General features: G+C 46.0%; 1 protein-coding gene across 1 annotated transcript; it reads right to left on the bottom strand.

Annotated features, from left to right (window-relative positions):
* Positions 1 to 27,743: 27,743 nt before the first annotated feature.
* On the bottom strand, positions 27,744 to 58,013 carry PGAM2 (phosphoglycerate mutase 2). The gene is made up of 3 exons (XM_088443203.1): positions 57,417 to 58,013; positions 50,054 to 50,234; positions 27,744 to 28,254 (listed from the first exon to the last, which is right to left on the bottom strand). Exons 1-3 carry the CDS (start codon positions 57,825 to 57,827, stop codon positions 28,085 to 28,087), a joined length of 762 nt encoding a protein of 253 aa, XP_088299329.1. The 5' UTR covers positions 57,828 to 58,013; the 3' UTR covers positions 27,744 to 28,084.
* Positions 58,014 to 72,089: the final 14,076 nt, after the last annotated feature.

The following is a 72,089-nucleotide window of genomic DNA, read 5'->3' on the forward strand; positions in this document are numbered from 1 at the left end:
ACCCAGATACCGGCATCAAAATAGAAACCTCCGTCAACAGCAAAGCAAGCAGACTGGCATCCAGGTTTAGAGAGCCCACATATATACTCTTACAGAGATAGGCAATACAATAGAACAGTTTGGCATGATTCCATTGGTTCTTCTGTTACAGTATAGTTCATAGGTTAATTCGAATGGACACAATCCAGCCTCCAACAGCTCTTTGTATCCTGTTTCCCGCTGCATAATAAATCTAAGCTGGCTACATTACAGAGTACATTTTAATGTTTAACTCTCTATAGTCCATAGTTTGCAGACACATGTTGCGATCTTCTCACCGATGATACCGGAAATCTGCAAAGACACAGTGGATCAGTACAACACCAAACACGGTCTGCTTACCATGTACTAAACCTTAGATATCAAATTACATTTATTTCACAACATTAATAATACTGAATAAACCTTGAATATTACACTTTAATGCTAGGGAACCTTTTATGTAAGTGTGCAGTGTGTAAGTATTGGGGTTTTGGAAAAAGACGCTAGTTAGCGTTGTGCGACTATGTGTTTGTGGAGTACACCATGGTATGTGTTTTGCAGGGTTAATCATTTTATATGTTTTAGTGACTGTCTGTATTTATATGGTGAGGACTTTTAACTTCTTTCTATTGCATGGGAATCGCATGACGCTAAATACTTATAATGGGAGAGATTCACTAAAATTGGCGATGGGCGGCCAGTCGCAAAATGGCGTCTCATTGCCATTCGCAAAATGGCGTCGTGCAGATTTAATTTTAAACCGATCCGGTCTCAGCCAATTATCCGGCTTCGACACATCATTACATGAGGAAGACCTTGCACATGCCCCCTAAGTTCCTTCATGCACTTCTGATCTCCCCTTCAGCCTTCCACGGCTGTTCCTACCCAAACCAACCTTCAGGCGTGACTAGGTTGGGAGAAGTAAAGGTGTCAGGCATTGACGTATTTGTGAAGTTATAGGATCAGTAAGAGACTAGGGGGTATACTTACTAAAGTGCAGGTATTTAGAAGTGGACATGTTGCCCATAGCAACCAATCAGATTCTACTTATCATTTATCTAGCACTTTCTAGAAGATAATAGCTAGAATCGGATTGGTTGCTATGGGCAACATCTCAACTTCTAAAAACCTGCACTTTAGTAAATATACCCCTAGTAGAGAATGAAGATAAGAAAAAAGTGGAATAAATAAAAGAAATGAGAGGGAGCAGGAAAGTAACTGAGGAATTTGTTGATTGAGTAGAGTACCATTTAATGTCGGATATTATCAATCTTATCCTTAGTTAGGAAGCAAGAGCTTGGGCACTGGTGGTTGTCTGTGAGTTGGGTGTGGCGTGTGGGAGGGATGAGAAAATATTTAAATGTATTAAAAAGGCTTTTGACATTATGCTGTAAGCCTGAGCAGAGATGTGATTGGAAGTATGTTTGGCAGTGTTCATAGTATTATGATAGTAGTGGTGGATAGTAGAATATACAGTATGTGGAGATTTCCGCCAATGACATTCTTCTTTTATTGGAGATGTCAAGTCTCTTTAGTGTGCAATGCCTTACGTCAAGGCTGATGTGGAGAATGAAGAGTAGCTGGGGCAGTTTAATGAAGGGCTGTTGCTGGGGATTGGCTAAGATGTGGTTCTGTCATAGTAGGAGAGGGCTTGGCTAAGACGAGGTTCTGCCATATTAGGAGAAGGCTTGGCTAAGATGTGGTTCTGTCATATTAGGAGAGGGCTTGGCTAAGATATGGTTCTGTCATATTAGGAGAGGGCTTGGCTAAGACGTGGTTCTGTCATATTAAGAGAGGGCTTGGCTAAGATGTGGTTCTGTCATATTAGGAGAGGGCTTGGCTAAGATGTGGTTCTGCTATATTAGGAGAGGACTTGGCTAAGACATGGTTCTGCCATATTAGAAGAGGGATTGGCTAAATGTGGTTCTGTCATATTAGGAGAGGGTTTGGCTAAATGTGGTTCTGCCATATTAGGAGAGGGCTTGGCTAAGACATGGTTCTGCCATATTAGGAGAGGGATTGGCTAAGTGTGGTTCCACCACATTAGGAGAGGGCTTGGCTAAGACGTGGTTCTGCCATATTAGGAGAGGGATTGGCTAAATGTGGTTCTGCCATATAAGGAGAGGGTTTGGCTAAGACATGGTTCTGTCATATTAGGAGAGGACTTGGCTAAGACGTGGTTCTGTCATATTAGGAGAGGACTTGGCTAAGACATGGTTCTGCCATATTAGGAGAGGGATTGGCTAAATGTGGTTCTGCCATATTAGGAGAGGGCTTGGCTAAGATGTGGTTCTGTCATATTAGAAGAGGGATTCACTAAATGTGGCTCTGCCATATTAGGAGAGGGCTTGGCTAGGTTCTGTCATATTAGGAGAGGACTTGGCTAAATGTGGTTCTGCCATATTAGGAGAGGGCTTGGCTAAGACGTGGTTCTGCCATATTAGAAGAGGGCTTGGCTAAGACGTGGTTCTGCCATATTAGGAGAGGGCTCGGCTAAGACGTAGTTCTGCTATATTAGGAGAGGGCTTGGCTAAGACATGATTCTGCCATATTGGCAGAGGGATTGGCTAAATTTGGTTCTGCCATATTAGGTGAGGGCTTGGCTAAGACATGGTTCTGCCATATTAGGAGAGGGCTTGGCTAAGACTTTTGCAGCTGCGATTTCATCCTCTGCTGTAACAGGCCCACTATACAGAAAATTGCTACATGTTGAGCACAAAAAACGGTAAAAAGCAGCCAGTAGAAATAATTATTTTGTACAACCATACATAATATATGAATATCAAAAGTAAAATAGCAGGACCACTTTGGTGCTAAGCAGAGGCATATCTATAATGGGTGCAGGGTGTGCGGTGCAGGGGGGCTCACACCACACACTCTGCACCCATATAGTTTTATACTTACTCGTCTGTAGTCACCAGAGTGCGGCAGTGCAGCACCGGGCCGGTGCTGCAGAGCAGCAAAAATCACTCGGAAAATGGCAGTGGCCACTTTTCCGGTGACTCTGCGCATGCACAGTACTGCTGTCCCTGTACTACAGGCACCATTTTGATGGAGACCCGCACATATGAAGTAGATTCTGGCACTAAGCCAGAATTTACTGCACCATGGGTGGCTCCACGCACCGCATGAGAGAGGAGGGAGCCCATACATGAGACATCGGTTTGAGTAACAATTGGCCTGATTTAGAGTTGTACGCAAAATCGATGGGGGCATATCATCCCCTTCTTGTAGGTGTGTGGAAGCCAGGGTCTGTGTCTTCCGTTACACAATTCCTGGCCTCGGCATAGAAGTTCCAGGTGTCATTCTGAGTAAGCTTAGGCATACCCAGATGGCCGATGGCAGCTCGATGGTAATCTGATGTTGCGTCTTCAGAAGCTGCACTCGGATCTGCATTGCCGGCAGTGGGCCTCCTGCGGCAACGATGCAAATAGAGTACAACTCTGAAGCAGGCCCAATGTACATTCAAAGTGCTACTAAGGTATCAGTCCACAGATTGTCAATGCCTTTGGCATATGAGAGGTTGATAGATGCAACTTCAATATAAAGTTGTACTTACGGGATGACTGCATAAAGGTGCTGTCAAATCTGATGATTCCAGTCAAGCCAATGTGACTATTTTGCTTTTGATGCAAGTCCCCAGTGGTCTCGTGTAGCATGTGGTAAAACATAGAATGCAACACATAGAATAATACCTCCTGAGGTATGAGGTAGGGGACTGAAGGGAGGTACAGACGATAGAGTCCCATGTTAATGAATTGTGAAAGCCACACTTATAGGAGTGGTGGTGCTTCCCGAGGTTTGTACTCAACCAAATCACCGCAATCAGAGGCTTTTATTAAATGGCTGAGCTCCTGTACTGATCCTGTTTCAAGTACAGCTCTCCAGGCTCTCAGCACCAACTTGATGATCTCTATAGCAGGACGAGTGGCTATTGTTGGTGAACTGACAAACCATTAATATCTGACTGATTGGCTGCCATTAACTGTATGTGTCTCTGTCTCTTACTATATTCTCTCATTAATTCTTATTCCCTTCACTCTTCATTAACTCATTTCTTATTCGTATATATATTTCCTATTAAGTACTGAAACCAAACGGCCTTCTCTCTCTGTCTCTCTCTCTCTCTCTCTCTCTCTCTCTCTTTCTCTCTCTCTCTCTGACAATTTTTAATTATATTGAAATTTTTTTACTATATTCTCTCGTTATACTCTGTTTATTTCCATTTTCATTAATTCCTCATGTCTTATTTATATTTTCTCTATTTGAGTCTTTTGCATCTCAGTGGTGTCACAGTGGACAGCTGTAGGATAAATGTGCCCTGACCGTATAGACATAGTTACAGCTATCCAGAGGTGAGCGTACACAGAAACCTGTCTGACTTTAAACAGATCTCTTTCACCAAGGATACAAGGCTACGGCTGGTGCAGATCAGAGCTGATAGTAATGATGACTACTTTCACAAGCAAATATATAGAGATGGTGAGACCAGGGCTGCCAAGAGAAATCCTGGGCCCTGGTACAGCCACTTCCTGGGCCCACCCTGGAGGGGGTGCGGCCACAGCATGTTAGGGGCTCTGGCTGCTATTTTTTAGTGGCTTTACTGTGAGCCGAGTCTCAGGCATACGAGGAAAATCCCAAACCCCACCCCACACTTGGCGAGGTACAATGAAAGACCAAACGAGTCTACACGAGAGCCAAGCCGACATCACTCGCAACATTGATGATAGCGAATCGCAACTCCAAAGTGGACCTCTGCCCCAAGTCATTGCCCCCTAAATGATTCACCAATATTTGTGGCACAACAATACGTCTTGCATACTCCAACAGCCTAGCACAATCCGCATAAACCTAGAAGCCCAGAAAATATATGAGTGGCCTATTACCCAAATGTTACGTACATCAAAGAGCAACCCTAAAAGTTGAGGAAAGGCAATAGAGAAAAAACATTAGTAAATGTAATGAGATTTGTAGTGAATTTACTATGAACTGTCATGGTAAATTAGTGAGGCAGTGGCGTATCTATAATGGGTGCAGTGTGTGCGGGGCACACGGGTCCCCGGGTCAAGGGGGGCCCCGCACACACTGCACCCATATCATTTTAGACTTACCTGTCCGAGGTCCCACGTCGGGTGTCTGCGCTGCTCAGAACATCGGAAAATGGCCACCGTGGCCATTTCTCCGGTTTTCTGCACATGCGCAGTAGACTCCAAGCACTAGAGTGTGCTCGGAGTCTACTGCGCATGCGGAGAATGCCAGAAAAATGGCCGCCGCGGCCACTTTCCGGCGTTCTGCGCATGCGCAGTAGACTCCGGGCACACTCTAGTGCCCGGAGTCTACTAAGGCTCCGGTGGCTGGCTAGCCGCGTCAGTCGGCTGCCGGCCACCAGGGAGAGAGAAGAGGGGGCCCCGCACGGGGAGTGCACACGGGCCCCCTCCTCTCTTAAGATGCCCCTGTAGTGAGGATCTGCCAAAAAGAAAAAATTGCACTATTAGGTCTCCCACTTTACTAATTAAAGTGGCTAAGACAAACAAAAAGACACGTAGAGAAAGAATGGGTGGGGGGGGGGAATTGGAAAAAAACAGGTGAACTCGGCAAGAGGTAAAATAAAACCTGCTAAGGGACAGACTAGAACCTAATTAATTAATTGAAAATAGCCGAATTAGTCCGTCAGTTCAGGCAAAAATGCTAAATTCCTCAAGACTCCCATGCCAGCAATGGCGAGTAGCTAATCCCCGAGTAGGATGGACAAGGGTAACAGACAAGACAAGACAAGACAGTAGACAAAATGTAACAGTGGACCATAAACATGACCAAAACATAACAATGCCATATTGATACATAACTTTAGTTTTTTTCTACAAAAGAAATACATGGGCAACGCTAACGTCCGGGCCTAATGTAACTTTTGTAGCTGGCCGATTTCCATCGTCCCAGGGCCTTAATTTCCGACACTGAGAAACCCGCTGCTACCGCTGAAGTAGCCGCGCCAATTCTAAAGGAGTGCGTTCCAAAATCCTGAGGTGAGAGGCCGATACTCGGCACACATTGCTTCAAAAACCAACCAAACTGGTACTTCATAAATGGAGTCCTGTCCATATGCATGAGCCATGAACCAGGAACATCCGGTCACAACAGCGCATATCGTGTAGCCAGAGCCACAGGACAGATCCGTTCATCCCTAGATGGACCCAACGAAATCCACCTACCCCTACCAGCTCGGTCGGTCTTGGACCGCCGTATTCTACAAAGGACCATCCTCTCACCCACAAGGACATCCAAGCGAGGCATGGTGGCATCAACCCATTTGGAAGATGCCACCAGCTCTGAAACCCGCAAAGCACCATGAAATGCCACTGAAAAAGCCACTTGAACCAGCACCGACTCGTACGAAGAAAACGTCACCTCGTGAACTGCCCCTAACACTGATGGAAGCAGATGCACGTCTACAGGTCTCCTGCGATCAGCTACCGGCTGGGACACCTGTGCCCAACCTTTTAAAGCTTTCACAATTAGAAAACTCTTAGTAAAGTCAGGTAGGTGCTTCAATTTACAATAAAAAGCAATACCCGCCAATGCGGGCATAACATAAGCCCTGGATCTGCCAGCTAAATGAAAACTCCAAATAAAAGAAAGATGCCGACTGTTAACCTGCCTGACTGCTGCTACGGGAATAATCTTCCCACTCATTCCATGCCTGACTATACGCTCGCAGCTTGGCGGGGGCTAGAGACTGCTCTGCTAAGCCCTCCATGCCACCTCGATCACCTGCCAAACATAAGAGGGGCAAAGCACAGCATCGACGTCAGCACCAGGAGAGCATCGACGTCGGCACCAGGAGCCAAAGATCGAAATCTATCCCACTGGAAACGTGACAATGCATCGGCTATCTCGTTCTCCACCCCCAGCACGTGCCTTGCTTTAAACATGATGTTACAGTGCAAATACATCAAAACCAGCTTCGCAAGCAAACGCAAAACTAGCGGTGAAGCAGCACATTGCGGATAGATTGCAAGCACTACCCCCAGGTTGTCACACCTGATCACAATGCTATGATTGCGCAACATGTCACCCAGATTTCCAAGGAAACCATGACGGGAAAGAGTTCGAGAAGGAGCAAATCCTTAGTCAAACCCTTCACCACCCATTCCTCCGGCCAACGCGCAACAGACCAAGCACCGTCGAGGTAGCAACCGAACCCCGTGGCACCTGCTGCTTCGACACACATTGCTTCAAAAACCAACCAAACTGGTACTTCGTAAATGGAGTCCTGTCCATATGCATGAGCCATGAACCAGGAACATCCGGTCGCAACAGCGCATATCATGTAGCCAGAGCCACAGGACAGATCCGTTCATCCCTAGACGGATCTAACAAAATCCACCTACCCCTACCAGCTTGGTTGGTCTTGGACCGCCGTATTCTACAAAGGACCGACCTCTCACCCACAAGGACATCCAAGGGAGGCATGGTGGCATCAACCCGTTTGGAAGATGCCAATTTTTGTAAGATTTGATGCTTCCAAACCCATACCCCCTTTTGCCCTACCCGTTTTCAAGGCCTTCTTCACTTTCTCTGTAAGAGCAAATATATCTACATAATCTCCCTTGTGTATCTTAGTGCGGCAAGTCACCCTATAAAACACCCCCCCGCACTGCTATAGGCTACCTAAACAGTGATATGCACACATGCCAGCCCCCATCCTAGAGGTTTAAACCACCTCTTTTCTTATGCTAATCATTCGGTTTCTCATATACAAATATACAATAATGGTGATGGATGCATATTTATAAAATATATATAATTTATAGATTTATTACAACTTTCAGCAACAGATATCATTTGCAGCACCGCACCACAGTGTCATAGACTCCAACTCACAGATTCACAGCAGTCAGTGGCGCGTTCGGCTCTTCCCTCACAGACTTCCAAATTCTCACCCTGCCTTATTCTGAGTCCGACTCACTCACTGTGGGCGGGATGCACTAACACTTACAGCCAGTCACCGCAATTGTACAGATCGCATATGCACTAACATATGCGATTTGTACAGCAAAGGACAGCTCTTCCGATAAGAGCTGTCCTTTGTGATCCCTGTCGCCTTGTGGAACTTCCGGGTTTATGACCCGGGAGTCCATCTGCGCATGCGCAGAGTGACGCGGCGGCCGCGAGGCATGCTGGGAGGGATCCCATCGGATCCCTCATAGCAATGCAATGCGGTAGAAGTCCATAGGCTTCTATAGGGTAACGCCAGCAAAAGTTACCCTCCGCTTCGGAGCCTGGCGGCCAGTAGATTGATGCATACGGAAAATGCGGTAAATAGGGGTTTTACCACATTTTCCGTTTAGTGCATCCCAGCCTGTGCGCCACACAAACAAGGAACCCAGACTGCCTCTCTGTAATCCCTCCCTCCAAGTCCCCGCTCGCCACCCGCTGCCCGGAAGTGGTGCCTGGTGTCTGCTGATAAGAGAGAGCCTCACAAGATGATGACGTCAGTGACACACACTGACACAGACCGATACCTCCCCCCCTCCGCAACTGCCGCATGCCGAGGTTTAGAGAAGATGAATAAAAAAAAAATGCTTTTGAAAAAAAAAAAAGCACATCGACGGTGTGCTGCGGCCGGCCGGCTCCGGTTACCCTGCCATGCACGGGCGTGGGTAATCTGTACCCGCTCTCCCTCCCCCCTCTTTCGGCTCCCCTGCCTTATGTACATGTTCAACTGTGGTTGACTTGCGTGTGACTCTGAATCAGAGCCTCTCTTCTGCCCTCAAACTTAGGACATAAAGGGCCTGATTCAGAGCCGCTCGCTATTTGCGGTCGTTCGTTCAAAAAAAAAGGGGTGGCTATTCAAATGATCCGTTCGTTCTTTGCGGTCTGTTCACGCCTATAAGTCTGAACGAGCGAGCAAAACTTGTGGTCGAAATTTTGCAAGATACGCCCCCTGGCCACTCGCATCATACGTCATCTCCGCTATTTATTAGATTAATCGAGTACATCGAACAGCGTATGAACTGCTTGCTATTCTTGTGGTTGGTTTTTCCTACCACTATATTGCGAGCAGTTCTGACTATAAAACAACCAAGTGACATGGTCAATGACGCTGCTGTTTTAATTATGCACACCCATAAAACGCCCGCTTTGACCTTTAAGCACGCCTGCGTTCTGATTTCCACTCCCCGCTTTCAAGCACCTTCCCCTGTTACCACCCACATACGCCTCCTACTGTCACTCAAAATAGCAGGCCTTCGCTATATAGCGAACAAACGATTTTCGGCCGCACTGACTGGTTCGCGCATGCGTACTAAACACTGTACGCATGCGCAGATGTGCAAACATCGCTCGGAACGAGCGTACTGCCGCTTATGAGCGGCTCAGAATCAGCCCCTTAATCTCTATTTTCATTTATTTTCTCCAAGCCGCTCAGGTCACAGCTATAGAGAGCAGATCTCTGTGACAGCATCATATGGCAGCCTCTTTCCCTGTCTCTCCCTTTCTCTCTCTCTCTCTGAAAATATTGACAGTTAATCAGCCTCTCTAGCCACGCCCCCACTTCTCACTGTCATGTCAGGAAACGCCTCCTAATTAGCCTGGCATTACACTGCTATAGCATGGGAAGCCAGAAATAATCAGATAACCGTAAAATTCAGTCATTTGGTGAAATAAAAATAATGTGCAAAGGAAGATGTAGGATGATGTGCGGAATACGTGTGTCTAGGATAATGAGATACTGTGTGATTAGCAGTATAATTCGTCACATGTGTAGCAGTCGTGTGGGTGGCGTGTGTCACATCTTGGTGGCTACCCTCACTGGTTGATGAAAAATCTGTCCGTAAATCTGATTTCTACTGAATTATCACTAATGGGCGGTGCAAAGCATCAATGTCACTGTGCTGCACTTACTAGCATTGGGCTTAGGCTGAAATAAAGAAATATGGTGAAATAATACATAGAGACATATGTAGCGATGGTTTCACAAATTCGAAATGATAGAATTCTTTAAGTGTTTCTTTCGGGTGCGTGGTCATTGCATTTATTTATATTATTAACATTTATATAGCACCAGCGTATTCCGTTGCACTTTGGGATCAAAACTCTAATAACAGACAGAGAGGTAAGAGGGCCCTGCTCACAAGCTCATTATAATCTATAGGGGAACAGAAATGTGATATATATGAGGATAAGTGCTATATATTGCATATTGGCCCTCATTCAGAGCCGTTCGCTATTTGCGGTCGTTCGTTTAAAAACAAGGGGTGGCTATTCAAATGATCCGTACGCACATTGCAGTCTGTTCACACCTCTGAGTCTGAACGAACGAGCAAAACATACGCTCGTTTATTTGTTAAAAACGCCCCCTGGCCGCTCGCACCATACGTCATGTCCGCTATTTATTAGATTAATCGAGTACATCGACCAGCGTATGAACTGCTCGCTATTCTTGTGGTTGGTGTTTGCTACCACAAATTTGCGAGCAGTTCTGGCTATAAAATAACCCAGTGACGTGGTCAATGACGCTGCTGTTTTAAATATACACACCCATAAAACGCCCGTTTTGACCTTTAAGCACGCCTGCGTTCGGATCTCCACTCCCCATTTTCAAGCACCTTCCCCTGTTACCACCCACATACGCCTCATTCTGTCACTCAAAATAGCAGGCACTCGCTATATAGCGTACAAACGATTTTCGGCCGCACTGACTGGTTCGCGCATGCGTACTAAAAACCGTACGCATGCGCAGATGTGCAAACATCGCTCGGAACGAGCGTACTGCCGCTAACGAGCGGCTCTGAATGAGGGCCTTTGGTCAGATTGCAAGTGCAAAAGGTTGCTGGTGAGTTATTTGATGTAGTCAGACAGCAATATTGGTCTGGGGCATACTTGCCGATATTCGGCTCCCTCCTTCCGGGAGATAGCTGAATGCCTGCATACAGCGGAGGGCGTGGCCGGGCAATGACTACATTTTGTGGGCAGGGCCAGGGTGTGACCGCAAGATCGCGTCATTGATTCACCTCTTTACAATGGTGAAATGAAAGGCATTGTGAAGCAGGGGGTGGGGCCACAATGACGCGATTCAGCGCTAATTGTGTCACCTCCCCACTGCGGGGGTTTCTATTAGTAGAGTGGGGGGGGCAGGCGGCAGCCGGAAGGCTTGTCTACCTTTCCGGGGGGTCAGGAGCGGCACCCGATATTCGGGAGGCTCCCGACCAAATCAGGAGGGTAGGCAAGCCTGTTCTGGGGTCAGTGGATTGAGAGAGCAGAAAGAGAATTTATGTAAGTTATTTGTGGACTGTGTGGAAGGTACCATTGGGTACAATAGCTTATGGGTGGTTCTGGGATATGATAGGCTGCATGAAGAGGTGACTTTTCAGAGCATGCTAAAAGTTTGGAGGCTAGAGGAAAGTTTTGCTGTGCGAGGAAAGGGCATTCCACAGAGGCAGATCTTGCACAGAGCAGAAGGGTCAGCTTGTGAGGTAAAGGGGTAGATGTACTAAGCCTTGGGGTGGGATGCATGATGCATCGAAACTTGCATGTGACGCATCCCGCCACCCGCCACTCATCGTATAGTGCCGGTGTTAATTACGCCAGTATGCATGAAGAACATCCTAAAGGACAGTTCTCCCAATAAGAGTTGTCCTTGGCGAGAGAGGGACTTCCGTGATTATGACCGCGCCAAGTGGAAAGCTGGGAGGGATCTGATTGATCCCTCCCAAAGAGGCGTCACGAATAGAATGGGCTTCTATTGGGTAACGCCATCTGACCGTGGCATTTCCCACCACATCCATTGTGCACATGAGAAATGCGGTTAAACCCCCTTAAAATAGCATTTTAGGGGTTTGTCCGCATTTCTGACATTGGTACATCCCACCCTGGGAGAGAGATAAAGTGGAGAGAGATAAAGTACCAACCAATCAGCTCCAAGCTATCACTTTACAGGTTGTGTTTGAAAAATGTCAGTTAGGAGCTGATTGGTTGGCACTTTTTCTCTCTCCACTTTATATCTCTCCAAGTCTTAGCACATAGGGCCTTATTCAGAGCCGCTCGCTCGCGCTGTGCATTCGCAAGCGGCCTGATGTTCTGCGTATGCGCATGCGCACGCTTGATTCTGAGCGTGCGCGAACTACACACTGCGATCGCAACCCTCTCACTCACCCAGCAAAGGCAACCCAGGGTAATGAGTGACAGGAGAGGCCGTTTGTGGGTGGTAACAGGGGGAGGACACTAATAACGGGGGCTTGGAGATGCGAACGCAGGCGTGCCAGAGTGTTTCAATGCCGTTTTAGAGGTGTGCATAATTAACAGGCAGCGTCATAGTACACAGTCACTTGCTTTTCTCTTACACTGATTTCCTCGCAATGCTTGTTGTAGGGTAAAGCAACTGCAAGCACTGCGTTAGCATCCGATGGTGCTCGATGTACCAATGTTTTAATACACTTCCTGGAGATGACGTGTGCTGGTGGGCGGCTCTGCCTGTGTGATTGGGCGTACACTCAGACAAAGTGGCCGCTCACTAAGACATGGTGGGCGTGCTTATGCCTTGGCGAGCGTTCGCTTCCCGTGACGTCACTTTGACAAATTTGCATACACAACCAGCGAGCGTACGCAGATAGCGAGCGGGTCTGAATCAGGCCCATAGACCCCATATTGAGACAAACACCTCTTAACATTGGCTGTATTAGGTAAAGCATGGACATTATGCAGCATTATATTATTTGTACACCAGGTGGTCACTCATTTTGGGCCATGATTCAGAGGCGGATGCAGAAGGGTGCAGCAGCGTCTATTGGTGGTCGCCCATCTACGCCTGTATGCAAATGCCGCAAAAACGCTTTCCCTTGTGCACATCAGTGCTTTCGAATGTGCAAGGACTGAGACCCCACTGTCAGTGTCCATAGACGCCAACATACCGCTTGAAGCGTCTTTGAACGTATCACTGAAACTTGCACCTGCTCTATGGCTTTTCTCTGCAGTTTCTCTGTCTGAGTACAGCCTCCTGTGTGAGCGGTCCGGCATCTCTGTATGTACCCGCACTCAGCGACATGCCCACGATACGCCTGCAATAGTCCCATAAGATGCTACGTGTCTGTGCGTCTTTTTAGGCACCCTCCAGTTACCTCTCATTCACCGATTCTGCTATCGTGCGTCTAAATTTGATCTGTGACTCTGTACGTACAATATTGTGACGCATGTGCGGTGCGACTCAGATGCATGAGCATAAGTAAAACATCGCTCCATTCTGTCCAGCATCACCGCTGCATCCGACTCAGAATCAGGCCCTGCGACTTGTATCAAAACCACCAAAAGTATAACAAACATAAAAGCTCTTTTTTTGTATTCCTCTTTTCTTTATTTACTCTCTAGTTTTTTCTCTTATCATGTAATCACTGTGATTAATTATTGTATTTTTCTCCAGAATGTTGCTGGAAGCTGCTTCTTCCACCACTAACATCACTATGCATGCCCTTATCCTTTCACGCATTGATTATTGTTTTCTTCTATGTCACCACAACATGCCTAACGATGTATCCATGTAACCATTTTTTGTTCCATCGATGGTACACTCATGCGCATGTAATAATGGTCATACGCAAAGGAGCACTGCCGCCGACCCTGTAGTGTGCGCAGCAGGAATCAGTTCACGTCGGAACCAAGCAAGTGATGGTGGCAGCCATCGCCCTCATGGAATTGAATAGGGAAACTATCGCCATCGGGCTGAAGACATTGAAGACTACAAACCACCGGTAGTAGATGGCCATCCCTAATTTAGGTTAGTTCCCTTGCAATAAGTAGAGAAAGTAAATATTGCCACATATTAGACGATTTTTTGAGCGATTTGCCCGATTCCGACAGATCGGAACAACAAATGCTCAAAATCGTCTAGTGTGTACGCACTATGTTGTGTGGTGCGCACTCCCGTGGGGTCTTCAGCTGCATCGTCAGGTCGGCCCTACATGCAGGCCAACCTGATGATGCGGCTGATGGCCCCATGCAGTGGGATGCGGCAGGGGCCGACATAATAGGCGACTGGCACCGGATCGTCTAGTGCACAGGTTCTCAAACTCGGTCCTCAGGACCCCAAACAGTGCATGTTTTCCAGGTCTCCTCACCGAATCACAGGTGAAATAATGATTTAAAATGTGTCAGTGAGTAATGAATACACCTGTGCACCTGCTGGGTGACCTGCAAAATGTGACGTGTGAGGTCCTGAGGACTGAGGACCTCATTCAGAGCCGCTCGCTATTTGCGGTCGTTCGTTTAATAAAAAGGGGTGGCTATTCAAATGAACCGTTCGCTCTTTGCGGTCTGTTCACGCCTATAAGTCTGAACGAGCGAGCAAAACTTGCGGTCGAAATTTTGATAAAAACGCCCCCTGGCTGCTCGCATCATCGAGTACATCGAACAGCGTATGAACTGCTCGCTATTCTTGTGGCTGGTTTTTCCTACCACAGTTTTGCGAGCAGTTCTGACTATAAATCAACCAAGTGACGTGGTCAATGACGCTGCTGTTTCAATTATGCACACCCATAAAACGCCCGCTTTGACCTTTAAGCATGCCTGCGTTCTGATCTCCACTCCCCATTTTCAAGCACCTTCACTTGTTACCACCCACATACGCCTCATTCTGTCACTCAAATTTGCAGGCCCTCGCTATATAGCGAACAAACGATTTTCGGCCGCACTGACTGGTTCGCGTATGCGTACTAAAAACCGTACGCATGCGCAGATGTGCGAACATCGCTCGGAACGAGCATACTGCCGCTTACGAGCGGCTCTGAATCAGGCCCTGAGTTTGAGAACCACTGGTCTAGTGTGTACAGGCCGCCCGTTATGTCGTTCATTGGTAGGTGGGGCAGATGGTGGAATCGCTGGGTGCACACGTCGTTTACCCAGCTTAACTTGCATGACCAATTCCAAAAGACACACACAAGATGACCTTCACATTTGCAAGGTCATTGAATGTCTGTGTAACCTGGAAATGTCAGCACAGTGGGTCTGATTCAGAGCCGGACGCTATTTGCGCTCGCTCGTTCAGAAAAAGGGGGTGGCTATTCAAATTAACCATTCGCTCTTTGCGGTCTGTTGACGCCTCTATGTCTGAACGAGCGAACAAAACTTGCGGTCGTAATTTTGGAAAAAACTCGCATCATACGTCATGTCCGCTATTTATTAGATTGATCGAGTACATCGAACGGCGTCTGAACTGCTCGCTATTCTTGTGGTTGGTTTTTCCTACCGCAATCTTGCGAGCAGTTCTGACTATAAAATAAGTAACCAAGTGACGTGGTCGATGACGCTGCTTTAGTAATTATGCACACCCTTAAAATGCCCGTTTTGACCTTCAGGCACGCCTGCGTTCTGATCTCCACTCCCCGTTTTCAAGCACCTTCCCCTGTTACCACCCACATATGCCTCATTCTGTCACTCAAATTAGCAGGCATTCGCTATTTAGCGAGCACACGATTTTCGGCCGCACTGACTGGTTCGCGCATGCGTATTACGATCCGTACGCATGCGCAGATGTGCGAGCATCGCTCGGAACGAACGAACGAACGGCCGCTTACGAGCGGCTCTGAATGAAGCCCTGTGTCTGCAGTGGGTAGAGGAATGGCTATGATAGGGGAATGGTCTTAAAATCAACGTGTTTGTTTAAAGAGGACCTATCTCCAAAGAGCATACAGTTATTTTATGAGCTGAGACAACTTACTGGTCACCAGAAACATAACTTACCTTGTGACTAATACTCACTCGCGATTCACTGGTTCCCTGCACATACATAGGCTGCATTCATTTATATTGCTGTAGTCTGCAATGACTGCTTACAGCACGTGTTTAAGAATGTTTTTCTTTTGTCTCCATGGGCGGAATGCAGCGGTATGCAGTCAGGAAGCTGGCATACGGCATTAGTCCAAGATGTTTCTGCAGAACTATTGATGCTCTTTTTATTCATCAGACTGTCTCCTATGAAAGTTTTTCATGTGGTAAAGTGGCACCCCACCAACACCCTGTGTTCCTACCCACGCTGATGTGCCCCTATGAAAATGTTAAATATTAATGTGACTCCTGCCATTGTCTAATATAGGGCATGATCTAACTGGTTTCATAAAGGTTCAGGGACTATTTGCACTGCCCCCTCAGCGGTGGTGGACGTCAGGGGACCAGTGAGTACTGTAGCAGGCTCAAGGATTTGAACTAGAGAAAAACGGCAATTGGTGAGGTAGCTGGACAGGAGATGGGGCTGCGCTGCCTTGATGCTTACCTGAGGGCTGCGGCCGTACTCCGGGACAAGCAGCGGAGGTCTCTGAGGTGGGAAATATCCGGTGGGACCAAGCTGTGTCATCCGGGGAGGTTCCTGAGAACAATCAGCATAAGAGGGGTGTGTCGGACAACCCCTATGGGAGTGCCTCATGTGGAGCTGTGGAAATATAGAGAGACTGAGCTTGTAAAGGAGCCGGAGGTTTAGAGCTGATACTGGAGGGGTAAGAAGCTGCTGCAACCTCCCAAATAGACACTCAGTGACATTGGCGCTTATTAACTGGACGCCTACAGCTGTCCACCGTTACTTATGCACAGCAGTCCCTTCAGAGATCAGCGTGGGGTTTATAGACTGCATTCATAATAGTAAAATTAACCCCCTGATACTGCATATTGGAGGTTAGGTACAACAGTTACCAGCAGTGCTAGGGTGACACTTCGGTGCATACTTGCCTATATCCTAGCTGCTTCCTCCAGGAGGAAGCAGCCAGGTCGGTGTAGCAGGGGGGGGGGGGGCCTGTATAGAGGGGCGTGGCTGGACATGTTACCATCATTTGGGGGCGGGACTGGGGGCGGAGCCATGCTATCGCGTCGTTTAGGCTCCGTGCCCGCTACACAATGCCGATATTTCCGGCATTGCTATGTGGGGGCGGGGTTAGGATGACGCGATTCAGCGTGAATCGCGTCATCAGCCCCTCCGCAGCGGGGGATTAGCACTACATTGCAGAGGGGGGGACTGGAAAAGTCGGGAGGCCTGCCTACTTTTCCGGGGGGCCGGGAGTGGCACCCGATTTCGGGAGGCTCCCGGCCAAATCGGGAGAGTAGGCATGTATGCTTCAGTAAATATTACACTGGTGGAGTTGCGCTAATTGGACTTGTAATTACAAATAAATACTTAACGTGGCAGAAATTGATTCAAGACACCAAATAAATCTAACATATATTTAATAAACACACAATAAGCATGTCAATAGTGGTATACAAATGACATATAACAATCACCTTAATATTGTAAAAGTCTATACAGACTATCATGCATTACCATGGAACTTCTTAGCTCCTAATAAAAAACTGCATAACTGGCAAGTTTACTAAAGGAAGCAAAAAACATGAAAAATATATATAAAAAATTGTATATTTCATATGTAATGTGACCAATCTTAATCTGACAGTTCTCACCCGATCAAAGTCCACATGTGAGAGTCCTAATAAAAGGTTTAATTAATTTTTAACAATGGTTTATTTTTAGTATAGTATAAGACCTCTTGATATTATATTCTTTTATATATATTTATTCTTTTTTAATTGATATGTTGCTTCAATGATTTAAAGATATATTGTGATTATTTATTTATGTACATTTGAGTTTTCAAGACACCAAGTGAAGAGTTGATTTTATTTTTTGGTTTCAAAATGGTTTTACATGCGTGCTGCAGCCATGCCCCTAGATCAAACGACCCAAGTTCCCTGACATGGTGACACTCACCGCCTCCAAGCTGCTGCTGCTCTCTGTTTCCCGGTGGGTTGCCTGCCACTCCCCTGCGCACTCAGTGACATCGTCATGGCCGCCGGCCGCGCCTGGCATTCTGGGACTCCCAGAATGCCATGGGTGTGCTGCAGTGTGGAAGGGGAGGGAAGGGGACAGACTCTCACGTTGTTAGTTCTCGTTACTGCAAAATGCTGCAATTCGCAATGTGGGGAGGGTGTGGAGCTAAAATGACCCGATTTGTGTAATTTTAGCCACACTCCCTCCCTACAGGTCATCAATTCCAGGTAATATCTCTCCATCCTAACCACTTCACTAGGAAGTGAGCGGGATGCAGGAGAGCCGGCCAATCTTCTAGGAGTGTGGTGGACTACCCAAAAAATAGGGCGTCTCCTGCACCTTTTGGGAGAGTATGGTTTACCCTAGTGCGTCATCCATTCACTGCTGCTCTGCTATGCACACCAACGGTGACATAGTGCTCCCGAACTACCCCCTCTAACCACCCGTGGGACACTGAGGCACGCGGGTGGGACAGTACCTGCAACGCAGTTGGGAGGTACGCTGGAAGGATGGCTGGGGCCTGCAATTACAGGAGTGGCAGGCCCAGTCATCAGAGGCGGTAATTTGTTATACGTGGAGCCAGTGCCGGATTAACAACAGCATAGTCGGGGTAGTTGCAAGGGAGCCCCCACACACACGGTGGGGGAGGGGCTTCCACACATAGCTTCATCATTAATGTGGGAGGTACAGTGGTATAATGTGAGCTGTAAATTCCATTGGCATAATGTGAATGTGAACTTGGGGCACTACAGAGTATTTAACACATTTGTGGTGCTGGGAGCATTTACACATTATACTTTTAATAACATCGCCAGCATATCATATAGACAATTTTATTGGTAAAGGCCCCACAAGTTATATTCCCTGGGGCCACAACAAAACCTGCCCTAAGTGCAGAGCCGAATTTAGACCTCATGGGGCCCTAGGCAAGATACCGGTTTCAGTGGCAAACACAGGATTTCTACAGGGGGGTTTCCAAATGCCTGATTTTAGAGTGAGTGTGGCCAGTCCATGAAGAGGGCATAATTACCACTTATCCAGCTTTAATATGTGTCAAACAAAGTGTATTGTGTCATAATTCCAGCATATACAGGACCAAAGATCACAGTAAGCCATTAAATGTGGCAGTAGGGCCATCCTGCCTGAGCTGAATGTTTTTATTTTAGATGTGGGCACCATTCCATAGCATGGGAGCAAGTCCGGGAGTCTGGGGGAGCAGCAGAAGAACCTAGCACTGTCCTAGACATTTATGTAAATATTGGGCTCTATATCAGTGCATCCCTAACGGTGCATGTTTTCCAAATCCCCTAATTGGTGCACAGGTGTATTTATTACTTGCTGATACATGTTAAAAGATCCACAGGTGGTGCTATTTATTTCATATATGATACTGAGTAGAACATGCAGCGCTAGTAAAATTCCATTATATTACTATTTCTATTGTGATCATGGTGTGGGCTGGGGAGGGGGGTTTCCAGGCAGATGGAACTCCCCCCCCCCTGCATTTGCCTATAGGTTTTGGGGCCCCCCTCCCTCAAACAATCCATAGCACTATACTTTCATTCCTAATTCATGCCGCTGTATATATATGCACATACACATGTACATCCAGGTGGCGTTATTATCACAGGGCTTCCCCCAGTATTTTTTCACAATTTATTTTTAGTAAATCTCAGGCAGATCACATTTCCCATTACAATTATGGGAAATGCGATCTGCTTACTAAAAATATGTGATTTATTAGGGGTTGGAGTAGAATTTTACAAATTCTACTCCAATTGCCCTTCAGTAAATTTAGGTGAAACTAAAATAATGTGAAAAGGGTGTGAAAACACCCTTTTTCACTTTATTTTAGTAAAAATAATGTTAATAAATAGAGCCCAGAGTGTGGTCACCAAAATTTTGTGATCGCTCCTTTAGGGTCAGTTGAATTAAGACAATTGTAGGATAGCATGTAATAATAAGGATGAAATAAAGATGATGTGTGTAATAATTGGGACATGGTAACTAAGAGAATATGATTTATTACAAAAGTCCACATTTCGTTCTTCATGTGTCTTTTCTTGGCTCTATTTCTTAGCCTTGCCCTGAGCTGCCACAGCTTCCATAGCCTTCCTCACAGTCTCCTCATCCCCCAGAAAGGTCATGGGATTCAGTGGCTTTAAATTGTCGTCCAGCTCGTACACAATAGGAATTCCAGTGGGGAGGTTTAGCTCCATAATGGCAGCATCGGACATTCCTGCAGAGGGCAGTAGAGAGAGGAGACGCAATATGTCATTATTCTGATATCAGGAGGACATAATAATATTGGCTGCAACATAAAAAACTTAAATTCTGCTCTTGAATGTACTGTATCCTGTCTGGGTTGGGTATAGGGAATAACAAAGCATACACTGGAGACCTGTATTAAAAATGCTCTTCTTGGACCTTGTAATAATGCCTCTATAGAGTCCTTACCCCTCAGGTGAGATTTGGTTATTGCTGGGCATAAACGTACCACGTTGCTCCTGTTTTTGCTCATCATTTCAAACTGACTTTGGAACCATCTGTCTAAATGCAAACTGTAACCTTTCATGCTGTGATAAGCTTACTTACTGTAATGACCTCCAGTAAGTTAACTTGGGGAAACAGACAGAGGGCCAAATGTAATAAGGTGAGAGTATAGAAAAAGAGAGAGTTTAGCAGTAATCTCTCACATTGGTCGAGTTTTATCTGCAAAATGGGAAAAAATCTGAATAAAATTTTAATCTGAGGGGCCTATTCATCAACACTAAAATATTGATGGAGGCAATTAGGGTTAGAGCTCGCATGGAGTTCTACCTAATTACCGGTGGTATTCATCATTCCTCCTCTCCATAACTATATATTCCGAAAAGCTGTAATTTTTGCGATGATAGCTTTTCAGAAAATAGATACTTTTCCCTGTCTGCTCTACCTTACCGCAGCTGTAATCAGTGCTGAGCATGAGCCATTATGTTCACAAAATCAGCGCATGCGCAGCCCTGATTACGACTGCGGTAACTCTGAGAGTGGCGTATAGTAACTCCATCAAATTCAGAAAATACATAATATTTGGAATTTGATGAATAGCCTAATTTCCATATCCCCATACTAATGTACGGGGAGTGTGGAAATTAACGCAGGGGGACTTAACCAGGAGATATCATTGATATCTCCTGTGTTAATGAATATGAAAAAAACGTTAATTAAGGAAAATGTCTTTTAAAACTACTATTTTAGTGTTGATAAATAGGCCCCTGAAAAACATGCGAGTTTCCTCTGTTGCTTTATTCTCGGACTCTATTACATTGGCCGAGTTTAAAAAGTGTGAGAAAACTCACTCTCATACTATCTAAACTCTCACCCTATTACATTTGGCCCAGAGACTTTAAGCAAGGAGACACGTTAGCATTTACTGTATATTTACACCTTGAATTGATCTATAAAATTTTGGTATTTCGGAGGTGATTTACTAGATCCAAGCTTTTCTCCATGTCCATAAAAAATGGCTGTATTTAACTCACTTTACTGGACAGTATAAACGTGGAATTAAACCTGCTAAGTCTGAGAAAAGGTAAATAAATATTTAGTAAATAGCTTTCTCTTCTATTCTGGGCTGGTTACCCTCTGTCACCAGAAACATAACCTACTGGTCACCAGAAACATAACTTACCTTGCGACCAATACTCACTTGCAATTCACTGTTTCCCTGCAAATACATAGGCTGCATTCATTCATATCGAAGTAGTCTGCAATGACTGCTTACACCATGTGTTTAAAAATGTTTTTCTTTTTATCTCCATGTGCGGGATGCAGCAATGCTAATTTTGCAGTCAAACCACCAAAAATTACTTTTTCGGAGGTTTGCCCACTCACCGCATATGCACAAATCACCAGAATGCAATTCATTCCAGAGCTTGGATGCGGTGGCATTACCCAATAGGAGCCTATGGGCTTCTATTCACATTACCCCGAGAGGGATCCAATTCGATCCCTCCCGTGCGCAGAAGGACTCCCGGGTCCTAAACCTGGATATCCTTCTATCGCAAAGGACAGCTCTTACCGGGAGAATTTTTCTTCAAGCATACGGCATTAGTCCAAGATGTTTCTTATACAGAACTATTGATGCTCTTTTTCATTCATCAGACTGTCTCCTAACTATGAAAGTTTTATGTGGTAATACTTTATAGCTGTGATTTGTAACTGTCTGGTGACTCCATTCTGCTCTCCTGAGCATGTGACAACTTACAATTTACACACTCTCTGCCCCAACTAATCACGCCCGTGTGACTTTTGTAGCTTTTCCCTTGTGTTCTTTCCAAATGGAAGCATATTGGCCTTGCTTTGTGTAGTCTGTATGTTTGATTTTCTATAATTGCGACATGACCTCTGTCCTGTATCTCTGGAGATCTTGATCAGAAAAATTTCCAGAGGATTGTTTCATAAAACTACTCCCCATTCTACTCAACAGAGGATAGGAAAATTCAGCTGGGTTCAAATGAGACCTCCGTATCCATGGCGCTGTAGGGTTATGTAACCCTGCCTACACATTGTGTTCCAGCCTTTTTGGACTAATGAGTGATCACACAATGCAGCAAGCAGAGGGCCTGATTTTGATCCGCTCGCGAGCGGTGTACGCTCGCAAACGGGCCGATGGTGCCGAAGTGCGCATTACAGAGGGAGCTCCGTCGTGCGCATGCGCGAGACCCGGCGAGCGACGGGGAATCCGTTGCTCGGGGTCTCGCACCAAAGGGGGCGTGCTGTCGATGGTGAGTGACAGCACGCCCCCTTTGGTGGGCGTGCCGGGGGCGTGGCTGCCAGATGGAGGCGTTCCCATGGGAACGCCTACCGTCTGAGTCCGGCCCCACTGACATCAGTAGTGATGTCAGTGGGAGTGATTTTGGCTCTGATAGAGCCAAAATCACTCCAGGGCTTGCTGCAGCGAGACCCTACCGCAGGGTCTCGTCGCAAGCCCGATGGTCGCGATGGTCTTGACCATCGCGACCATCATCATGGACGCTCGCTATAGCTGTGGGTGGTCATATGAGGCCGCTCCAAGTTGAGGTAGGAGGGCCCTGATTCAGAGCGAGCGCTCTGGTCAGAGCGTTCGGCTCTGAATCAGGCCCAGAGTCCATAGTCCTGTCCTTTGACTTACTCATATGATGACTGGTACTGGATCATTGCAGATCCTTTTCCTCTGGCTTCAGTGTTATCATTTATATGAAAGTAACCAAGAAGATGAAACTCAGTCACATGAAGAGAAGTTCATAGTAGTTTTATGTAGAGATGCGCAGGTCCGGACCCACCCGAACTTCCAGATCCGAGGCGAGAACCGAGTCTGGCTCGGGTTTTCCTACCTGACTCGGATCTCAAAACGAGGCAAAACATCATACTTCCGCTGTCAGATTCTCGCGGGTTTTGGATTATATAAAGGTCCCTGTGTTCGGCGCCATTTTCACTCCGGCTGTAGAGAGAAAAGCTAGCAGACATAGTCAGTCACTATCAGTCACTCAGTATGTGTGTCCAGGCAGGGTCTTGGCCTGAAGGCTGCTGCTGTGTTATCCATAAAGTAGCTTAGGCTGCAGTATATAAAGGGGGGGCTTCCTTCAGTGGGTGCTGCAGCTGCTGTGTCACTTGTCCTGTCCAACAGGCTAGGGCTGCAGTCCATAAAGGGGTGCTGTGTTGTCCAGGGGGGTGCTCTGTCAATTTGGGGTGCTCTTCCCAAGTAAAAAATAAATAAAAGTGCTTTTTGTGTGTGTGTGTGTGTGTGTGTGTGTGTATGTTAGCAACTTAGCTGCGCTATTATTGTATGGTAACACTGACGCAGTTTATCGTCCATGTATTTGTGACTCTGCAGGTAGTCTGTCCGCACTCGGCAGGGATGCTTTGTTGTCCATAAAAAAGGCCTAATGTCTGTGTTGTTCTTCAATGGGCTGCTGCCTCATTCAGGGGTGCTCTTCCCCAGTGTAAAAAAAATAAAAGTGAAATTAAATTAATAATATCAATATCAATCCACAAAAAAAAATAATATACAGGTATACATTTTTTGTGTGTGTGTGTGTGTGCGGTAGCAATTTAGCTGCGCTATTATTGTTTGGTGACACTGCCGGCCAGAATGCAGTTTATTGTCCACGTATTGTGACACTATAAGTCGTAGCACAGTGTTTTATTCTTATTCATAAATAATTAATCTTGTGACACTGTAAGTGGTAGCGAAGTCTAATATTCAATTTTTCACTTCTTTCCTCAATTGTGAATAAATGATTACTCTACACCTCGACTACAATACCACAACAAAGTGCTAATTAATATGTGTTATATATAAATCATAATGACATCACTGTAGGTGGTAGCGCAATATTATTCTTATTCATAAATAATTAATTTTGTGACACTAAGGCTCTATTTACTACAATCCGCATATTTAATGCGGATTGTAGTGTGATATTACCGAGTGAATTCGCATTGCGAATTCAGGCAATATCACAGGGATTTACTATAAATCCCTTGCAGGGACAGAGCTTGCGATAAAGCTCTGTCCCTGCGGATCCCATCCGCACTCTAGTCGCGGCATTTTCGGAAAAAATACCGCGACTAAGAGCCCGCACATGCGCCGACCGACCACCGCTACTACCCCCCCACCGACGCTAAGCCCCGCCCGTGGTACTAAGCCCCGCCCCCCGCGATCGCGGACCCCCGCGACCCCCCTCCCCCCCCCCCCCCCTCCCTTCATTACACTTACCTGCATCCTCCTGGCCTCCGGTGATCTTCTCCGGGCTTCCCGATCAGGTGATCTCCCATACTGCACTGGGACCCGATCACCTGATGACCGGGCCCTAGTGCACTGTGGGAGACCAGCTGACCGGAGAGGAGCCATCACCGGAGGCCTGATCACCGGTCCCTTGATTCAGGTAAGGAAAAAAAAAATGTTTAATTTTTTTTTCTTTTTTTTACAGTAATCAGCTTGCGGTCTACTTAGACCACATAGCTGATTACTGGTACCGGCTCCCGCCTCTGCTCTCTCCGTTAGAGCAGAGTGGGAGCCCGGTAACCGGGGGAGACCCTGGATAACGCCACCTCCAGGTGGCGTTATTATCACAGGGCTTCCCCCGGTATTTTTTTACAATTTATTTTTAGTAACTTGCACACAGATCACATTTCCCATTACAATTATGGGAAATGCGATCTGCTTTACTAAAAATAAGTGATACTGGGGGTTGGAGTAGAATTTTACTAATTCTACTCCAATTGCCCTGTAATAACTACAGGTGAAACTAAAATAATGTGAAAAGGGTGTGAAAACACCCTTTTTCACTTTATTTTAGTAAAAATAATGTTAATAAATAGAGCCCTAAGTGGTAGCGCAATGTGTTATTCTTATTCATAAATAATTAATTTTGTGACAGTAAGTGGTAGCGCAGTGTGTTATTTTTATTCATAAATAATTAATCTTGTGACACTAAGTGGTAGCGCAGTGTGTTATTCTTATTCATAAATAATTAATCTTGTGACACTGTAAGTGGTAGCGAAGTCTAATATTCAATTTTTCACTTCTTTCCTCAATTGTGAATAAATGATTACTCTACACCTCGACTACAATACCACAACAAAGTGCTAATTAATATGCGTTATATATAAATCATAATGACATCACTGTAGGTGGTAGCGCAATGTTATTCTTATTCATAAATAATTAATTTTGTGACACTAAGTGGTAGCGCAATGTGTTATTCTTATTCATAAATAATTAATTTTGTGACAGTAAAGCTCAGTGTGTTATTTTTATTCATAAATAATTCATCTTGTGACACTAAGTGGTAGCGCAGTGTGTTATTCTTGTTCATAATTCATCTTGTGACACTTAAGTGGTAGCGCAGTGTGTTATTCTTGTTCATAAATAATCTTGTGACACTGTAGTTCATTGATACCGCAGTGTAATATTCAAAATTGGTACAAATTGACTTGTGTGCTGTACCCCACTTCATTTGTATTTGTTGATATGGAGAAGATCAGTTGAGACTTGAGAGGGGAGCAGGAACCACATACTAATGCTGGAGCTGCTACATGTGCCACCAGTCATGACAATACTAGTCCATCTACATCATCAACTAAAGCCGATGCCCAAGGGCATACAGGGCTTAAGTCATGGCATCTAAAATCAAGAATCAATCTTTTACAGTGGTGAAGAAGAAATCATCAAATGGAAAGTTAGCTGCAGAAAGACATAAAATTGGCAATATGCCAGTTTCACCACATGAAGTGGCAAGGAAAGGCTTGGCCTTTATTTATGACTGGTGGTTCTGCCCCATATGATGATGTAAGTACAAGTGAACATGCTGACATAGAAGTCGAGGATGCTTCTGTGGAAGTGCACCAGGATGAGCAGGATATTTGTGTAGCTGACGCTAATAAGGATATTGATGATGAGGATGTTGTTGACGAGGATGTGTTTTTTGTGTAAATTAGGCACCAGTGGATGAAACAGTTGTTGCCTATTATAAGGAAAAGCCCATTGTCATGCCTAGGCACAAGACAAAAAAACTTGGTTGTTTTGACTCATCTGCATCACTAGTGGGTTTTTTGGGGAAAGTTTAGTTTTTTCTCGGCAGATGCACTTGCTGGAGAAACTAAAGGAGAAGCAACTGCTGCATCACATGCCATTTGAGCTGACAATTTGCTTACCAACAGCTCTTTGCATCTCTTCAGATCTATGTCCATTGGGAAGAAAGACACAACGTCTTCATCCCTTCTGGGATGAAAATCCACTCCCAGCAGCAGCAGGCATAGCGCTCAAGGATTCTCGAGAAAGACACCACGTAAGACTTAAACCTTAGATCTTAAATCTTGCACTTTGTTTGGCTAGTCCACATAGAGAAGCCTGGAGATTATATACAGCTGACAGATTCAGTGCAGGGGAAAGCTGTGTCAGTAGGCCCCACCTCAGCTGCCACTGTTCGCATGTCCACAAAGAGAGAGTGGGGCTAAATAATGCGATTCGCATAAATGTAGCCCAACGCTACTTACGAACCTGCAAATTCTCCACATAATCTCTCCATCCTGCTCACCTCACTAGGAAGAGGGTAGGATACGGGACAACTGCCTACTCTTCTGGGGCTGCGAGGGACAACTGCCTACTCTTCTACGGGACAACTGCCTACTCTTCTGGGGCTTCTGGTGGCTAACTAAAAAATCAGGAACCTCATGTTATTAAGTCCTGTTACTGCAAAATGTTGCGAATTGCAGGTCTGTGGGGAGGGGGTGGAGATAAAATGACCCGATGTGCCTCATTTTAGCCACACCCCCTCCATACAGGTTATTGATTCCCAGTACTGTGTCTCCATCTTGCCCACTTCACTAGAAAGTCAGCGGGATGCGGGAGATCTGGCCAATCTTCATGGAATGTGGGGGATTACCCAAAAAATCGGGAGAGTATGGTTGATTGATGATGCCAAGGTTGAGGAGGCACCTAAAACACTGAATGAGTGCACATGTGTGCGTCATCCATTCACTGCTGTTCTGCTATGCAGAGCAACGTTGTCATAGTGCTTCCGGACTTCTCTCTCTCACTTCCCGCAGGATACTGTGGCCCGTGGGTGAGACAGTGGGACAGTAGCTGAAAACCAGTTGGGAGGTACGCTGGGAGGATGGCTGGGCCTGCGATTACAGGAGTGTCAGACCCAATCTTTAGAGGCTGTAATTTGTTATACGTGGAGCCAGTGCTGTATTAACAACAGGACAGTCTAGGCAGATGCTTGGGGGCCCCACACATAGTTACATCATTAGCGTGGGAGGTACTGTGGTATAATGTGAACTGGAATTTCTGTGTGGCATAATGTGAACTTGGGGCACTACAGAGTATTTAATGCATTTGTGGTGCTGGGAGCATTTACACATTATACTTTTTAATAACATCGCCAGCATATCATATAGACAGTTTTATTGGTAGAAGCCCCACAAGTTATTTGCCCTGGGGCCACAAAAAAACCTTATTCCGGCCCTAAGTGGATAACTTCATTTGGTTTAGGCTGGGGTAGTTATTTTACAGATGACGTACAGATAATGTTGATGATTAAGACAGTGTGTGGTCACCAAAATTTTGTGATCGCTCCATTAGGGTCAGTTGAATTAAGACAATTGTAGGATAGCATGTAATAATAAGGATGAAATAAAGATGACGTGTGTGATGATTGGGACATGGTAACTAAGAGAATATGATTTATTACAAAAGTCCACATTTCGTTCTTCATGTGTCTTTTCTTGGCTCTATTTCTTAGCCTTGCCCTGAGCTGCCACAGCTTCCATAGCCTTCCTCACAGTCTCCTCATCCCCCAGAAAGGTCATGGGCTTCAGTGGCTTTAAATTGTCGTCCAGCTCGTACACAATAGGGATTCCAGTGGGGAGGTTTAGCTCCATAATGGCAGCATCGGACATTCCTGCAGAGGGCAGTAGAGAGAGGAGATGCAATATGTCATTATTTTGATATCAGGAGGACATAATAATATTGGCTGCAACATAAAAAAATTCAATCAACTATAAATTCTGCTCTTGAATGTGCTGTCTCCTGTCTGGGTTGGGTGTAGGGAATAATAAAGCATACACTGGAGACCTGTAATAAAAATGCTCTTCTTGGACCTTGTAATAATGCCTCTATAGTCCTGCCCCCTCAGGTGAGATTCGGTTGTTGCTGGGCATAAACGTACCACGTTGCTCCTGTTTTTGCTCATAATTTATCAAATCAGTGCCCTTTGCTTTCAAACTGACTTTGGAACCATCTGTCTAAATGCAAACTGTAACCTTTCATGCCGTGATAAGCTTACTTACTGTAATGACCTACAGTAAGTTAACTTGGGGAAGCAGACAGAGACTTTAAGCACTAAGGAGTTCATTCAGAGTCGGTCGTGAGCGCTGAGCGCTCACGACCGACTCGATGTTGCCCAACAGCGCATGCGCACGACGGAGCCGGCTCCGTCGTGCACATGCGCGAGACCCGGCTAACGACGGGTGATCCGTCGTTAGGGGTCTCGTAGCAGACGGGGCGAGCTGTCGATGTTGAGTGAGTTCCAGTAGGAACGCTTGCCGTTTGGGGGCAGCCCCACTGACATCATCAGTGATGTCAGTGGGGAGCTTCCTGCTCAATCAGAGCAGGAAGCTCCCTGGGGCTTAAGGTTGACGAGACCCTACCTTAGGGTCTCGTCGTAAGCCCCGATGGTCGCGATGGTTTGGCCATCGCGACCATCACCCTTGTCGGTCGTTAGAGCTGTGGGTGTTAACCCACAGCCTAACGGCCGACATGGAGGCGGCCGTTCAGGATGCAAGTGGCCGCCCTGTTTCAGAACGACCGCTTGCATCCTACGACCGCCTCTGAATGAGGCCCTAAGTGCAAGGAGACACGTTAGCAGTTACAGTATATTTACACCTTGAATTGATCTATAAAATCTAGGTATTTCGGAGGTGATTTACTAGATCCAAGTTTTTCTCTACCATGTCCATAAAAAATAGCTGTATTTAACTCTAACTTTACTGGACAGTATAAACGTGTAATTAAACCTGCTAAGTCTGAGAAAAGGTAAATAAATATTTAGGAAATAACTTTCTCTTCTATTTTGGGCTGGTTACCCTCTGGCATTGTGTTAAGCACTATGGTGTTTAAAATCAGTGTTAATGGGTGCAAAGGATGGCAAAATGGCGCCAGTAAGGGGGAGGTGCGTGAGCTGGCTTGTAGGGCAGCTCGGACGCATTGAGAGGAAAGGTTGCAAGTAGGCAGACATAAAGAGCAGCAGGAAGGAAGGGACTATCCATTGCAATGGATATATTGGGGTCTATTTATTATGTTAATTATTGGGGTCCGGGCGGACCCCGATAATTAACATTCCTACCTGCGGCGAGCACCGATCCAATTCATCATTACTCTGGCGCAGAGACAGTTGATCTGAAAATCAGCTGTCTCCCTGAACTAGGGGTGAGCGGGTTCAGATTCTGAAATCCGAAGCCCCCCGAGCCCTCCCGATCCGAAGCCGATCCGAGTCAGGCTCGACTTTTCCCGCCTGACTCGGATCTGAAATCGAGGCAAAACGTCATCATCCTGCCTTCCGGGTCTCGCGGGTTTTGGATTTTATATAAGGTACCCGCGTCGGCGCCATTTTCTCACTCGGCTGTGGACAGTGAAGAGGGAGGGTGGGAGTTAGGGCTGGCTGGGCTGTGTAGTGTGGTGTAGTGTAGTGCAGTGTAGTGTTGTGCTGTGCTGTGCTGCACTGTGCTGTGCTGCTGTTGTCCATAAGGGCTGTGTCTACTCCTCCAAAGTCCATAGGGGCTGGCTGTGTTGTGCTGTGCTGCTGTTGTCCATAGGGGCTGTGTCCTCTCCTCCAAAGTCCATAGGGGCTGGCTGTGTTGTGCTGTGCTGCTGTTATCCATAGGGGCTGTGTCCACTCCTCCAAAGTCCATAGGGGCTGGCTGTGTTGTGCTGTGCTGCTGTTGTCCATAGGGGCTGTGTCCACTCCTCCAAAGTCCATAGGGGCTGGCTGGACTGTGTTGTGCAGTCAGTTGTCCATAGGGGCTGTGTCCACTCCAAAGTCCTGTGCAGTGTCCCAGTCCTAAAGGGGTGCTGTAGTGTTGTCCAGGGGGTGCTCCCCCCAAGTGCAAAAATATATATTTTTTTTCTATGTTTGTGAATTGTGTGCGCAGTAGCTGCACGTGCATCAACAAAGTAGCGCCAAGCGTGCGCCTGTGTCATAAGTAAAGGGCCAGCTGGCTCGACCGTTAAAGGGTGCTGTAACCCCAAAGTGCACTCCAAACAAAATCAAAAATTATTTTCTGTGTTTGTGAATTGTGTGCACTGTGGCCGCACGGTTATCAACAAAGTAGCGCCAAGCGTTCGCCTGTGTCATACGTAAAGGGCCAGCTGGCTTGACCGTTAAAGGGTGCTGTAACCCCCAAAGTATACTCCAAACAAAATAAATAATTTTCTGTGTTTGTGAATTGTGTGCACTGTGGCTGCACGTGCATCAACAAAGGAGCAGCGCCAAGCATGCGCCTGTGTCCCATAAGTAAAGGGCCGGCTGGCTCATCTCTTAGCCCCCAAAGTGCACTCCAACAAAAAAAACATTTTCTTCTGTGTTTGTAAATTGTGTGCACTGTACATGCATCCTCAAAGCAGCAGCGCCAAGTGTGCGTCTGTCTGTTAAAGGGTGGTGTAACCCCCAAAGTGCGCTCCAACAAAAATAAAATAATCTTTTTTTCTGTGTTTGTGTGTGAAATGTATATGCAGTAGCCGCACCTGCATCCTCAAAGCAGCAGCGACAAGGGTGCCTCTGTCTGCTAAAGGGTGGTGTAACCCCCAAAGTGCGCTCCAACAAAAATAAAATAATCTTTTTTTCTGTTTGTGTGTGAAATGTATGTACAGTAGCCGCACCTGCATCCTCAAAGCAGCAGCGACAAGGGTGCCTCTGTCTGTTAAAGGATGGTGTAACCCCCAAAGTGTGCTCCACAAAATATAAAAAATTCTTTTTTTTTCTGTCTTTGTGAATTGTGTGGGATGTAGCCGCACCTGCATCCTCAAAGCAGCAGCGACAAGCATGCGTCTGTCTGTTAAAGGGTGGTGTAACCCCTAAAGTGCACTCCAACAAAAATAAAACATTTTCTTCTGTGTTTGTGAATTGTGTGCACTGTACGTGCATCAACAAAGGAGCAGCACCAAGCATGCGCCTGTGTCCCATAAGTCTGTTAAAGGGTGGTGTAACCCCCAAAGTGCACTCCACAAAAAATAAACAATTCTTTTTTTTCTGTGTTTGTGTGCGAAATGTATGCGCAGTAGCCGCACGTGCATCAACACAGCAGCAGCGCCAAGCGTGCACCTGTGTCATAAGTCATGGGCCGGTTTGGACATCTGGTCCGGACTGAAGGACGTGCCAACAATTTCTGACATGTCTACTGTCACTGCATATGATACTGTCACCACTGACAGAATGGTGGAGGATTACATTGGTGACAGCATCCAAGTAGGCATGTCAAACCGTCCTTACCTGTACTGGCAGGAAAAAGAGGCAATTTGGAGGCCCCTGTACAAACTGGCTCTATTTTACCTGAGTTGCCCCCCCTCCAGTGTGTACTCCGAAAGAGTGCTTAGTGCAGCCGGGAACCTTGTCAGCGAAAGGCGTAGGAGGTTGCTTCCACAAAATGTGGAGAAGATGATGTTCATAAAACTGAATTATCAACTCTTCCAGGGAGACCAGCCTCCAGAACGTACAGAGGGACCTGTGGTGGTGGATTCCAGTGGGGACGAATTAATACTCTGTGAAGATAAGAATGTACACAACACTGAAGAGGGTGAAGAATCGGTGGATGAGGAGGATGAGGATGACATCTTGCCTCCGTAGAGCCAATTTGTGCAGGGACAGATTAATTGCCAGTTTGTATTGTGGGGGCCCAAACGAACCAATAATTTCAGCCACAGTCGTGTGGCAGACCCTGGCGCTGAAATGATTGGTTTGTTAAAGTGTGCATGTCCTGTTTATACAACATAAGGGTGGGTGGGAAGGCCCAAGGACAATTCCATCTTGCACCTCTTTTTTTTCTTTGCATTATGTACAGTTTGGGGCCTAGTTTTTCAAACTGCCATCCTGTCTGCCACTGCAGTATCACGCCTAGATGGGTCACGTGTTTGTGCCGCCCACTCGTGTCGCTTAGCATAGTCATCCAGCTACCTCGGTGCAACCTTTTGGACATAAAAACACTATTGTGAGGTGTGAGGTGTTCAGAATAGACTGGGGCTGAAATGATTGGTTCGTTTGGGGCCCCACAAAACAAGCTGGCAATTAATCTGTCCCTGCACAAACTGGCTCTACGGAGGCAAGATGTCATCCTCATCCTCCTCATCCACCGATTCCTCACCCTCTTCAGTGTGTACATCCTCATCCTCACAGAGTATTAACTCGTCCCCACTGGAATCCACCACCACAGGTCCCTCTGTACGTTCTGGAGGCTGGTCTCCCTGGAAGAGCTGATAATTCAATTTGATGAACATCATCTTCTCCACATTCTGTGGAAGCAACCTCCTACGCCTTTCGCTGACAAGGTTCCCGGCTGCACTAAGCACTCTTTCGGAGTACACACTGGAGGGGGGGCAACTCAGGTAAAATAGAGCCAGTTTGTACAGGGGCCTCCAAATTGCCTCTTTTTCCTGCCAGTACAGGTATGGACTGTCTGACATGCCTACTTGGATGCTGTCACCGATGTAATCCTCCACCATTCTGTCAATGGTGACAGTATCATATGCAGTGACAGTAGACATGTCAGAAATTGTTGCCAGGTCCTTCAGTCCGGAAGAGATGTCCAAACTTGGTCCTGCCTGCCCTGCATCACCGCCAGCGGGTTGCTTAGGATAGCTAAGTTTTTTCCTGGCAGCCCCAGTTGCGGGAGAAAATGAAGGAGCTGTTGACGTGTCACGTTCCGCTTCAGCTGACAGTGTGTTCACCAGCAGGTCTTTGCACCTCTGCAGGCTTGTGTCGGCCGGAAAGAGAGACACCACATAGGCTTTAAACCTAAAATCGAGCACGGTGGCCAAAATGTAGTGGTCTGATTTCAACAGATTGACCACCCTGGAATCCTGGCAAAGCGAATGTAGGGCTTCATCCACAAGTCCCACATGCCGAGCGGAATCGCTCCGTCTTAGCTCCTCCTTCACTTTCTCCAGCTGCTTCTGCAAAAGCCTGATGAGGGGAATGACCTGACTCAAGCTGGCAGTGTCTGAACTGACTTCACGTGTGGCAAGTTCGAAGGGCTGGAGAACCTTGCACAACACGGAAATCATTCTCCACTGCGCTTGAGTCAGGTGCATACCCCCTCCTTTGCCTATGTCATAGGTGGATGTATAGGCTTGTATGGCCTTTTGCTGCTCCTCCATCCTCTGAAGCATATAGAGGGTTGAGTTCCACCGCGTCACAACCTCTTGCTTCAGGGGATGGCGGGGCAGGTTCAAGAGTGTTTGCTGGCGCTCCAGTCTTCGGCACGCAGTCGCTGAATGGCGAAAGAGGGCAGAAATTTTTCGGGCCACCCAAAGCGTCTCCTGCACGCCCCTGTCGCTTTTCCTAAAATTCTGCACCACCAAGTTTATTGTGTGAGCAAAACATGGGACGTGCTGGAATTTGCCCAGATGTAATGCCCGCACAATATTGGTGGCGTTGTCAGATATCACAAATCCCCAGGAGAGTCTAAGTGGGGTAAGCCACTGGGCGATGATTTCCCTCAGTTTCTCTAAGAGGTTGTCGGCGGTGTGCCTCTTACTGAAACCGGTGATACACAGCGTAGCCTGCCTTGGAACGAGCTGGCGTTTCTGAGATGCTGCTACTGGTGACACTGCTGCTGTTGCTGCGTAAGGTGATACATCTACCCAGTGGGCTGTCACAGTCATATAGTCCTTAGTCTGCCCTGTTCCACTTGTCCACATGTCCGTGGTTAAGTGGACATTGGGTACAACGGCATTTTTCAGGACACTGAGGACACTTTTTCTGACGTTTCTGTACAGTCTCGGTATCGCCTGCCTAGTGAAGTGGAATCTAGATGGGATTTGGAACTGGGGACACACTACCTCCATCAATTGTCTAAATCCCACTGCACTAATGGCGGATACCGGACGCACGTCTAACACCAACATAGCAGTCAAGGCCTCAGTTATACGTTTTGCTTCAGGATAACTGCTGTCGTACTTCATCCTCCTCGCTAAGGACTGTTGGAGGGTCAATTGTTTAGTGAAAGTAGTGGTGTTCCTACTTCCTCTCTGGGATGATGAACGACTCCCAGCAGCAGCAACAGCAGCAGCGGCAGCAGGAGGCGTAGCAATGCAGGATCCTCCGGAAGAATCCCGGATAGGAGAGTCAGTCATGCCAGTGACATGGCCTGCAGGACTACTTCCGATCCTGACTAAGGAGGAAATTGACGAGGAGGGAGTTGACGGTGTGGTTTGCAGGCGCTTGGATACAACAGGACAACGGGATTTAGGTGTCCCTGGACTGCTTACGGTCTTAGCCAAAGTTTCTGAACTTGACAGTAACTTATTATGAACACGCTGCAGGTACCGTATAAGGGAGGATGTTCCTAGGTGGTTAACGTCCCTACCCCTACTTATTCCACCTTTACATATGGTACATATGGCAAGACAGTTGTTGTCCGGATTTGGATAGAAATATTGCCAGACCAAAGAGGTGGAATGTTTGGTCTTCTGCCCAGGCATGACCGTGATGGGCTTTTTCATCCCACGGACAACAACTGTCTCCCCCGGAGCCTGATTTAAACAAACCACATCACCATCAGAATCCTCCTCGCCAACTTCCTCCTAAGCGCCAGCTACACCAGTATCCTCATCCTGTTGACATCTTCAATTTGCATATCAACAAGTGGACTGTGGGTGCTCCTTTCAGCACTTGCAGGGGGTGTGCAAATGGTGGAAAGAGCCACCACTTCCCGTCCAGTGCTGGGAAGGTCAGGCATCGCAACCACCACCACACTTGGACTCTCCTTGGGGATTTGTGATATCTTCTTAGAAAGCACAGTTCTTCGCTGTGCTTTTGCCAGCTTAACTCTTTTGATTTTTTTAGTGGGAGGAGGGCTTCCATCGTCATGTGAAGCTGAACCAATAGTCATGAACATACTAGGGATCGACCTTAGCCGTTCCTTGCCACTCCGTGTCGTAAATGGCATATTGGCAAGTTTACGTTTCTCTTCAGATGATTTAAATGTTTTTTTCAGGGTCATTTTCCTGAACTTTGTCATTTGGGATTGTATGTGCCCTCTACTATGACATTGGGCATCGGCCTTGGCAGACGACGTTGATGGCATGTTATCGTCTATGTCATGACTAGTGGCAGCAGCTTCAGCACTAGGTGGAAGTGGTTCTTGATCTTTCTCTATTTTATTTTTATCGGAGAAAGTTTGGTCCTCCATTTATGTTATATCGATTTGATATATACGTGCGGCTAAACACAGAAAATATTTTTTTATTTTTGCTGGATAGTAGTGCACTTTGTGGGTTACACCACCCTTTAAGAAATGAGCAATTCACAAACACAGAAAAAATATTTTGTTATTTGGTTTGGAGTGTACTTTGGGGGTTACAGCACCCTTTAATGGTCAAGCCAGCCGGCCCTTTACTTATGACACAGGCGCACGCTTGGCACTACTTTGTTGATGCACGTGCGGCTACTGCGCACACAATTCACAAACACAGAAAATATATATTTTTTTGGTTTGAACTGGAGTGTACTTTGGGGGTTACAGCACCCTTTAACGGTCAAGCCAGCTGGCCCTTTACTTATGACACAGGCGCACGCTTGGCACTACTTTGTTGATGCACGTGCGGCTACTGCGCACACAATTCACAAACACAGAAATAATATTTTGTTATTTGGTTTGGAGTGTACTTTGGGGGTTACAGCACCCTTTGACGGTCAAGCCAGCCGGCCCTTTACTTATGACACAGGCGCACGCTTGGCACTACTTTGTTGATGCACGTGCGGCTACTGCGCACACAATTCACAAACACAGAAAATATATATTTTTTTGGTTTGGACTGGAGTGTACTTTGGGGGTTACAGCACCCTTTAACGGTCAAGCCAGCCGGCCCTTTACTTATGACATAGACGCACGCTTGGCACTACTTTGTTGATGCACGTGCGGCTACTGCTCACACAATTCACAAACACAGAAAAAATATTATTTTTTTAGCACTTGGGGGGAGCACCCCTGATGGACAGAGCACCCCCTGGACAACACTACAGCACCCCTTTAGGACTGGGACACTGCACAGGACTTTTTAGTGGACACAGCCCCTATGGAGAACTGACTGCACAACACAGTCCAGCCAGCCCCTATGGACTTTGAAGTAGTGGACACAGCCCCTATTAACAACAGCAGCACAGCACAGCACAACACAGCCAGCCCCTATGGACTTTGAAGTAGTGGACAACAGCAGCACAGCGCAGCACAGCACAGCACAACACTACTCTGCACTACACTACACTACACTACACAGCCCAGCCAGCCCTAACTCCCACCCTCTCTCTTCACTGTCCACAGCCGAGTGAGAAAATGGCGCCGACGCGGGTACCTTATATAGGATCCAAAACCCGCGAGACCCGGAAGGCGGGATGATGACGTTTTGCCTCGATTTCAGATCCGAGTCAGGCGGGAAAAGTCGAGCCTGACTCGGATCTGACTCGGATCGGGGGGGCTCGGGGGGGTCGGATTTCAGAAATCCGAACCCGCTCACCCCTACTCGTATCGCTTAGCATAGTCATCCAGCTACCTCGGTTCAACCTTTTGGACATAAAAACAATATTGTGAGGTGTGAGGTGTTCAGAATAGACTGGAAATGAGTGGAAATTAATGTTATTGATGTTAATAATAGCATAGGAGCAGAAAAACCCACAAATTCTGTGATTTTAGCTGTTTTTATTCTTTTTTTCAAAAAAATCCAGATCCAAAACACAAAACCCAAAACCCAAAACACGGAAGGGTGGTTTTGGCAAAACCAATCCAGATCCAAAACACAAAGAAAGATCCAGATCCAAAACCAAAACACGAAAAGTGGCCGGTGCACACCCCTACCCTGAACATTTTCAATGCTCCTTTCAGAGAAATGAAACATAGCACTGCAAGTGCGCCTGCGTGACCTACAGTTCACACAGGCTCACAAAGCCCCGGAGTCCAGCAGAAAGAGTCCGACAGGGGCAGAGCTATCAGAAAGGATCCCACGTCGCAACCCGAGACTCCTTCCCATAGGGAGAAAACGCCAACTGAACATGGCAAATGCTCCCGCAGTCAAGCTAAGAAATATATTATATTTTCAGAGCTTGATGAATTTAGGTCCTGTGTATGGGGACAGCAGGTCACATCAGGAAGCAGGAGATATCTGATGAATGGCCCCAAAACTTAATTTCTACAAAAGCAGGTGAAAATGTTCATTTTTACCTTCTTTTGTAGAAATTAGGTGGTAATGAATATACCCCATTGTGAATAAACTGTATTAGGAGTAGACAGATTGTTGTTTTCTTTTGCCTTGTTTCTTAGGGAGTGTTACATTTTGGTGATGGTTATGTGTGCTTTCTTTAAAAAATAAATAAATAAAAATAAAATAAATTCTAAACAAAATAAAATAATGGTAATGTGGCCGTTTCAAGAATGTCACAGTCAGGGAGTGAGCGGCGGGGGAAAGTGGTAAGACATGGTATGGAATAGTAGGGGATTTCAGGATGTAGTGACTATGCCTACACGCGGGATGCCGACTCTCCAAATCCCGGTGCCAGAATCCCTACTGCCAGCCAGAAGATCGGCGCTAGAATCCCAACAGGAGTGGAAAATGCTGACACCGGAATCCTGACAGCCGGTATCCAGATCGTAAGTATAGCTGAGCTGGGTAGGTGTTAGCAACGGGGGAGGGGAGGGGAGGGTTATGTTTAGGCACCCCAGGGGGAGTAATGGTTAGGGTGCAGGGGGGGGGGGGGTAGGGTTAGGCTCCAGACAAGGGAGGTTAGAGTTAGGCACCACTGGGGGGAGGTTAGGGTTGGGGAGGGTTAGGCTTGGACACTTACCGGGAAGGTTAGGGTCCGGAGTAGGGTGCTGGAAAGAAGAGTTAGGGGGTAAATAGGGCAGGGCAACAGTACTTACCGTTCCCCTGTCAGGATTCTAGCCCTTGGGATGCTGCTATCAGTCTATTGACAGCCAGCATCCCGAGTATCGGGATATCATACCCAACCCATTTCAGAGGGCCAGGCATATTCAACAGGAAATAGGCCACGTGCTTGGCTCTAGCTTTTGACGGTTGGGCCATATGCATGCCAAGTGATGGTGTTATTGCTCATGGTAGCTGGTCCCCAGGTGGAGAAGGGGTGAAAGCCAGATGATGTGTGCCAACAAGGCTGGTCCGAACACGCCCCCACCCACACAGTATGAAGGGGGGGGTATCAGGGGCATTTCTAGAGAGGAGGGGGCCCGTGTGCAGTCTCCGACACGGGCCCCCATCCTCTCTGTCCGGAGGCCAGCAGTGCAGTAAGCTGTGCGCGGCCAGAACCGGAGTTATAGACTCTGGGCACTAGAGTGCGCCCAGAGTCTATAGAGGATGCGCTGGTCACCGGGAAAATGGCCGTGCCGGCCATTTTCCCTGTACTCCACAAACGACGGGAAAATGCAGCCATTTTCCAGATGTTTTTACAGCGCCAGACCCCCGCGCCGGTGTGGGACTCCAGAGAGGTAAGTAATTCTATGGGTGCAGGGTGTGCGGTGCGGGGCCCCCCTGGACCCAGGAGCCCATGTTCCCCGCACGCACTGCATCCATTATAGATATGTCCCTGGGGGGTATGCTGCATGCCTACAATGTTGGGCTGAGCACGCTCTCACCTACACGATATGAATGGTGGAGGGGGGGGCAGATGTTGTGTGCCTACAAGGTTGGTCGGAGCACGCCACCACCCACACAGTGTGAACATGGATAACAAAATGGCGTGAGAGCTTTGCCTACCAGTTCTTTACTTGCCTTTGCGATCTCTGGTGTGTTGTACTGGTGTTGTATGTAAATAAAGTTGTGATTTTGCCCAACACACATTTGGACTCAGTTATTGGGTAGCGCATGGTAAAAGGAGAATGCTGGATAGTCGGCCTCTCCCCCTTATGAGAGTGAAGGAAGCCGACTGCTATGTGTAGCATGTAGTTTCCAAAGATAGCTCCACAAAGCAAAGGCTCCTGATCATAAGCCCCAATGCTGACATGTATGGGGTTATTGTAGCCATTCCCATACCTGTTTACACACCTTTAATAAAAAATAGATAATGCCAGTGGGTAATGGCCCTAAACGAGAGATAAAGATAGTAACTAATTATTATGTTTTATTATATGGCACCACAAGAGTTCCGTATTGCAGTACATATAACGCTGTATATAGGGAGACAAGTATACTACAATATTATATAAATAGATTACATTGTTACAGACAAGTTACCAATCTATATATTAATATACTTACATAATTACAACCTGCAAATGACATAAGTGGAAGGCAATAGGTGAGAGAGAGCTTACACTCCAGAGGGGATATGGGTGGACGCAGAGAGGGAGAGGGAGCAGAGTTGTAGTTTGGGCTTTTAGCAATAGTTTACCAAATGCACTTTTTTGGGAATCGATTCCCGGCAGCGGCAGCCCGACACTAAGAAGGTGCATACCCCCTCCTTTGCCTATGTCATAGGTGGATGTATAGGCTTGTATGGCCTTTTGCTGCTCCTCCATCCTCTGAAGCATATAGAGGGTTGAGTTCCACCGCGTCACAACCTCTTGCTTCAGGGGATGGCGGGGCAGGTTCAAGAGTGTTTGCTGGCGCTCCAGTCTTCGGCACGCAGTCGCTGAATGGCGAAAGAGGGCAGAAATTTTTCGGGCCACCCAAAGCGTCTCCTGCACGCCCCTGTCGCTTTTCCTAAAATTCTGCACCACCAAGTTTATTGTGTGAGCAAAACATGGGACGTGCTGGAATTTGCCCAGATGTAATGCCCGCACAATATTGGTGGCGTTGTCAGATATCACAAATCCCCAGGAGAGTCTAAGTGGGGTAAGCCACTGGGCGATGATTTCCCTCAGTTTCTCTAAGAGGTTGTCGGCGGTGTGCCTCTTACTGAAACCGGTGATACACAGCGTAGCCTGCCTTGGAACGAGCTGGCGTTTCTGAGATGCTGCTACTGGTGACACTGCTGCTGTTGCTGCGTAAGGTGATACATCTACCCAGTGGGCTGTCACAGTCATATAGTCCTTAGTCTGCCCTGTTCCACTTGTCCACATGTCCGTGGTTAAGTGGACATTGGGTACAACGGCATTTTTCAGGACACTGAGGACACTTTTTCTGACGTTTCTGTACAGTCTCGGTATCGCCTGCCTAGTGAAGTGGAATCTAGATGGGATTTGGAACCGGGGACACACTACCTCCATCAATTGTCTAAATCCCACTGCACTAATGGCGGATACCGGACGCACGTCTAACACCAACATAGCAGTCAAGGCCTCAGTTATACGTTTTGCTTCAGGATAACTGCTGTCGTACTTCATCCTCCTCGCTAAGGACTGTTGGAGGGTCAATTGTTTAGTGAAAGTAGTGGTGTTCCTACTTCCTCTCTGGGATGATGAACGACTCCCAGCAGCAGCAACAGCAGCAGCGGCAGCAGGAGGCGTAGCAATGCAGGATCCTCCGGAAGAATCCCGGATAGGAGAGTCAGTCATGCCAGTGACATGGCCTGCAGGACTACTTCCGATCCTGACTAAGGAGGAAATTGACGAGGAGGGAGTTGACGGTGTGGTTTGCAGGCGCTTGGATACAACAGGACAACGGGATTTAGGTGTCCCTGGACTGCTTACGGTCTTAGCCAAAGTTTCTGAACTTGACAGTAACTTATTATGAACACGCTGCAGGTGCCGTATAAGGGAGGATGTTCCTAGGTGGTTAACGTCCCTACCCCTACTTATTCCACCTTTACATATGGTACATATGGCAAGACAGTTGTTGTCCGGATTTGGATAGAAATATTGCCAGACCAAAGAGGTGGAATGTTTGGTCTTCTGCCCAGGCATGACCGTGATGGGCTTTTTCATCCCACGGACAACAACTGTCTCCCCCGGAGCCTGATTTAAACAAACCACATCACCATCAGAATCCTCCTCGCCAACTTCCTCCTAAGCGCCAGCTACACCAGTATCCTCATCCTGTTGACATCTTCAATTTGCATATCAACAAGTGGACTGTGGGTGCTCCTTTCAGCACTTGCAGGGGGTGTGCAAATGGTGGAAAGAGCCACCACTTCCCGTCCAGTGCTGGGAAGGTCAGGCATCGCAACCACCACCACACTTGGACTCTCCTTGGGGATTTGTGATATCTTCTTAGAAAGCACAGTTCTTCGCTGTGCTTTTGCCAGCTTAACTCTTTTGATTTTTTTAGTGGGAGGAGGGCTTCCATCGTCATGTGAAGCTGAACCAATAGTCATGAACATACTAGGGATCGACCTTAGCCGTTCCTTGCCACTCCGTGTCGTAAATGGCATATTGGCAAGTTTACGTTTCTCTTCAGATGATTTAAATGTTTTTTTCAAGGTCATTTTCCTGAACTTTGTCATTTGGGATTGTATGTGCCCTCTACTATGACATTGGGCATCGGCCTTGGCAGACGACGTTGATGGCATGTTATCGTCTATGTCATGACTAGTGGCAGCAGCTTCAGCACTAGGTGGAAGTGGTTCTTGATCTTTCTCTATTTTATTTTTATCGGAGAAAGTTTGGTCCTCCATTTATGTTATATCGATTTGATATATACGTGCGGCTAAACACAGAAAATATTTTTTTATTTTTGCTGGATAGTAGTGCACTTTGTGGGTTACACCACCCTTTAAGAAATGAGCCAGCCGGCTCTTTACTTATGGGACACAGGCGCACGCTTGGCGCTGCTCCTTTGTTGATGCACGTGCGGCTACTGCGCACACAATTCACAAACACAGAAAAAATATTTTGTTATTTGGTTTGGAGTGTACTTTGGGGGTTACAGCACCCTTTAATGGTCAAGCCAGCCGGCCCTTTACTTATGACACAGACGCACGCTTGGCACTACTTTGTTGATGCACGTGCGGCTACTGCGCACACAATTCACAAACACAGAAAATATTATTTTTTTTGGTTTGGACTGGAGTGTACTTTGGGGGTTACAGCACCCTTTAACGGTCAAGCCAGCCGGCCCTTTACTTATGACACAGGCGCACGCTTGGCACTACTTTGTTGATGCACGTGCGGCTACTGCGCACACAATTCACAAACACAGAAAATATATTTTTTTTTGGTTTGAACTGGAGTGTACTTTGGGGGTTACAGCACCCTTTAACGGTCAAGCCAGCTGGCCCTTTACTTATGACACAGACGCACGCTTGGCACTACTTTGTTGATGCACGTGCGGCTACTGCGCACACAATTCACAAACACAGAAATAATATTTTGTTATTTGGTTTGGAGTGTACTTTGGGGGTTACAGCACCCTTTGACGGTCAAGCCAGCCGGCCCTTTACTTATGACACAGGCGCACGCTTGGCACTACTTTGTTGATGCACGTGCGGCTACTGCGCACACAATTCACAAACACAGAAAATATATATTTTTTTGGTTTGGACTGGAGTGTACTTTGGGGGTTACAGCACCCTTTAACGGTCAAGCCAGCCGGCCCTTTACTTATGACACAGACGCATGCTTGGCACTACTTTGTTGATGCACGTGCGGCTACTGCTCACACAATTCACAAACACAGAAAAAATATTATTTTTTTAGCACTTGGGGGGAGCACCCCTGATGGACAGAGCACCCCCTGGACAACACTACAGCACCCCTTTAGGACTGGGACACTGCACAGGACTTTGGAGTGGACACAGCCCCTATGGAGAACTGACTGCACAACACAGTCCAGCCAGCCCCTATGGACTTTGAAGTAGTGGACACAGCCCCTATTAACAACAGCAGCACAGCACAGCACAACACAGCCAGCCCCTATGGACTTTGAAGTAGTGGACAACAGCAGCACAGCGCAGCACAGCACAGCACAGCACAACACTACTCTGCACTACACTACACTACACTACACAGCCCAGCCAGCCCTAACTCCCACCCTCTCTCTTCACTGTCCACAGCCGAGTGAGAAAATGGTGCCGACGCGGGTACCTTATATAGGATCCAAAACCCGCGAGACCCGGAAGGCGGGATGATGACGTTTTGCCTCGATTTCAGATCCGAGTCAGGCGGGAAAAGTCGAGCCTGACTCGGATCTGACTCGGATCGGGGGGGCTCGGGGGGGTCGGATTTCAGAAATCCGAACCCGCTCACCTCTACTCGTATCGCTTAACATAGTCATCCAGCTACCTCGGTTCAACCTTTTGGACATAAAAACAATATTGTGAGGTGTGAGGTGTTCAGAATAGACTGGAAATGAGTGGAAATTAATGTTATTGATGTTAATAATAGCATAGGAGCAGAAAAACCCACAAATTCTGTGATTTTAGCTGTTTTTATTCTTTTTTTCAAAAAAATACAGATCCAAAACACAAAACCCAAAACCCAAAACACGGAAGGGTGGTTTTGGCAAAACCAATCCAGATCCAAAACACAAAGAAAGATCCAGATCCAAAACTAAAACACGAAAAGTGGCCGGTGCACACCCCTACCCTGAACATTTTCAATGCTCCTTTCAGAGAAATGAAACATAGCACTGCAAGTGCGCCTGCGTGACCTACAGTTCACACAGGCTCACAAAGCCCCGGAGTCCAGCAGAAAGAGTCCGACAGGGGCAGAGCTATCAGAAAGGATCCCACGTCGCAACCCGAGACTCCTTCCCATAGGGAGAAAACGCCAACTGAACATGGCAAATGCTCCCGCAGTCAAGCTAAGAAATATATTATATTTTCAGAGCTTGATGAATTTAGGTCCTGTGTATGGGGACAGCAGGTCACATCAGGAAGCAGGAGATATCTGATGAATGGCCCCAAAACTTAATTTCTACAAAAGCAGGTGAAAATGTTCATTTTTACCTTCTTTTGTAGAAATTAGGTGGTAATGAATATACCCCATTGTGAATAAACTGTATTAGGAGTAGACAGATTGTTGTTTTCTTTTGCCTTGTTTCTTAGGGAGTGTTACATTTTGGTGATGGTTATGTGTGCTTTCTTTAAAAAATAAATAAATAAAAATAAAATAAATTCTAAACAAAATAAAATAATGGTAATGTGGCCGTTTCAAGAATGTCACAGTCAGGGAGTGAGCGGCGGGGGAAAGTGGTAAGACATGGTATGGAATAGTAGGGGATTTCAGGATGTAGTGACTATGCCTACACGCGGGATGCCGACTCTCCAAATCCCGGTGCCAGAATCCCTACTGCCAGCCAGAAGATCGGCGCTAGAATCCCAACAGGAGTGGAAAATGCTGACACCGGAATCCTGACAGCCGGTATCCAGATCGTAAGTATAGCTGAGCTGGGTAGGTGTTAGCAACGGGGGAGGGGAGGGGAGGGTTATGTTTAGGCACCCCAGGGGGTGTAATGGTTAGGGTGCAGGGGGGGGGGTAGGGTTAGGCTCCAGACAAGGGAGGTTAGAGTCAGGCACCACTGGGGGGAGGTTAGGGTTGGGGAGGGTTAGGCTTGGACACTTACCGGGAAGGTTAGGGTCCGGAGTAGGGTGCTGGAAAGAAGAGTTAGGGGGTAAATAGGGCAGGGCAACAGTACTTACCGTTCCCCTGTCAGGATTCTAGCCCTTGGGATGCTGCTATCAGTCTATTGACAGCCAGCATCCCGAGTATCGGGATATCATACCCAACCCATTTCAGAGGGCCAGGCATATTCAAAAGGAAATAGGCCACGTGCTTGGCTCTAGCTTTTGACGGTTGGGCCATATGCATGCCAAGTGATGGTGTTATTGCTCATGGTAGCTGGTCCCCAGGTGGAGAAGGGGTGAAAGCCAGATGATGTGTGCCAACAAGGCTGGTCCGAACATGCCCCCACCCACACAGTATGAAGGGGGGGGTATCAGGGGCATTTCTAGAGAGGAGGGGGCCCGTGTGCAGTCTCCGACACGGGCCCCCATCCTCTCTGTCCGGAGGCCAGCAGTGCAGTAAGCTGTGCGCGGCCAGAACCGGAGTTATAGACTCTGGGCACTAGAGTGCGCCCAGAGTCTATAGAGGATGCGCTGGTCACCGGGAAAATGGCCGTGCCGGCCATTTTCCCTGTACTCCACAAACGACGGGAAAATGCAGCCATTTTCCAGATGTTTTTACAGCGCCAGACCCCCGCGCCGGTGTGGGACTCCAGAGAGGTAAGTAATTCTATGGGTGCAGGGTGTGCGGTGCGGGGCCCCCCTGGACCCAGGAGCCCATGTTCCCCGCACGCACTGCATCCATTATAGATATGTCCCTGGGGGGTATGCTGCATGCCTACAATGTTGGGCTGAGCACGCTCTCACCTACACGATATGAATGGTGGTGGGGGGGGGCAGATGTTGTGTGCCTACAAGGTTGGTCGGAGCACGCCACCACCCACACAGTGTGAACATGGATAACAGAATGGCGTGAGAGCTTTGCCTACCAGTTCTTTACTTGCCTTTGCGATCTCTGGTGTGTTGTACTGGTGTTGTATGTAAATAAAGTTGTGATTTTGCCCAACACACATTTGGACTCAGTTATTGGGTAGCGCATGGTAAAAGGAGAATGCTGGATAGTCGGCCTCTCCCCCTTATGAGAGTGAAGGAAGCCGACTGCTATGTGTAGCATGTAGTTTCCAAAGATAGCTCCACAAAGCAAAGGCTCCTGATCATAAGCCCCAATGCTGACATGTATGGGGTTATTGTAGCCATTCCCATACCTGTTTACACACCTTTAATAAAAAATAGATAATGCCAGTGGGTAATGGCCCTAAACGAGAGATAAAGATAGTAACTAATCATTATGTTTTATTATATGGCACCACAAGAGTTCCGTATTGCAGTACATATAACGCTGTATATAGGGAGACAAGTATACTACAATATTATATAAATAGATTACATTGTTACAGACAAGTTACCAATCTATATATTAATATACTTACATAATTACAACCTGCAAATGACATAAGTGGAAGGCAATAGGTGAGAGAGAGCTTACACTCCAGAGGGGATATGGGTGGACGCAGAGAGGGAGAGGGAGCAGAGTTGTAGTTTGGGCTTTTAGCAATAGTTTACCAAATGCACTTTTTTGGGAATCGATTCCCGGCAGCGGCAGCCCGACACTGGAACAGATCCCGGCAGCGTGAGCCCGACAGAGCTGGAAATCCTGATCGTTGTAAGGTAAGTATAGACTAACTTAACCCCCCTAACCCTAACCCTCCTTAGGGGTGCCTAACCCTAACCTCCCCCCAAGTGCCTAACCCTAATCCCCCCTGTAAATGCCTAACCCTAACCCCCCCTTCCCCGCTGCCTAAAACCTAAGTCCCCCAGGGGGGTGCCTAACCCTAAGTCCCCACCTGGGGTGCCTAACCCTAGCCCTCCCTCCCCCTAGCCTAACCCTCCCGTGGGGGGCCTAACCCTAAGTCCCCCCTGGGGGCACTAAACCTAACCCTCCCCCCCCCGCGGCTGTCCGCTCACGGCGCCTGGCATCCCTTCGATCGGGATGCCGGGCGCCGGTCTCCCGGCGTCGGTGAAATGAGCGGCGTCTACATCTAGACGCCGGGCATTTCACCCTCGCCGGGATATGACAGTCGGGAAGCTGGCTGTCGGTTTAATGTCAGCCGGCTTCCCGATTGCATCCCCTTTTTTGTGTATGATATATATTAAATTATGTGTTACACTGCTATGTGTTACACTGCTTCATTTAATATATTTAATAAATATAGTTTAAAACCCTCCTTTTGAGTAGAACTAACTGCCCATCGCTTTTACACTGCAAGTGTGATCTGCATTACCGCAGCAAACCACAGGGTGGCAGAATGAGAGAAGATAACGAGAAGAGGCAGCTGAGGATATTTATATAGGACTTCTAGAATTGGTGTGATTAAGAATAGTAACAGGACGACCTTCTTCTAACCAGTGTACAGGGGGAAGAGAAAGGGGTGTATGGAGGTGAGGCAAAAATACTAGAGGAAGAGGACTGAGGATGAGAAATAGTGTGACAGAAGAATGTAAGCTCTTACGAGCAGGGCCTCTACCCTCTTGTGCTTCTCCTTACTTTACTTTCACCTACTTCTTACCCCCCACCATGGCACCTATCACTTGGTTGCTTACGCTCTGTTGCATATCTATGTGTTATGGTCACTTATGTATCAATGTATATTATCCATGTCCTTGTCCTATTTTTTACTGTAAGTCCGTTGTCAAATTATTTGTTTATGTACTTTGTAAGGCGCTGCGGAGCACTTGTGGCGCCATATAAATAAACGATAATAATAATAATAATAATAATAAGTAATAGTAAGAATTGATTTACTATATGTGCTGTGGAGGCTAATACGGGTGAAGGTCAGACATACCTTCTTCTAACCCTTGTAATAAGGCCAGAGTATGATCATTTTGGGAAATGTCACTGTAAGTTCATTTGGAAAAGGTCAGAGTAACTGAACCAGCCAGCTGACAGGAGGGGTAGGTGCGAAGTCTAACCTACGACGACATCTAAAACTGGCATTTAGAAGGAGAAGTTGGAACCATCTCAATGATGTGCCCTGTTCATTTATGTCCCTCAACATGGAAGCAAAGTGTTGGCCTCTTTACTTAGATACACTGACATATATACAGTAGTAGAAAAATGCTAATTTAATTTTCAAATCTGAAATAGAAGAGGTGCAGTAATAACTTAAGTAATAATTGTTAGAAACATTGAGCCTGGTTCCGAGTCATACACATCTGTGGGAGCTTCTCAGTTCAGCAGCGGGAGCCAGCTTACTGCCTAACGCAAGTATCCGCCCGCCTGTGCCAAGGGATGGGTACGAGATGCCGGCACTCGGGATCCCGGCGGTCAGAATCTCAATGCCGGTATCCCAACAATAGGGTTAGAATACAGACACTTTTCGGTCAGTATTCTAAACATCCCTCTCTCCCTAACCCTAACTCCCTGGTACCTGACCCTAACCTCTCCCCTAGTGCCTAAACCTAACCTCCCACCCCCCCACCCTAAACCTAACCCTCCCCCCCTTGTACCTAACTCTCCCCCCAACCCCGCTACTTTCCATCGGGATTCTGGCGGTCAGAATGCCCGGAGCTGCAGGGTTTTATTTTATGTCTTCCCTCATCTTCCCATCTCTGGGCCTGATTCAGAGCCGGACGCTCTGACCAGAGCGCTCGCTCTGAATCAGGGCCCTCCTACCTAAAAATGGAGCGGCCTCTTGGACGCTCGCATAGCTGTGGGTTACCACCCACAGCTTATGCGAGCGTCCATGATGATGGTCGCGATGGTCAAGAACATCGCGACCATCGGGCTTGCGACGAGACCCTGTGGTAGGGTTTCGCTGCCGCAAGCCCAGGAGTGCTTTTGGCTCTATCAGAGCCAAAATCACTCCCACTGACATCACTAGTGATGTCAGTGGGGCCGGACCCAGATGGTAGGCGTTCCCATGGGAACGTCTCCGTCTGGGCAGCAACGCCCCCGGCACGCTCACCAAAGGGGGCGTGCTGTCAATCACCATCGACAGCACGCCCCCTTTGGTGCGAGACCCATAGCGACAGCTTGGCTGTCGCTATGTGGGTCTCGCGCATGCGCACGACGGAGCTCCCTCCGTCATGCGCATTAGGGCACCATCGACCCGCTTGCGAGCGAATTAGGCCCTCTGTTCCTTCCCTAGTCTGTTACTCTCCTTTCCTCCTCCCCCTCTCTATCCCCTTCTGACCGTCTGTCTTTCCTCATCTTCCCATCTCTGTCCCTTCCTCCCTGGAATGTCTCTCTCATCTGTATCACTCCTTTCCCACTCCCTGCAGCATTCCGATGTTTGCCGCCATCAAATAGCAATGATTCGATGGTATTGTGATGTTTTGGTTTTTTTTAATGCTGAGAGCTGCACTGTCCCTTCCTGCAGCTCTCAGCATCTGGCATCTTGCCCCGCCCCCGATGTTTTGTACAGGATGCTTATGATTATAGGTTGATTCATAGAATATTTTATGTCTATTTTTTAATAAATAAAGTATTTACTTATATGTATATGTGATTAATTTACACCACTATAGCACTGCTTATATTTTCCTCTGCCCCCGATCCCAACCCCAGTGATGACCCCCCTCCCAGCCCTAAAATAGGGCTATTGCGTATGTGCAAGAAGGATCGTTTGCGGAAGCGAATATCAATTGATTAGTTTTTTTAATCGAATACTTTGGATGCGATGGTTACCTACCATTGCATTGAAAGTTTTGATGGTGGAAGCCCAGCCATCATTTGATTCGATGTCCATCCCTACTCTGCACTGAAAAGCTTTGAGCTGTATTAGAGGAAACTGAAAGAGAGGTGGAGTCCAAGAAGGGGGCGGGGCAACACAACACTGTACAGTCAGTGCCAGAGCAGCGTGTGTGAGAGGAGGGGAGGAGCTGCTACAGACAGTGTTAGAGGAGACTGAGGAGAGAAGAGAGGTGGAGTCAAAAAAACTATACGTCCTGCTCAGCCGACAAATAAAAGGTAAACAATAAGTGCAGTAGAAATGTAATGAAAGTAAAGGAATGCCATCATAGAATGGAATACACATCTCACCGTCAAGGTGTTTTACAATGCCCCTCAAGCTGTTCCCATGTGCGGCAATCAGGACTCGCTTGCCAGCAAGGATCTGTGGGGCGATCACTTCATTCCAGTAGGGGAGGGCGCGGGCGATGGTGTCCTTCAAACTCTCGCATGATGGTAGCTCAGATGAAGTGAGGGATGAATAGCGACGATCCTGATGGATGAAAAAGGTGATGTATGGAAAGAGATTGGCATGTAAACAACAATAAGTAATACATTCATTACATTCATTCTATACTAGCACAACTGAACAATGTCAAAAAATAATCCCAAATAAAAGTAAAACCCAGTCCCCAAAGGTCACTAACAGTGTATTGGGCAGCTGGGACCTTCACCTTCAGACCTGCAGAAGGTCAGTATCTGGCAGAAACATTGGCCAGTGCTGTCTAAATAAATAATAGGATGCCTGCTCACCAGCAAGTAGAGAGAGGTCAATTAATAATTTAGTGATTTATTTAATGACAGGCACAGTAGGTCTTCTTTGTCTTTCAATGGCAGGACTAAATATGGAGGCATCTATAATCTGCGGTACGAATATCTCCCTACAATCCGTTTTGTAGGTAAGAGTATGTAATCCCCTCCCCCTCCTGTAGGTAAGAATATGTAATCCATTCCCCCTCCTGTAGGTAAAAATATGTAATCCCCTTCCCCTCCTGTAGGTAAAAATATGTAATCCGCTCCCCCTCCTGTAGGTAAGAATATGTAATCCCTTCCCCCCTCCTGTAGGTGAGAATATGTAATCCCCGCCCCCTTCTGTAGGTAAGAATATGTAATCCCCTCCCCCTCCTGTAGGTAAGAATATGTTATCCCCTCTCCTTCCTGTAGGTAAAAATATGTAATCCCCTCCTCCTCCTGTAGGTAAGAATATGTAATCCCCTCCTCCTCCTGTAGGTAAGAATATGTAACCCCCTCCTGTAGGTAAGAATATGTAGTCCCCTCCCCCTCCTGTAGGTAAGAATATGTAATCCCCTCCCCCTCCTGTAGGTAAAAATATGTAATCCCCTCCCCCTCCTGTAGGTAAGAATATGTAACCCCCCCTCCTGTAGGTAAGAATATGTAATCTCCTCCCCCCTCCTGTAGGTAAGAATATGTAATCCCCTCCCCCTCCTGTAGGTAAGAATATGAAATCCCCTCCTCCTCCTATAGGTAAGAATATGTAATCCCCTCCTCCTCCTATAGGTAAGAATATGTAATCCCCTCCTGTAGGTAAGTATATGTAATCCCCTCCCCCTCCTGTAGGTAAGTATATGTAATCCCCTCCCCCTCATGTAGGTAAGAATATGTAATCCCCTCCCCCTCCTGTAGGTAAGAATATGTCATCCCCTCCCCCCTCCTGTAGGTAAGAATATGTAATCCCTCCTCCTCCTCCTGTAGGTAAGGATATGTAATGTCCTCACTCTCCTGTAGGTAAAAATATGTAATCCCGCCCCCCTCCTGTAGGTAAGAATATGTAATCCTCTCCCCCTCCTGTAGGTAAAAATATGTGATCCCCTCCCCCTCCTGTGGGTAAGAATATGTAATCCCCACCCCCTCCTGTATGTAAGAATATGTAATCCCCTCCTCCTCCTGTAGGTAAGAATATGTAATCCCCTCCTGTAGGTAAGTATATGTAATCCCCTCCCCCTCCTGTAGGTAAGTATATGTAATCCCCTCCCCCTCATGTAGGTAAGAATATGTAATCCCCTCCCCCTCCTGTAGGTAAGAATATGTCATCCCCTCCCCCCTCCTGTAGGTAAGAATATGTAATCCCTCCTCCTCCTCCTGTAGGTAAGGATATGTAACGTCCTCACTCTCCTGTAGGTAAGAATATGTAATCCCGCCCCCCTCCTGTAGGTAAGAATATGTAATCCTCACCCCCTCCTGTAGGTAAAAATATGTGATCCCCTCCCCCTCCTGTGGGTAAGAATATGTAATCCCCACCCCCTCCTGTATGTAAGAATATGTAATCCCCTCCTCCTCCTGTAGGTAAGAATATGTAATCCCCTCCCTTTCCTGTAGGTAAGAATATGTAATCCCTTCCCCCTCCTGTAGGTGAGAATATGTAATCCCCGCCCCCTTCTGTAGGTAAGAATATGTAATCCCCTCCCCCTCCTGTAGGTAAGAATATGTTATCCCCTCTCCTTCCTGTAGGTAAAAATATGTAATCCCCTCCTCCTCCTGTAGGTAAGAATATGTAATCCCCTCCTCCTCCTGTAGGTAAGAATATGTAACCCCCCTCCTGTAGGTAAGAATATGTAGTCCCCTCCCCCTCCTGTAGGTAAGAATATGTAATCCCCTCCCCCTCCTGTAGGTAAAAATATGTAATCCCCTCCCCCTCCTGTAGGTAAGAATATGTAACCCCCCCTCCTGTAGGTAAGAATATGTAATCCCCTCCCCCCTCCTGTAGGTAAGAATATGTAATCCCCTCCCCCTCCTGTAGGTAAGAATATGAAATCCCCTCCTCCTCCTATAGGTAAGAATATGTAATCCCCTCCTCCTCCTATAGGTAAGAATATGTAATCCCCTCCTGTAGGTAAGTATATGTAATCCCCTCCCCCTCCTGTAGGTAAGTATATGTAATCCCCTCCCCCTCATGTAGGTAAGAATATGTAATCCCCTCCCCCTCCTGTAGGTAAGAATATGTCATCCCCTCCCCCCTCCTGTAGGTAAGAATATGTAATCCCTCCTCCTCCTCCTGTAGGTAAGGATATGTAATGTCCTCACTCTCCTGTAGGTAAAAATATGTAATCCCGCCCCCCTCCTGTAGGTAAGAATATGTAATCCTCTCCCCCTCCTGTAGGTAAAAATATGTGATCCCCTCCCCCTCCTGTGGGTAAGAATATGTAATCCCCACCCCCTCCTGTATGTAAGAATATGTAATCCCCTCCTCCTCCTGTAGGTAAGAATATGTAATCCCCTCCTGTAGGTAAGTATATGTAATCCCCTCCCCCTCCTGTAGGTAAGTATATGTAATCCCCTCCCCCTCATGTAGGTAAGAATATGTAATCCCCTCCCCCTCCTGTAGGTAAGAATATGTCATCCCCTCCCCCCTCCTGTAGGTAAGAATATGTAATCCCTCCTCCTCCTCCTGTAGGTAAGGATATGTAACGTCCTCACTCTCCTGTAGGTAAGAATATGTAATCCCGCCCCCCTCCTGTAGGTAAGAATATGTAATCCTCACCCCCTCCTGTAGGTAAAAATATGTGATCCCCTCCCCCTCCTGTGGGTAAGAATATGTAATCCCCACCCCCTCCTGTATGTAAGAATATGTAATCCCCTCCTCCTCCTGTAGGTAAGAATATGTAATCCCCTCCCTTTCCTGTAGGTAAGAATATGTAATCCCCTACCTCTCCTGTAGGTAAGAATATGTAATCCCCACCCCCTCCTGTAGGTAAAAATATGTAATCCCTCCCTCTTCTGTAGGTGAGAATATATAATCCCTCCTCCTCCTGTAGGTAAGAATATGTAATGTCCTCACTCTCCTGTAGGTAAGAATATGTAATTCCGCCCCCCTCCTGTAGGTAAGAATATGTAATCCTCTCCCTCTCCTGTAGGTAAAAATATGTGATCCCCCCCCCCCTCCTGTGGGTAAGAATATGTAATCCCCTCCCTCTCCTGTAGGTAAGAATATGTAATCCCCTCCCTCTCCTGTAGGTAAGAATATGTAATCCCCACCCCCTCCTGTAGGTAAGAATATGTAATCCCCTCCCTCTCCTGTAGGTAAGAATATGTAATCCCTTCCTCCTCCTGCAGGTAAGAATATGTAATCCCCTCCCCCTCCTGTAGGTAAAAATATGTAATCCCCTCCCCCTCCTGTAGGTAACAATATGTAATCCTCTCCCTCTCCTGTAGGTAACAATATGTAATCTCCTCCCCCTCCTGTAGGTAACAATATGTAATCTCCTCCCCCTCCTGTAAGTAAGAATATGTAATCCCCTCCCCCTCCTGTAGGTAACAATATGTAATCTCCTCCCCCTCCTGTAGGTAACAATATGTAATCTCCTCCCCCTCCTGTAAGTAAGAATATGTAATCCCCTCCCACTCCTGTAGGTGAGAATACCCGGGTCGATGCAACCTGGGACCCGTTCACAGCATAGAAAGAGCCGGCGCTTGGCACGTGATGGCGTTGACGTCATCGACCCGACAATAAGATGGGTCGGGCCGCCAGTCTGAAAGGGGTCTCAGCCGAGTCGCACCTGGGATTGACCTGTGTACAAAATCCTGGGTGCGACCTGGCATTGCAGTGTGAAAGGGGTATTAGTGGTATAGTGCTTTGAAAGATTCCTACTGCTCTCAGCCACCATTGTACTTCTACCTGGTATCATAATCATTACATAGATATTTGGACCAAAATGCTAGCACCTGCGGGGTTCAAAGGTCTGATGGGAGGAACTACCAAACAAATGTGACATGTAATGAGCACAGTCCTTATGCCCCCTCACTTTAATTACTAATTTAAGATAAAATAAACTTTTTTTTACATTGCCTCGGAATGTGCCTGGGGCTATGTATAGGTGTAGAAGAGTAAAGTACAAGACCTAAACGTCCCCAGTTCTGGGGTTGTGAAAGTCCTTTTGTGGAGTGAAAATGCAATGCGCCCCTCTACACAGTATGCACGCCCCTCTTTACCCCTATCCACACCTTCATCTTCTTTTTATTAATCATACTGTGGAAAACTGTACTTTGTAAGGAAATCCTCACATGAGGAATCTCTTCTTCTTGGCCTGTGCATATTATGCGTCTCTGCAAATGATGTCCCTGCTCTTTAGGTCCAAGCACTTTTCTAAAACTTCTAGGGCAATTGTGTAGATTAAGGAGCACTGTGGTAGCAAAGCTACAATAAGCTTGTACTGTGCAGTTGCAATTTTGCAATTTATTAAGTGCCTCAAGTGGAGTGCCATTTGGTATGCTGAGCTAATATGCAGCCTGCCAATTCACTAGGAAGTAGTCCCTCAGTGATGTCACTATTCCCTGGTGCCTTGATAGGCTAAATTCTCGGGAATATTGGTTCAGGTCACAAAATGGCTGCATACACTATGAGTAGATGACAAGTACACTTACTGAATGCTGTTGGTACAGTAATAGCGGACAATCATTATATTTTCATTACACACGAGGCTTGAGTCTGAGTTTCACCCAATGGCTATGTTAACGGAGTTGAGTGATTTTTTTGCTACTGTGCGTATGTGAAAATCCCTAAAAATTTGGACGGTGCAACCATCGATGTTTTCAATTCGACGGAAGCACTTCCATCAAATACCGGAAATTCGATCCTTGCCAACCATCGGATGCAGCTTTCCGATGCCCATCCGATGGCTGGCTGAGGAGGGGGAGCACACACCCCTGCTCTGCATAGCATGCGCAGAGCATCTATTCTCAGAGTAGGGAAAGCCTGGGGGCAGCCCAGCCTGGGCACGCCCCGACAGTGATGTGGGCGGGGTTGCTGTGAGACTCCACCTCCTTTCCCACAGCCCCCCCCTTTTCGGACGGCAGTATAACCACCGCGATGGTTATACTATCGAATTTTTGCAATGCAATGGCTAGTTGCATCGCATGATTTGATGTCACAAGCCCAGCAACCATTTGATGCCTGGCTTCCGATGTCCATCCGTAATTGGGCATTCCTGGGCAGTGACTGGGTGGTGCGTATTCAGAGGCATGCATTGCACCCTCTTATAGGCTAGTTATGGGAGTGTCGCAAGTGTGCTGATGAACTGGCTGCGAATTTAGATGCTTAATCAGTCACTGTGGAGTCCATACTCTGACGGAGATTCTCCACCTGGCATGGGGCTGCTGCAAGTTTCGGTGGTGCAACCGATAGTTGTGTCTAAAGACACTCAGAGCGGGCATCACAGTCCTTGCACAGTCACTCACACGCTTGTACACCGGGGGAAGTGCTGCTACTATCAGTAGTATAAAGTCGTAGACATGACTATGGCAAAAAATTCTAAAGAGGATGCAGCAGGGTGCAACTCAGAATCAGCCCAATAATTAGAATATAATATTTTTATATTTTATATGTTATATTGGACAGTTGGTCTGTTTTGAAACATAGGGACATTTCTAGGGACAGATCTTTAAAATATGAATATTAGGGACAGTTGGTAGCTATGCCAGTGGCTCGTAACTCTCCTAAAAGCTGAATGAGGGCACGTCTATAAAAAGTGGTCTATGAAAAATAGAGACTGATACACCCCAACCAGAAAACTATATACAATTGGTTTCTATATTGATACATATGGAAAAAAATAAATGACCCTGATTTGCTTTATCTCAGTCATATTACCTCATGTTAATCAGTTGGGTGATCTCTGCAAATAACATAATTTTAACGTTCATCCTTTATTCGTTGCTTAGTAGTGAGATTGCTGAGAGTACCACCATTCCCAGGAAAGGGCACAGCGCAGGATATACAACGATACAACTAGCCGTTTTCCTCAGCCCTTGTATTAATATGCCCAATAATTAGCATTCACAGGTAATATACATTACACGTCCCAGTATGCAAGAAATATACTATATGCAGCAGTATAAGCAAGAGATGCAATTAATGTGAGTGGTTTATAAGAATCCAGCAACTGGATAGTATTATGGACAGGGATTTGGTGACACGCAATCTGTTGTGTCTCATATTTATTAACCAGTATTTTGTGTTACTGAATAGTATAACTTGTGTCAGTGGCAAAAATAGGATTTCTAGAGGGGGGTTTTCAAATGCTTGATTTTAGAGCGAGTATGGCCAGTCCATGAAGAGGGCATAATTAGTACTTAACCAGCTGTAATATGCGTCATACAAAGTGTATTGTGTGTGATAATTCCAGAATATACAGGACCAGCAATCACAGTAAGCCATTAGATGCGGCAGTAGGGCCATCCTGCCTGAGCTGAATGTATTTATGTTAGATGTGGGCACCATTCCAGAGCATTGGAGCAAGTTCAGGAGCCATGAGGAGCAGCAGAAGGACCTAGCACTGCCCTGGACATATATGTACATATTGGGCTCTATAGCAGCACATCCCTAACAGTGCATGTTTTCCAGATCTCCTAGTTGGTGCACAGGTTATTTATCACTGGCTGATACATGCTAATTATTTCATTTGTGATACTGAGAATAAAATGCAGCACTAGTAACAATCTATTATATTACTATTTCTATTGTGATCATGGTGTGGGCTGGGGAGGGGGGTTTCCAGGCAGACGGAAACCCCCCCTGCATTTGCCTATGTGTGTACAGTTTATGCTGTTAGTAAACTTTACTGACGGTTAGCATCTCTGGAACTGATGCAGAAATGAGTGTAAGGAGTATAATCCAGTCATACGATGGGGTGAGACTAGTAACATCACAGCGATTCCTTACCTTGCTGATGAGTTTGTAATAAGGGTGATCTTCTCCCATTGGTGGTGGCGGGATGTCATAGGATCTCCTCCAGATCTTCACTTGTTCCTCTCCGTGCTTCTCGGCTGTTTCCGCCTTATTGAGTCCAGTCAGCCCCCCATAATGGCGCTCGTTCAGCCTCCAGGTCCTGTGCACTGGCAGCCACATCTGGTCTGTGCCTTCCGTTATGTACCACAGGGTGCGCACTGCCCGCTTCAGAACAGATGTGTAGCAGATGTCAAACTCCATCTTAGCCTCTTTAATAGCCTGTGCCCCTCTTCGGGCCTCTTCTATCCCCTTTTCACTGAGCTCAGCGTCGAACCAGCCACAAAACCGGTTCTCCTGGTTCCATGAGCTTTCCCCATGACGCACGATTACCAGACGGTGAGGCATAGTGGCTATCAAAGCTTCCCAGAGATTGCAGTAATCAGAGCTGTGTCTAATGTACCTCAAGCTGACTATAGCCCTGCCGCAATGGGTTAATGGCCAGCGAGAGTGAGCTGTGATATGCAAGTGGGGAAATAAACCGGTGGAGTGATCAGCTGAATGCCCTGGTCCCTGGAATGTCCCCCAGTCACTCTCAGGGTATCAGTCTCATATACCAGGGTTACTTCTCCTGGTATCCAATCAGAGGGCATTAGCAGGAGTCCAATGGAAAGGGAGAGAGAGAACCTAAAATAGCCTCACCCTTCCTTCCAGTGACAGCTGCATCTGACCTTTAACAGGGCAATGGCAGAGACACCAAGTAAAGGTCAAATATACCTTTACGCAGCAAGAATGTCTTACAGGAAATAAGTTATGTTCTGTATAGTAATACGCTCTGCTGCCCAGCCTTGTGATCACTTAATACAATTGCGCTGTGCATTTCATAGTCTACCTATGTAAAATGTATTATACAGGCTGTTATATTTCTGTGTATATACTGTATATCAGTGTGAGTACAGGTAAGTGAGAGAGCTTATGGTTCTGCTTATCTTCACTCACAGCACCGAGGCTATATATATATATATATATATAATATATATATATATATATATACACACACACATATATATATTTATATATATATACATATATATATATATATATATATATATACACCACAACAAGTAACAGCAATCTGAGGCTTATAGCTGCAAATAGTTGTATTCCCATATCAACATTTCGCGATATATACCCTGTTGTCAGGACCACAATACATGCTGTTTTGAAGGCAAAGGGTGATCACACCAAATATTGATTTGATTTAGATTTCTCTTCTGTTCATTCACTTTGTATTTTGTTAATTGATAAAAAAAAACTATTAACACTATTTTTTAAAGAATTCTTACTTTGCAAAATCTTTCCACACCTGCCAAAACCTTTGCACAGTACTAGTGCTGAATCGCGTCATTTTGGCCCCGCCCCCTGCTTCACAATGCCGGTAATCTCGGCATTGTGTAGCAGGGGTGGGGCAAAAATGACGCAATTGTGTGACCACGACCCGTTCCGTCCACAAACATGTCAGTTCACGCTCCATATTCCGGCCATGCCCCCTGCAATGCCGATCTGGCTACTCCCTCCCGGAAGAGGCAGCCAGAATATCACCAACCCTGCTCTATGCATTATCTGGCGATCTCTGTTACGTTCTATGTATTATCTGGCAGTCACTGTTAAGCTCTATACATTATCAGGAGGCCGCTGTTACACTCTATGCATTATCTGGCAGTCATTGTTACGCTCTATGCATTATCTGGTGGCCGCTGTTATGCTCTATGCATTATCTGGTAGTCACTGTTACGCTCTATGCATTATCTGGAGGCCGCTGTTACGCTCTATGCATTATCTGGCAGTCATTGTTACGCTTTATGCATTATCTGGCAGTCACTGTTACTTTCTATGCATTATCTGCCAGTCATTGTTACGCTCTATGCATTATCTGGAGGCCACTGTTACACTCTATGCATTATCTGGCAGTCATTGTTACGCTGTATGCATTATCTGGTGGCCGCTGTTACGCTCTATGCATTATCTGGCAGTCACTGTTACGCTCTATGCATTATCTGGCAGTCACTGTTACACTCTATGCATTATCTGGCGGTCACTGTTACGCTCTATGCATTATCTGGTGGTCACTGTTACGCTCTATGCATTATCTGGCAGTCATTGTTACGCTCTATGCATTATCTGGTGGCCGCTGTTACGCTCTATGCATTATCTGGTAGTCACTGTTATGCTCTATGCATTATCTGGAGGCCGCTGTTACGCTCTATGCATTATCTGGCAGTCATTGTTATGCTCTATGCATTATCTGGTGGCTGCTGTTATGCTCTATGCATTATCTGGTAGTCACTGTTACGCTCTATGCATTATCTGGAGGCCGCTGTTACGCTCTATGCATTATCTGGCAGTCATTGTTACGCTGTATGCATTATCTGGCAGTCACTGTTACGTTCTATGCATTATCTGCCAGTCATTGTTACGCTCTATGCATTATCTGGAGGCCACTGTTACACTCTATGCATTATCTGGCAGTCATTGTTACGCTCTATGCATTATCTGGTGGCCGCTGTTACGCTCTATGCATTATCTGGCAGTCACTGTTACGCTCTATGCATTATCTGGCAGTCACTGTTACGCTCTATGCATTATCTGGCGGTCACTGTTACGCTCTATGCATTATCTGGTGGTCACTGTTACGCTCTATGCATTATCTGGCAGTCATTGTTACGCTCTATGCATTATCTGGTGGCCGCTGTTATGCTCTATGCATTATCTGGTAGACACTGTTACGCTCTATGCATTATCTGGAGGCCGCTGTTACGCTCTATGCATTATCTGACGGTTACTGTTACGCTCTATGCATTATCTGGCAGTTACTGTTACGCTCTATGCATTATCTGGCGGTCACGGTTATGCTCTATGCATTATCTGGCAGTCATTGTTACGCTCTATGTATTATCTGGCAGTCACTGTTACGTTCTATGCATTATCTGGAGGCCACTGTTACACTCTATGCATTATCTGGCAGTCACTGTTACGTTCTATGCATTATCTGGAGGCCACTGTTACACTCTATGCATTATCTGGCGGTCGCTGTTACGCTCTATGCATTATCTGGTGGTCATTGTTCCGCTCTATCCATTATCTGGCGGTCATTGTTTCGCTCTATACATTATCTGGCGGTTACTGTTACGCTCTATGCATTATCTGGCGGTCACTGTTACGCTCTATGCATTATCTGGCAGTTACTGTTACGCTCTATGCATTATCTGGCGGTTACTGTTACGCTCTATGCATTATCTTGCAGTTACTGTTACGCTCTATGCACTATCTGGCGGTCACTGTTACGCTCTATGCATTATCTGGCTGGCACTGTTATGCTCTATGCATTATCTGACGGTCACTGTTGCACTCTATGCATTATCTGGCGGTCACTGATACGCTCTATGCATTATCTGGCGGTCACTGTTACACTCTATCCATTATCTGACGGTCGCTGTTGCACTCTATGCATTATCTGACGGTCATTGTTCTGCTCTATGCATTATCTGGCAGTTACTGTTACAATCTATGCATTATCTGCCGGTCATTGTTCCGCTCTATGCATTAACTTTCAGTCACTGCTACGCTCTATGCATTATCTGGCGGTCATTGTTCCGCTCTATGCATTAACTTTCAGTCACTGTTACGCTCTATGCATTATCTGGCGATCGCTGTTACGCTCTATGCATTATCTGGCTGTCGCTGTTCCACACTTTGCATTATCTGGCGGTCTCTGTTACGCTCAATGCATTATCTGGCGGTCACTGTTACGCTCTATGCATTATCTGGCGGTTGCTGTTACGCTCTATGCATTATCTGGCGGTCACTGTTACGCTCTATGCATTATCTGGCGGTCAGTGTTACGCTCTATGCATTATCTGGCAGTCGCTGTTACGCTCAAATGCATTATCTGGCAGTCACTGTTACGCTCTGTGCATTATCTGGCGGTCACTGTTACGTTCTGTGCATTATCTGGCGGTTTCCGTTACGCTCTATGCATTATCTGGCAGTCACTGTTATGCTCTATGCATTATCTGGTGGACTCCGTTACGTTCTATGCATTATCTGGCGGTCACTGTTATGCTCTATGCATTATCTGGCAGTTACTATTATGCTCTATGCACTATCTGGTGATCGCTGTTACGCTCTATGCATTATCTGGCTGTCGCTGTTCCGCACTTTGCATTATCTGTCGGTCTCTGTTACGCTCAATGCATTATCTGGCGGTCACTGTTACGCTCTTTGCATTATCTGGCGGTCGCTGTTACGCTCTATGCATTATCTGGCGGTCACTGTTACGCTCTATGCATTATCTGGCGGTTACTGTTACGCTCTATGCATTATCTGGCAGTCAGTGTTACGCTCTATGCATTATCTGGCAGTCGCTGTTATGCTCAAATGCATTATCTGGCAGTCACTGTTACGCTCTGTGCATTATCTGGCGGTCACTGTTACGTTCTGTGCATTATCTGGCGGTTTCCGTTACGCTCTATGCATTATCTGGCAGTCGCTGTTATGCTCTATGCATTATGTGGCGGTCGCTGTTACGCTCTGTGCATTATCTGGCTGTCGCTGTTCCGCTCTTTGCATTATCTGGCGGATGCTGTTACACTCTATGCATTATCTGGCAGTCGCTGTTACACTCAAATGCATTATCTGGCATTCACTGTTACGCTCTGTGCATTATCTGGGGGTCACTGTTATGTTCTGTGCATTATCTGGCGGTTTCCGTTACGCTCTATGCATTATCTGGCGGTCACTGTTATGCTCTATGCATTATCTGGCGGTTACTGTCATGCTCTATGCATTATCTTGTGGTCTCCGTTACGCTCTATGCATTATCTGGCGGTCACTGTTATCCTCTATGCATTATCTGGCAGTTACTGTTACGCTCTATGCATTATCTGACGGTTACTGTTACGCTCTATGCATTATCTGACGGTCACTGTTACGCTCTATGCATTATCTGGCGGTTACTGTTACGCTCTATGCATGATCTGGCAGTTACTGTTACGCTCTATGCATTATCTGGCAGTCACTGTTATGCTCTATGTATTAAAAATATGGGTATATGAGCGCTGGTATGGATTAGAATTGGTGGACCGCACAAATAAAAATATATGAATGTAATGAATAATCAGTAATCAATAATAAAACAAAACAAACAAAAAAAAGAAAAAATAAATAATAATAATAATAATAATAATAAAAAAAAAATTAATTAAAAAAACAAAAAAAAACAAAGATGAAAATAGAAAGAAAAAACAGCAAAGGAGAGAAAAGGCATAAACAGTATTATGGAATGTTTATAGTCTTTATAGACTAGTTGGGGGTGTGCCAGTTCTGCATGTACCCCACGAGGGGTCCGCTGTGCTATTGCCACCTAACTCACCCTAACTAGCTCGGTGTTGACTGCTGACTTCAGCTGCAGATTCCCATCTGAGCTGCGAGCACATGTCCCACCGGGCTGGCGCCGCTTGATGACAGAGGGTGTCGGGGGATGTTCAGTGGGCTTGTAGCGGCAGCTGCAGTTTTTCTTTTCCTGGGCACTCCTTCCAATCTCCAATGCATTTCGGACCTTCCACGGGTCCTTTGTCAAGGATGAAGGGGGTGGGCCTTGGTATGGCTTTATTTATAGTGTGACTAATTAGTAAAAAGAGTTAAAACCCGGATGTCCGGTCCCGGAATTTGCAGGAGGGTTGGAGGCAAGCACATGTTCTTTTTTCTGTGTCTGACTCCATTTTGGTTTATGCCAGAATGGTGTAGATTGAGAAAAGTTAAAGAAAGATAAGCAATGATATGAAACTAACAAAATAAGAATAAATATAAAGATAAATAAAGATAATAACATAAAAAATAAATAAAAATAAAATTGAAATAAAGTGAAATAAAATAGAAATAAAAATAATAATAATTATTGCTAGTGAATAATGAATCTAAAAATTATTTTGATTTTAAAATACTTATAAAAATGCTTTTAATTCTATATCAATGTTCAGTCCATACGGTTCCAATGTGTGGAGGTTTTAGATCCATTCTGTTTCTTTTTTCTTTAATTTTTCTTTAATGCTTTGATCAGATCCTCACCTCGCCAGTTTTGTGTTACTCTTTCGATACCCATAAACTTCAATCCTCTTGGGTCCTTAATGTGGTTATTTAAAAAATGGGCTGATACACTGTGAGTAGTGAGGCCTTTCTTGATGTTGTATATATGTTCTGATATTCGTACTTTTATTTTTCTTTTTGTTTGGCCGATATATTGAATGCCACATGGGCACTCTAATAGGTATATCGCTCCTTCGGTCTCACATGAGATGGAATCCTTAACTGGATACTTTCGTCCTGTTTGGTTTGAATTGAATTCTGTTTTCTTGTTGGTGTCCTTAATCTGGTTCTTACAGCCAGTGCAACTTTTGCAAAAATGGAAGCCCTTTGAAGCTTTATTTATTTTCTCTTTGTTGTTCTGGGTCCCGTAGAAGCTTTTCGTTAGTTGTTGTTTGAGGTTTGACGCCTTCCTGTATATAATACGTGCTTGTGCTGGCAGTATCTTCTTCACTTCCTCATCTAGCCTCAATATATTCCAGTGTTTTGTAAGGATGTTTTCGATCTGTTTGTAATTGCTATTGAACTGTGTTATGAATGAGACTGGTCTTTCTTCTTCTTGTTTTGTGTGTTTGTATTGAATGAGTGTGCCTCTGTCTAATTTGCTAATTTTTTCAATTTCTTCTGATAGTCTTTTTTCTTTATAACCCTTCTTGATGAAATTTGACTTCATTTCTGTTGCCTGTACCCTAAAGGTGTTATCTTTGGTACAGTTCCTTCTTAGGCGGCGAAATTGGCCCCCTGGTATGTTGTTTTTCCATTTTGAATGATGGTTACTTTGAATAGGCAGAATGCTATTGCCACTGACATCTTTAACATGATTTCTGGTCATTATTCCACCGTCTTCTATAAATATTTCCAAATCCAGAAAAATAATCATTTGTTTGCTATAATTAGATGAGAATTCTAAATTTAGGTTATTCTGATTCAGAGAAATAAGAAATTGCTTCAGGTCATCTTCTGTTCCATCCCAGATAAATAGCAAATCGTCAATATACCTGCGCCATAATTTGATGTTTCCAATATACGCGTTATTCTGCCAGATATGAGTATCCTCCCACCATGCTACAAACAAGTTTGCGTAGCAAGGGGCAAAGGATGTGCCCATTGCAGTTCCTCTTGTTTGTAGAAAAAAGTCGCCATTGTGCCAAAAATAATTTTTCCTAAGGATGAAATCTATTGAATCCATTATGAAGTTTATCTGTTCATTTGGAATTGTTGATTGAGATGATAGGTAATGTCTAGTTGCGTCACATCCTAGTTGTCGTCATTGTCTGATTCTTCTTCATAATTTCTCTTCTGTAACTTCTTTTTAGGCACATTTTGTTGCTCTTCAATATCTTCAAGGAGTGTTCTGAAACTTTTTTGCTCTAATTCTTTGGCTGAATCTTTTCCTTGTTGGTATGATTGTCTGATCAATTTGTATGGATTATGTTGTTGACGTGGTTGTTGCGTCTGATATGAAAAGTTTCTTTGATCATAGGGTTTGTACTCTCTTTGTCTGGTTGTCTGTGGATATCCTTGCAGGAGAGGTCTTTTCTCTCTAGGTAGATTTTGAATTTTCCTATATTGCTGGTATCCCTGTCTTTGTTTTATGGTTTCTATATTTGATGTGTGGTTCCTTTTTTCATTGATAGTTTTTGAATACAAATCTTTCTCTTCATAATCTCTTATGAATTTCTTTTTCTTTTGTGAAATAATATCTTCCTCTAGTTTCTCCATTTTGCTCTTTGTTAGGTCCATCAAGTTCTGATAATCTTGCATTGTCTGTAATGGCTCAAATTTCTTCTCAATTTGTTCAATATTCTCATTTATATTTTTCATTGAGCTTTCTCTATCCTTAATGATTAGTTTGATCAATTCCCTGGAACATGTATCCAATACATCGTTCCATTTTTGAAAAAGTCTATTGTGATGGGTACGAATGTTGGATTTTTCTGCATTCATAGGCCTTTTGGAATAAGCCCTTGTTCCAAATATTTGGATAATGTAATTTCCCACCATTGTCTTATTTCTTGTACATAATATTTTTCCAGTCTAAGGAATTGGTTACAAAAACCTTCCTCTTTATTGGTTGGTTCTACAGGTGCTCTGGTGGTTGAGAAGATTTCTGCAATGTTATCTCTTCTATGATTGTGTCGTGTTATATAAGGCATAGAGGCAAACTCCACTTAGGTTATAGTAGCTAGAAGTAAAAAATAAAAATGGTGTGTTGCGCTTGTATTTCCGCAGCTCAATAAATAGTGGTCAGATTAAAAATATGGGTATATGAGCGCTGGTATGGATTAGAATTGGTGGACCGCACAAACAAAAATATATGAATGTAATGAATAATCAGTAATCAATAATAAAACAAAACAAACAAAAAAAAATAAAATAATAATAATAATAATAATAATAAATAAATAAATAAATAAAAATTAATTTGAAAAAATAAATAAAAAATAAAAAAACAAACATGAAAATAGAAAGAAAAACCAGCAAATGAGAGAAAAGGCATAAACAGTATTATGGAATGTTTATAGTCTTTATAGACGGTCGCTTTTGCACTCTATGCATTATCTGACGGTCATTGTTCCGCTCTATGCATTATCTAGTGGTCACTGTTACGGTCTATGCATTTTCTGGCAGTCACTGTTACGCTCTATGCATTAACTTTCAGTCACTGTTACGCTCTATGCATTATCTGGCGGTCATTGTTCCGCTCTATGCATTATCTGGCAAGTACTGTTATGCTCTATGCACTATCTGGCGGTCGCTGTTACGCTCTATGCATTATCTGGCTGTCGCTATTCCACTCTTTGCATTATCTGGCGGATTCTGTTACTCTCTATGCATTATCTGGCGGTCACTGTTACGCTCTATACATTATCTGGCAGTTACAGTTACGCTCTATGCATTATCTGGCAGTCAGTGTTATGCTCTATGCATTATCTGGCAGTCACTGTTACGCTCTGTGCATTATCTGGCGGTCACTGTTACGTTCTGTGCATTATCTTACGGTTTCGGTTACGCTCTATGCATTATCTGGCGGTCACTGTTATGCTCTATGCATTATCTGGCGGTCACTGTTACGTTCTGTGCATTATCTGGCGGTTTCCGTTACGCTCTATGCATTATCTGGCGGTCACTGTTACGCTCTATGCATTATCTGGCGGTCACTGTTATGCTCTATGCATTATCTGGCAGTTACTGTTATGCTCTATGCACTATCTGGCGGTCGCTGTTACGCTCTATGCATTATCTGGCTGTCACTGTTCCGCTCTTTGCATTATCTGCGGACGCTGTTACGCTCTATGCATTATCTGGCAGTCGCTGTTACGTTCAAATGCATTTTCTGGCAGTCACTGTTACGTTCTGTGCATTATCTGGCGGTTTCCGTTACGCTCTATGCATTATCTGGTGGTCACTGTTATGCTCTGTGCATTATCTGGTGGTCACTGTTATGCTCTATGCATTATCTGGTGGTCTTCGTTACGCTCTATGCATTATCTGAGGACGCTGTTACGCTCTATGCATTATCTGGCAGTCGCTGTTACGCTCAAATGCATTATCTGGCAGTCACTGTTACGCTCTATGCATTATCTGGCTGTCGCTGTTCCGCTCCTTGCATTATCTGGTGGCCGCTGTTACGCTCTATGCATTATCTGGCAGTCGCTGTTACGCTCAAATGCATTATCTGGCAGTCTCCGTTACGCTCTATGCATTATCTGGCGGTCACTGTTACATTCAGTGCATTATCTGGAGGTTTCCGTTATGCTCTATGCATTATCTGGCGGTCACTGTTATGCTCTATGCATTATCTGGCAGTTACTGTTATGCTCTATGCACTATCTGGCGGTCGCTGTTACGCTCTATGCATTATCTGGCTGTCACTGTTCCGCTCTTTGCATTATCTGCAGACGCTGTTACGCTCTATGCATTATCTGGCAGTCGCTGTTACGCTCAAATGCATTATCTGGCTGTCACTGTTACGCTCTGTGCATTATCTGGCGGTCACTGTTACGTTCTGTGCATTATCTGGCGGTTTCCGTTACGCTCTTTGCATTATCTGGTGGTCACTGTTATGCTCTGTGCATTATCTGGCGGTCACTGTTATGCTCTATGCATTATCTGGTGGTCTTCGTTACGCTCTATGCATTATCTGAGGACGCTGTTACGCTCTATGCATTATCTGGCAGTCGCTGTTAAGCTCAAATGCATTATCTGGCAGTCACTGTTACGCTCTATGCATTATCTGGCTGTCGCTGTTACGCTCTTTGCATTATCTGGTGGCCGCTGTTACGCTCTATGCATTATCTGGCAGTCGCTGTTACGCTCAAATGCATTATCTGGCAGTCTCCGTTATGCTCTATGCATTATCTGGCGGTCACTGTTACATTCAGTGCATTATCTGGAGGTTTCCGTTATGCTCTATGCATTATCTGGCGGTCGCTGTTACGCTCTATGCATTATCTGGCTGTCGCTGTTCCACTCTTTGCATTATCTGGCGGATGCTGTTACACTCTATGCATTATCTGGCAGCCGCTGTTACGCTCAAATGCATTATCTGGCAGTCACTGTTACGCTCTTTGCATTATCTGGGGCTCACTGTTACATTCTATGCATTATCTGGCGGTTTCCGTTACGCTCTATGCATTATCTAGCGGTCACTGTTATGCTCTATGCATTATCTGGCGGTCACTGTCATGCTCTATGCATTATCTGGTGGTCTCCGTTGCGCTCTATGCATTATCTGGCTGTCACTGTTATCCTCTATGCATTATCTGGCAGTTACTGTTATGCTCTATGCATTATCTGACGGTTACTGTTACGCTCTATGCATTATCTGACGGTCACTGTTACGCTCTATGCATTATCTGGCGGTTACTGTTATGCTCTATGCATTATCTGGCGGTTACTGTTACGCTGTATGCATTATCTGACGGTCACTGTTATGCTCTATGCATTATCTGACGGTCGCTGTTGCACTCAATGCATTATCTGACGGTCATTGTTCCGCTCTATGCATTATCTGGCGGTCACTGTTACGGTCTATGCATTATCTGGCAGTCACTGTTACGCTCAAATGCATTATCTGGCAGTTACTGTTATGCTCTATGCATTATCCGGTGATCTCGATTACGCTCTATGCATTATCTGGCGGTCACTGTTACGCTCTATGCATTATCTGGCGGTCACTGTTATGCTCTATGCATTATCTGGCGGTCGCTGTTACACTGTATGCATTATCTGGCTGTCGCTGTTCCACTCTTTGCATTATCTGGTGGACGCTATTACGCTCTATGCATTATCTGGTGGTCTCTGTTACGCTCTATGCATTATCTGGCGGTTTCTGTTACGCTCTATGCATTATCTGGCGGTCGCTGTTACGCTCTATGCATTATCTGGCGGTTTCCATTATGCTCTATACATTATCTGGCAGTCACTGTTATGCTCTGTGCACTATCTGGCGGTCACTGTTATGCTCTATGCATTATCCGGTGATCTCGGTTACGCTCTATGCATCATCTGGCGGTCACTGTTACGCTCTATGCATTATCTGGCGGTCACTGTTATGCTCTATGCATTATCTGGCAGTCGCTGTTATGCTCAAATGCATTATCTGGCAGTCACTGTTACGCTCTGTGCATTATCTGGCGGTCACTGTTACGTTCTGTGCATTATCTGGCGGTTTCCGTTACGCTCTGTGCATTATCTGGCGGTCACTGTTATGCTCTATGCATTATCTGGCGGTCACTGTTATGCTCTATGCATTATCTGGCAGTTACTGTTATGCTCTATGCACTATCTGGCGGTCACTGTTACGCTCTATGCATTATCTGGCGGTCACTGTTATGCTCTATGCATTATCTGGCGGTCACTGTTACGCTCTATGCATTATCTGGCTGTCTCTGTTCCGCTCTTTGCATTATCTGCGGACGCTGTTACGCTCTCTGCATTATCTGACAGTCGCTGTTACGCTCAAATGCATTATCTGACAGTTGCTGTTACGCTCTATGCATTTTCTGACGGTTACTGTTAGGCTCTATGCATTATCTGGCGGTTACTGTTGCACTCTATGCATTATCTGGCGGTTACTGTTACGCTCTATGCATTATCTGGCGGTCACTGTTACGCTCTATGCATTATCTGGCGGTCACTGTTGCACTCTATGCATTATCTGACAGTCCTTGTTCCGCTCTATGCATTATCTGACGGTCATTGTTACGGTCTATGCATTATCTGGCGGTCATTGTTCCGCTCTATGCATGATCTGGCGGTCATTGTTCCGCTCTATGCATTATCTGGCGGTCATTGTTCTGCTCTATGCATTATCTGGCGGTTACTGCTACGCTGTATGTACTATCTGGCGGTCGCTGTTACACTCAATGCATTATCTGGCTGTCGCTGTTCCGCTCTTTCCATTATCTGGCGGACGCTCTTACGCTCTATGCATTATCTGGTGGTCACTGTTACGCTCTATGCATTATCTGGCGGTCACTGATACGCTCTATGCATTATCTGGCAGTTACTGTTATGCTATATGCATTATCTGGCAGTCAGTGTTACGCTCTATGCATTATCTGGCAGTCGCTGTTACGCTCTGTGCATTATCTGGCGGTCACTGTTACGTTCTGTGCATTTTCTGGCGGTTTTTCTGTTACGCTCTATGCATTATCTGGCAGTCACTGTTATGCTTTATGCATTATCTGGCGGTCACTGTTACGTTCTGTGCATTATCTGGCGGTTTCCGTTACGCTCTATGCACTATCCGGCGGTCACTGTTACACTCTATGCATTATCTTACGGTCACTGTTATGGTCTATGCATTATCTGGCAGTCACTGTTACGCTCTGTGCTTTATCTGGCGGTCACTGTTACGTTCTGTGCATTATCTGGTGGTCTCCGTTACGCTCTATGCATTATCTGGCAGTTACTGTTATGCTCTATGCACTATCTGGCGGTTGCTTTTATGCTCTATGCATTATCTGGCTGTCGCTGTTCCGCTCTTTGCATTATCTGCGGATGCTGTTACGCTCTATGCATTATCTGGCAGTCGCTGTTACGCTCAAATGCATTATCTGGCAGTCACTGTTACGCTCTGTGCATTATCTGGCGGTCACTGTTACCTTCTGTGCATTATCTGGCGGTTTCCGTTACGATCTATGCATTAACTGGCGGTCACTGTTACGCTCTATGCATTATCTGGCGGTCACTGTTACGCTCTATGCATTATCTGGTGGTCTCCGTTACGCTTTATGCATTATCTGGCGGTCACTGTTACGCTCTATGCATTATCTGGCTGTCGCTGTTACGCTCTATGCATTATCTGGCTGTTGCTGTTCCGCTCTTTGCATTATCTGGCGGACGCTGTTACGCTCTATGCATTATCTGGCTGTCTCTGTTACGCTCTATGCATTATCTGGCGGTCACAGTTACGCTCTATGCATTATCTGGCGGTCGCTGTTACTCTATGCATTATCTGGCGGTCACTGTTATGCTCTATGCATTATCTGGTGGTCTTCGTTGCGCTCTATGCTTTATCTGGTGATCACTGTTACGCTCTATGCATTATCTGGCGGTCACTGTTATGCTCTGTGTATTATCTGTCTGTCGCTGTTCCGCTCTTTGCATTATCTGAGGACGCTGTTATGCTCTATGCATTATCTGGCAGTCGCTGTTACGCTCAAATGCATTATCTGGCAGTCGCTGTTACGCTCTATGCATTATCTGGCTGTCGCTGTTCCGCTCTTTGCATTATCTGGTGGCCGCTGTTACGCTCTATGCATTATCTGGCAGTCGCTGTTACGCTCAAATGCATTATCTGGCAGTCTCCTTTACGCTCTATGCATTATCTGGCGGTCACTGTTACATTCTGTGCATTATCTGGCGGTCACTGTTATGCTCTATGCATTATCCGGTGATCTCGGTTACGCTCTATGCATTATCTGGCTGTCACTGTTACGCTCTATGCATTATCTGGCAGTCACTGTTATGCTCTATGCATTATCTGGCAGTTACTGATATGCTCTATGCACTATCTGACGGTCGCTGTTACGCTGTGTGCATTATCTGGCTGTCGCTGTTCCACTCTTTGCATTATCTGGTGGACGCTGTTACGCTCTATGCATTATCTGGTGGTCTCTGTTACGCTCTTTGCATTATCTGGCGTTCTCTGTTACGCTCTATGCATTATCTGGCGGTCACTGTTACGCTCTATGCATTATCTGGCTGTCACTGTTATGCTCTATGCATTATCTGGCAGTTGCTGTTACGCTCAAATGCATTATCTGGCAGTCACTGTTCCGCTCTGTGCATTATCTGGCGGTCACTGTTACGTTCTGTGCATTATCTGTCGGTTTCCGTTACGCTCTGTGCATTATCTGGCGGTCACTGTTATGCTCTATGCATTATCTGGCAGTTACTGTTATGCTCTATGTATTATCTGGCGGTCACTGTTACGCTCTATGCATTATCTGGTGGTCACTGTTACGCTCTATGCATTATCTGGATGTTGCTGTTCCGCTCTTTGCATTATCTGGAGGA

Source organism: Taudactylus pleione, unplaced genomic scaffold (genome assembly GCF_031769625.1).
Source record: "Taudactylus pleione unplaced genomic scaffold, aTauple2 ptg000329l, whole genome shotgun sequence".
In the NCBI taxonomy this organism is placed as follows: Eukaryota; Metazoa; Chordata; class Amphibia; order Anura; family Myobatrachidae; genus Taudactylus; species Taudactylus pleione.

Excerpts from the sequence above, each read along its gene's own strand:
- PGAM2 (XM_088443203.1), bottom strand. The coding sequence starts at position 57,827 with ATGCCTCACCGTCTGGTAATCGTGCGTCATGGGGAAAGCTCATGGAAC. Across the intron at positions 50,235-57,416 it reads ATTACAAACTCATCAGCAAG|GATCGTCGCTATTCATCCCT; the intron begins GTAAGGAATCGC and ends TTCATCCATCAG. Across the intron at positions 28,255-50,053 it reads CATTGTAAAACACCTTGACG|GAATGTCCGATGCTGCCATT; the intron begins GTGAGATGTGTA and ends TGCCCTCTGCAG.